The 72,089-nt window shown below is 39.5% G+C and overlaps 1 protein-coding gene across 2 annotated transcripts; it reads right to left on the reverse strand.

The window, feature by feature from the left end:
• Positions 1-4,268: 4,268 nt before the first annotated feature.
• tshz1 (teashirt zinc finger homeobox 1) lies at positions 4,269-48,605 on the reverse strand. Of its 2 annotated transcripts, XM_060896868.1 has the most exons (3): positions 48,294-48,605; positions 45,799-46,400; positions 4,269-8,854 (listed from the first exon to the last, which is right to left on the reverse strand). In XM_060896868.1, the coding sequence occupies exons 2-3, from the start codon at positions 45,836-45,838 to the stop codon at positions 5,475-5,477; spliced, it is 3,420 nt and encodes a 1,139-aa protein (XP_060752851.1). In that variant the 5' UTR covers positions 45,839-46,400; positions 48,294-48,605; the 3' UTR covers positions 4,269-5,474. The 2 variants fall into 2 exon arrangements, with proteins under 2 accessions (XP_060752851.1, XP_060752850.1); XM_060896867.1 differs by lacking the exon at positions 48,294-48,605 and having other exon boundaries at positions 45,799-46,666.
• Positions 48,606-72,089: the final 23,484 nt, after the last annotated feature.

A 72,089-nucleotide genomic window follows, 5' to 3' on the forward strand; every position in this document is an offset into this window, starting at 1 on the left:
CTGAACTCAACGCTCAGGGTCAGAGAATACTAAGCCCTCTTTGTGCTTTTCTAAATCAGAAGTGCCAGTGCTTTAGAGAAGAAGGATGAAGTCTTGTCTGCTGTGTGTAAGTGATGAGTAAGAGAAGAGACGGGCTGTCACAGCACACCTGTAGGCCTGCCAGCGGAGTCCATCATGGAGCCAAGATTAAAAACACTGCATCCATTAGGCCCTGTGTCAGCCATCATTATTCGATAAAGGAGCGATTTTGTCACATCTCCATTCTTCACAGCGCCGTCCTCGCTCTGATGAATAACGCACACATCCCATCTCCAAACACAGCTCACTTTTGACAGCAACACAACCATTTTACGGCGCCGGGTTCGAATCGCACCGTGGCGTGCGTCAATTCCTAAAGAAACTTCAAATAATTCTCATTGCAATGATCTCGCAGTCTATCACAGGAAAGGATGCAAAGTATTTATTCTCTGAAATGTACAATATGTTCTAGGCCTGTCAATCAAAACGGCCTTACAATTTATCAGCCTGATGTATTTAGCTGACAGGCCTTTGTTTTCTTCTGTGTGCTCAACTGTGATTCAATTTTACTTGATCTGATTCGTTTGACAGCTATCATCTGCCTGCGAGATAGACCTAAATGTGGTTCGTTTTTGAAAAAGAAAGAAAACAATTTCGGACTAAACAACATTCAGGAGAGAAAGTGGATTTTAAAGACATGAATAGGGCTTTTACTTAATTGATTTTGTGTATGTTCAGGAACGTTTTTCCTTCATAGCTGTCACTGTGAATTATAAGATCTTGGTTGTGAATGTTGTTCTCGCAGTTCACAATGACAGCTTTGTAACAGCATATGTGTATGACGTTGTATGTGACATGAGCGTTTACAATAGCACCACTATATCAGGCTATGTGTCCAGGTGCTTACATATATAGGTAAGAAAAAGTTTATTTTATAGTTTATAGTTTTTTTTACACTATGTACACTATGCACTAATAAAATAAAATAATTAAAAAGCAGAATCAAAACCTATAACTCATCTATATAGGAATCATATAATCCAGTCCCAACTGACTTTAATGATAATTTACTCTGAAATATAATTCACAAATTGTATTATTTGTGGATTCATTTATGAATCCATAACATCCCGTGCTTGAAGCAATCTTTTTCATTTTTATAGCTTATAAAAGTGCGCATTGCAGTTCCACAATATTCACTCAGCTGTGCTGAAAAAAATTCACCCCTACGAAATATTTGGAATATTCCACAAATATTCCTGAAGATTGTGGGAGAAAGAAAAGTAGGTATTGAATAATGCAATAAATAAAGTACAAACTTATTACCCTGAACTAGATTGGCATTTATTAAAATAATAATAATAATAATAATAATAATAATAATAATAATAATAATAATAATAATAATTAGTACGTAATGTCCTCATGTGTGGATGAAGTTACCTATATTTTGTGTGTTTAATAATTTTAGGTTAAAAAATAAATCCCCACAACCATCTTCCACTGGATTTGTCAGCAACCTTAAAAATGAGATGGTTAAGTCATAATTTAACGGTTACGTTCATTTTTTTTACATTCAATGCTGGAATTTTAAGTTGAATTAGAAGAAAAGTTGGAGCTTAAATTCCTGACAAAAGCCACTCTTACAATTGCATCTACCTTGCTTATCTGTATGATACAGTACATAAGGTAATGCTTTACAGAGAAAGCAGACAATAAAATAAGGGAAGTTTAAAATTCTACTTCTACTTAATGCTACTGAATATGGAATCATATTGAAAGAATTATAAATAAATAAATAAATAAATAAATAAATAAATAAATAAATAAATAAATAAATAAATGACTGGCAAACAAACCTACAGTACGAGGGTGCTTAAATCTCTAAATCTCCAAGTGTATACCGTCTTTAACCGTTTCACCCTAAGCTTCGGCGCTTATATAGAACTCTAGCTTTAAGGTACAGAACACCAGCTGTGTTCAGTGTGAAGTGATTCAGTGTGAAACACCGCATTATTCTATTGTTTCTCAACGCAGTGCCTCCGGCAAATGTAAAAGTAAATGGCAGGCAGGCAGGAAGTCGCTCTGTGCAATTCCTCTGGAGAGAAACCTGGCGTGTCCTCTTTATCTTCACTGAGAGTCGCGTACCCATATGTCAGGAAAAATAGAAGGCTTAATTTAATAATACACCGGAATCTCTATGTCTGGGAAAGGTACGATTTTAATAACAATGTTTCTTTCATCTCGTTATTCTGGAGGCAAAACTGTGACTTCATGCATTGTTAAGTCTGTTTAACTCCCAACTTGATCGGAAGGTTTGCTAGCACCTTCACCTGAATTAAATGAATGACATAAACTTTTTAAACCTTCTTTTGTCTTCTGCAGGCTGGACAAAAAAAAATAAATAAAAAATTGACAACATTTTATGACCTGGGTTATAAAACATATTTTATTTTATTCACGCTCATTTTAATTTCTGACACAATCCAAAGTAAATTTCTTTGCAGCACGGGCCATTTGAATGACAAATTGCAGTAATTGAAGAAAAGCAGAACTTCGACGCTGAGGCTCGGCATGCACACTATGGGACTACGGGGAAATCAAAACATGCCAATTTGAGTGAGATTGTATTCTCAAATAGGACAACTAACAAGAGGTTTGCCTCGGCAACTCCCCAAAGCTGCTGTGAATAGAGGATTAGATTATTGGGCAAACACCATGTATATCAGTCATTGGCTCCCTCAGGTTTTCTAAAGCTCTCAAACCCTAGTGTCCATAGGCATAATCACCCAGTAATTGAGTTGAAAAGAGTAAATTGTTGGATTCCCAATAGATATTGGACATTTTTCTATATAGTCAGAAAACCATGTGAAATACCCTGTGGAAAATATTTGTTGGAGTAGGCAAAAGTTATGCAAATCTGCTTAAATGGCATCTAAGTTGATGTCTCGGTTGGTACTCCAGATACTTGCAATGTAACATTTGTTGTGATTATAGTAATTTACATAGAATATGTACAGGGACTGCGTTAAATTCCTTAACAAAAGAGGACTCTAGATCTGTGTCTGTTCCTGCTTGCAGTCTTGGACAGCCAAGTTTACTAGAGGTGTGTAAAATCCAAAGGTATTTTTTTTTTTCGTTTTACCTTCCTATTTTTTGGTGAATGGTTGTCTGCAGCAGCATTTGTCCATGGCAACATTCCCTCATTTACATACAACACAAAAATTTATCACCGAATCGCCATCTTTCACAAAGGTGAAAATGTACCGGAACGTTTAGACCAAAGAAATATTGAATAATGTAACAATTCTATGGGCAGGGTGGCTTAGTGTTTAGCACGTTCGCCTCATACCTCCAGGGTTGGGGGTTCGATTCCCGCCTCCGCCTTGTGTGTGTGGAGTTTGCATGTTCTCCCCGTGCCTCAAGGGTTTTCTCCGGGTACTCCGGTTTCCTCCCCTGGTCCAAAGACATGCATGGTAGGTTGATTGGCATCTCTGGAAAATTGTCCGTAGTGTGTGATTGTGTGAGTGAATGAGAGTGTGTGTGTGCCCTGCGATGGGTTGGCACTCCGTCCAGGGTGTATCCTGCCTTGATGCCCGATGACGCCTGAGATAGGCACAGGCTCCCCGTGACCCGAGGTAGTTCGGATAAGCGGTAGAAAATGAGTGAGTGAGTGAGTGAGAGAGTGTAACAATTCTGTGCTTGTTGTAGGCACACATTTAAAACAAATGCTCTAAAAAAATTTTGCACTGAACATGGCATTTTGCAGGATGGTGTAGTAGTGTGACTGAGAGCATTACTGCCTCACAGCTCCAGGGTTCCTGGTTTGATTTGATTGCGTCTATGTACTGTAGAGTTTCACACTTTCTCTGTGTCTGTGTGGGGATTTCTCTGGGTCCACCTACCCAAAACCATAGCAATAAGTAGATGTAAATGTGAAAAAGTGTGTAAATGTATGTGCATAATTGCCCTGCAATGGAATATTACCTCATCCAGGGTATATTCCCTTTCTTCTACCCAATAAGCTCTGCGTCCACCCTGACCAAGATCAAGTCCTGAGTGAACGTTTAGAAGATACTCTAGAATGCCAATTTGAAATTGTCCACCCCCTCTAGGGCTAATTCTATTTCTCAGGGGGTAATAAAACTTAAGATCCTTCAAGAATTTACATTTTCCAAAGCTCTTCCTTGTTGCGAATGACATCATCACATAACCCTATGATCTGAATAGAACAATTAGAGAAGAGAGACTTATTCAAGAAATGTCAGGATTTATTTTACAATTGAGAGACAAAAACAATATTTTTTTATGAGTTGATGAGACATTTCACAATGGTATGATTAAAAACATTGAAATGCACTGGTTTTCCTGTTGTGCATTGCTTTTTTTCACTCAGGCATAATGTGCATCTGAGGATGCATTCCATCAAACCAATTAATATTAACCACACTGGAGGACCAAAAGGATGAACGTCAGCGCTACTGTTCACATACCGTCTGCATATATATCTATTTACATATTATTTCCTTTTTGTGTACTATATATAAAATGACAATATAAAAGAATGCACACCATACAAACAAAGCTGCGGCAACTGGCAAGATATGATGATGGAAAAATGTACATGTACATCATTGCAGATCATTTAAATATATATGTACTGTATATAATGATTTGATTAAGTCTTTACAGGTTGATATCGAAGCAAACCTATAGAAAGAGAAAAGTCGGTACCAAAGCATACATTTCCAAATTGCTACGGTAAAAAAAGATACTTAACAACAAAACCAACTGATTTAACAAAAAATGTTCAAACAAAATTATTTATAAACACAAAGTGTATCATGTGAAGCAGCCAGTCATTCATTATCTGTTGAGGTTTTAAAGATACAATGCTGTCTTTTGTATATTTTCAGTGATTCAATGGGATGTTGGTATTGTTGGTATAAAGACAAATTTGGAAAGTCAAGCTCAAAACAATAACTCTAAACTCTTTATATATTCTTTATAGCTTCTGCGCATTTGTTTGCTGAAATTGTCACTTATTTTAACAATCCGGGATGATCGATTAAACAAAATTCACGTGGTACTCCTTGTTTTCATGTGTTACAGCCTTTTTTTTTTTTGACCATGCCCATGGATACCATGCTGGTCTCATTCTCAATTCCACAAAGTACAAAGAGTGGAAAATTTGCTCAAATCTGGAATCACTAGGGGAAAATAAACATGCACATAATTAACACATATAAATACAATACAAAGTAAGATATAGAAATCAACAGAGTGAAAAAACAGCAACAACTGAAAAAGGAGAGACAGTTCATGGTCCAGTCAGGCAGTTGCACAACAAAAGTTTAATCAATTTTGACTGAAGGCTCAGTTCCGATGCAGTGCAGAACAGTGATGTAGTGCAATGATTCTCAAGTCAGTCACTTCATTGCCACTGGCCTGCTCCTCTATGCTTTATCTAACTTTTCAAGCTCAGACACAAAGATCAAGTGGTCCTCTGGAGACTTGCCATGTGTTTTGCTGAGGTGCAGCTTAACTGCATGTTTGCTGACAAAGGTCCTATTGCACAGTTTGCACTGATAGATGGAATTAGAGTCGTCCTCGTTCAAGCCGAGGGAACTGAAAGTCTTGTCCGTTATCATTTTTGTGACTGCTTGCTGCTCTCTCATAAGGTCTATAGACAACTTTGACAGGTCTTTTAAACTGAAGCCTAAATGGGATTCTAAGTGGCTAATGTAAGTGGAGGGAGTTCTGAACTGGGAGGCGCAGTCACTGCACAAGAACAGAGGCTGGCCAGAGTCAATGTTCTTTAGAAACTTGGTTCCGCCAGTCCGCCTAAGCTGGTACTTCACATTGGCAAGCCAGTGAGAGATTGTAGTCATTGAGAGACCTGTGAACTTACAGATATGTACACGCTCCTGTGGACCCAGGTCTGTGATGACAAATTTCCCCTCTGGAGTTTCACGAAGGCTGGATGCAAACTGAGCCTGTAGGATCAGAAGGTGTTGGGGGTTCCAGTTCGACTGCCTCCCTTTCCTCTTTTGAACATGGGTGAAGTCCTCCAGTGCATCCTCAAAAGCACTGCCATCTGCTTCTGACTTCTCAGAGATTGAAGAGGGTGTTGATGACTTTGGTGTCAAGCGGCCTGTGAGGTTTTTCACCATGTCCGAGATATCCATCAGAGCATTTTCCCTCAGAGGGCAAGACAGCGATTCGGATAAGTTGGAAAGAATTGGTCGATTACTGTTGGGAATGCTGCTGTTGCTACTGTTGTTTATGACAGTAGAGGAGCTGTTGTTTGGGCGCCCATTGCTGTTCTTGGATTTCGTCAAGTCTATCGGCTGGTCTTCGTTGTCATAGTACCTGTTGATGGACTCAACTTGCTTAACCTGAGTTGGACTGTAAAACGGTTTCTCCACCATGTTGTTGCTGATCTTGTACAGCATTGCTAATGGGTCTAATAATGGGCTGACGGTTTTGGATGCCTTGCCCAGGTGAGTGTTCATGATGGACTGCAGTGCACTGAGATGGTTGACTAAAGGCTGTTCTGGTGAGTGGTCAGTGATTATTCCCAAACTACTACACCCATTGCTGACTTGTGTTTTAAGAGTGTCCATTCCATTCTTGTCTGGAGATTCAGAATGTCTCTCAATTTGTTCCCCTTCCTTACTAAGTGACTCAGTCTCTTCAGTGATGCCATTCTTTGTAGGCTTGCTAAGGTCAGTTGGCTGAGGGAAGTCTTTTTTCTCCTTGGGTACAGGCGATGGTGATGGTGTAGAGACACGTTTTGTGATGCGTTCAGTAGACTTCTCTTCCTTCTCCTTTTTAGACACAATTTTTCCAGTAACTTTCTCCACTAACTCTTCCATGGCTAAGACGTTGCTTTTATGGTTTGGAGGTGGAGATGGGCTTCCTGGAGAATGGATGAGGGCACTAGTTTCAGTTGACAGACACTTCAAGCTGCTAGCGCTGAATGTCGGTTGCATTTTTATAGTCTGGGCAGCAGTGAGCGACTTCATTGACCCTTGGAGCTGGTAGGCAGCATGGATGCTTGGATAACCACCCCATGTAGGGGTCCCTGTCTGAGCCTTGCTGATTGCACTAGAAACAGTATTCTCTAGAGACTTGAGAATATCAAGACCCTCTTTTGGGGTCTCTTCTAAATCCTCTTCTCGGAGATATTTGTAATGGCCAGTTTTTTCAGAGTTCTCCAGTTTGTCAGATGGGTCCTCCTTTTCTTCTTTTATTTTCCTCTCTGGTTCATTTACCTCTTTTTTCTCCTCCTGTGAATCTTTTCTCTCCTCAGTTGTAGACGTCTGTAATAGAGAGTCCATTTGTGACTTGATAGTGGGAACTGGTAGACGTGTGGTGGTTGGTGGAAGAGGAATGGACTGAATTTTTTCCTCCACCACTGGGTCAAACACTAACTGTTTCCCTTTTTTTGAAGCAGAGTTGGTAACTTTGAGGAAATGTCCTGTCACCATCATATGAGCTGTAAGCTGCTGCAAGGTGTCATGGGAACTTCCACATTCCATACATTTGAGAATCTGGGCTTTTCTGGCTTCAAACTGCCAGGTGTAACTTGCACCATTCTGATAGCCGTATCGATTGTTAGCAGTAACATAGGGGTTAGTAACCTTTTGGTCTTTGGTGGGTGTGGATTCTGTCAGTGGAACACCTGTTGTGCTAGTGATGGACTCGGGTGAGCAGGGTGACACTAGGTCATGAAAGACTCGTTTTTTGGTAGAGGGCACCAGCTTTGAGGCAAGAGCCGGCATTGGTTCTTTGAGAGGCACTTTCTGGTAGTGTTTTGTTTTGATCATGTGGACACTTAGATCTTGCAGAGATTCAAATGAGTGCCCACAGTACATGCACTTTAAGACTTTCTGAGCATCTTCTTTGCCCTCCATCTCCATCAAGGAACGCTTCCTTGGCTTGGACCATTTCTTGCCCATGTCATCCTCCTGATCTTTATTGTCATCACGGTAATGGCCTGTTTCATTCATGTGTACTGTGAGGCCTACAAGTGTGTCATAAGCTGCACTGCAGTCCTTGCATCTAAATTTGCTGGCACCAGTAAATACAGGCCCGTACAGCTTATTGTTTTGCCGGTACAGTTGCACTGTGCTGAAGAGACTGGGCTCTGGGAGAAGGTGGTATGGTGTATGCTGTAATGTTTTAGCAAGAGCAGCTTGGTGCCAGTCATAAGAGACACTTCCACTACTGGTACCACTTACATTCCCGTTGCTATTACTCGTTAAAGTGGTGGCACTGGCAGAAGTGTTGCTTGGGGTGGTGCTGGTTGTGGCACTAACACTGACTGTGCTAACAGTGCTGCTTCCACTGCTGATGTTAATGTTACTTGCATGACTATTCATAATGCTATTGCTCCCCTTGTGGTTACTTGTGGTACTGTTGTTGCTGACATTAGCTTGCTTGCTTTTAATAATGTCCCTTGTGAGGCTGGACCATGAGGCATTTGAGATCAAGTTTGCATAGGCGGCTTTCATCTTTGCCAAGCTGTCTTGCTCAGAGAGACCAGGCTCTGTCTCCATGTCCTCAATCTCATCCCTCTCCTGGCCCTCTTTGGAGGAGGTGCTTTTAAAATCAGCCAGGTGATCGCTGGTGTCACTGAGGGGTGAGCCATACCCAGCGTCAGGGTTGGTGCCATTGCTGAGAGGGGAGTTCTGGTAGCTCAGCTGCTCACGTGGATCCTCCTCCTCATTGCACAGGTACTCTGTGTCCTGGCCATCTAAGGAGAGGCCATCATCCTGCAGGTGCTCCTCATCGATCTTGGCTGCCTTCAGCTCGTCCTCAGGCACGTAGGCTGTGAAAACCCAAAGGAGACAAAAAAAGAGAAAAAAATGATGATGAAGCAGAAGGTTCAAAAGGAGAGAAAATGCAACTTTCAAAATGGATTCAGTTGTTGAAAGTTATTTTGAGGTTTCTAAGGCATTATTTGACGTATGAAATTTTCCTGCATGTGTGCTTGCACGCCTACATAATGATCCTAAAGAGATTTCTTGTCAATAGTCCTGGCAGAGGACACAAGTTTGCAATTATAAAGTGGCAAACATCCATATCTTGACTATGATAGATAGTACCCTTCACTGCAGAGACTAACAAAGCTATCGAATATTACAGCTCAGCAAGGGTAAAGAAGAGCATGGATGAGCAAGAAAAATAAGTCCCCTTGAGGATGAAAACCAGGGACAACAGCAAAAAAAGAACATTATTAAAAATATGAGATCAGACAGGTGTTTGGAAAAAAAGCTTTATGGTGTGCCTAGCTGAAAATTAGAAAGCAAAATCCATTTGTACTGAGCATTTATCATGCGAATAACCAGCATTTTTATCCTGCTACTACAGATTTTATGCAGACTTACTGGCTAGATAATATTGTGGCATGAGTATCCTTAGAATTGTTGATCACTTCTTTTACAGTCCTATTTAAACGGGACCAGAGAAATCTCAAATTAATAGTTAGGTCTCAATATCTGCCCCATTTACCAGGCAAGCCATACTGACAAAAAAAAAAAAAAGTATGATTTCTCTCTCTGACTCTCTCCCTCATAGTTAGAGGGCACAGACTGTGAGTGACTTTGATCCAGTTTCCCCCACCACTGTGCCACTCAAGTCAGGCTTTTCTGGGCAGGAGACTGCATCTGAGTTATTGCCAAAGATGCGGTGCTGCACACAGTGTAGTTGGCAGCAGTAGTAGAAGTTCTTGCAGTGTGTCGTGCCGAAGCACGAGTGGAAATGACATGTCTTGTTGTCACGGTCCATGTTGTACTAAATCTCTGGGAGTCCACTGCGTGTGCAGCCTCAGTGTATGTGCACGTCTGAGAATGTGAGAGGAAAAAGAGACAGCGAGAGCAGGGAATGATGGAAAATCTGGACTGGCTTTCACTCTGATTGGGACTGAGAATATTTAGCATCTGAATGGACTAAATTCTAAAGCTGTAAATCATTTTGTTTTCTGTTAAGAGCACTCGATATGATGCCACGAGTGCAATGAAGTCTGATTCATTTTATTGCCTAACAATTAAAGTTCGCTTGAGATACATTTTTTGTGTTATGATCTAATATAGTGTTAAGCTTAAATAAGACCACAGTTAGTCATCAATTAGTCAGGAGATTTGTAAAACCCACCATATCTTTTAATTAGTCTCTGATATCCATTCATTACTGGTTCGTGAATGTTAAATTAAATGGAAATTTACTGAAGCACAAAACAAACCCCACTATTTAAATGATCTCTAATTGTTTACGGGAAGATGGATCATTACAAATGAAATTAAGTATGTGTTCTTTAAAGAAATGCCAAGTAGGTTTATGATTAAATTATGTTATGTTATGATTTAGCACAATGTCGGTAAATAAAGTGCTCTTTCTATTATTACATACATCCAAATTGAGATGTTGCCGTTTTTCTAGCTGAAATGGCACAAAAATACTCCAGTGTTCTCAAATATACGGTTTCATGTTCGAGACACAAAAAAACTGTTTCCATGTATTGTATGCAACGTGAGCTGTGACAGAAAACAGAATAATTGCACACTGTCACAGCAGCCAGAAAGCTAGAGCAAGAGAACTTGAGAGAAAGAGAGAGGGAAAGAGCTAGAGAGGTACATTAGTTGTTTAATTTGCTTAATGAAAAGTGAATAAAGGACCCAGAGACCAAGTTTGTAATGAGGAATGGTTGGATTAAATTCCTGTTTCATCAGCTGGCTTCGATCTGCATCAGGAGATAAACAAAATGAGTACAGAGAAACACATCAAAGCACCTCTGAGTCTGTGTGTGTGTGTGTGTTTGGAATGTGTCCAGCTCTGAAAAAACCCTTTTCTCCCTATGCAGGAAGTGTGTCTGGGGGGTTTGTTCTTATCAGCCATTTTGAACACAACACAACACAACACAACACAGCTGAATCTCTAAAAGCAGCCTGTGCAGGTTTGAAGGCAATCGGAAGAGACAGAGAAGGAAAAGAGAGCGCAAGAGGAGGAGACGGAGAAAGCGGAGACGCAGGCGAGGAGATAGTGAAGAGAAGAGAATGAGACAGACTGTGTTGGGAGTTGAGAGTTGCTCCTTTATCTCAGCGAGCCACCAGCAGATATCTGTCCTAGATGCCAGGATCCGTCTGAGGCGCTCTAAGCAGATGTGCTGTCAGCTTCAAACAGCGTGCTACTGAGCGTACTGTAATCAGACCGGACGTGATACCTGATGTTTGTTAGCTGCCATTTATGGCTGGGGAAAGAAATGCAGGAGCAGTTGTAACTGACTGACTGACGCCTGTGTACAGTAAAAGGAGGTGTAGTTACCCTTTTTACATTTTTATTAATACGAACCAATGTCTAGCAAGTGTTCAGTATATATCAATATTATAGCAACTAATTCTTCATTTAAGTACTTAATTGGCGTGACACCGCCGAAGGCCGATCTGAGCTCGCCGTTAAACTTTTCACCGATATCAATCCATCAGGCCCGCTGAGAAATCAAGCAGGCGGCGTAAAGCAACAGCACTCATTGAAATAAACATTACAAACTGTCAAATAACTCAGTTATCGGAAATTGCAGCGAAAGGAATATTCGCCCGGAGGAGCGCAGGCCGGCTAATTCCCTCAAGTCAATGCAGCACTTACGACAGCTTATCACATTAAAACAACAAGAAAAGAGAACTTTCTTTTTCACTATAATTACAGTGAGAGAGAAAGCTTACTAGAGAGTGACTGAGAGACAGAGAGAGAGAGAGAGAAAGAGAGAGAGAGCCATTCGCTGGAAGATGGGCAGAAGCTGACACTAAAACGAACACGTCTCTTCAGCCTTTGACGCCACGTGGCGTGTGACAGGCAAAGCGTGCTGGCGTGTCACTGTCCGTGCATCAAGCCTTCAAGGCCCGACTTGGCAATTTTTTTTTCTTCCTCCCCTCCATCTGCGTCAAGGAGCCGCCAGACGATCGCAACGGCGCTCGCACTTAATAACCCAATCAGAAATTTGACTGCTGACATCTTTCATTGAGCCTCTGCTTTTAAGCGTCACGCCGAACAAAGAAAGAGGGATTAAAGGGGGAGTAGGGGAGTAGGGGGGCCTTGTTGTGTTTGTCAATCAACAAAATATAAAAAAAAATAAAATAAAATAAAAAACAAAAACCCCACATTGTACTGTCAAGGGTGAGAAAAGGACAGAAGTTTTCAAGAACACGTACAATTAAAAGGAGCAGTTTTGACTGAAAAGTGGAAGCTGCTAGCGAAGAGGAAAGTTCAATTTCTGGTTCAAAAGTTCAAACTCTGAGGAGCAAAATGTGATGAAATAGTTTTAACAAACTATTAACTCTGTTGATAGAACATGAGAATGCACATGTAATTAATAATAATAATAATAATATTATTATTACTTTTCTTAAAGAAACAAAGGCAGCTAGAAATCTAATTGAAAATGTGAGCTAAGATTATTTTGCATATTGAAATATAAGAACCAATCAGGTTCCAGTATGCAAATAAGTAATATGCAAATAACACTGCTTTACAAGTGGAAGATATAGTTAGTGATGCTTACAGTTCATCTGAGGGACAAAATATGTGCGTCTACTGACACACACACACACACACACACACACACACACACACACACACACATATATATATATATATATATAGTAAAAAGTCACATTTAAATGTAAATCAACATTTTATTTGGATTCTTATCTAAATTATATCTAAGGGATAATATCTAAAATAATCAGAGGAGATGTGTCAGCTTGTGTTTGTGTGTGTGTGTGTGTGTGTGTGTGTGTGTGTGCAGAAGGAGAGCGAGGCCATCTGTGTCCAGAGCGGAGCTGTCACTGTGGCTGCTGAGACCTCACAGAGTTTGGACAGGTGACACAGCGACGGGACATGAGCAGGACATGAGCAGGTCACACACACACACACACACACACACACACACACACACACACACACATACATACACAGTGTTTCACTGTCACAACCAACAAAGATGAGATGTAGAATATGCCATGTACACTACAGAGTTTCATCCAAATATCTCATATGTACTGTACACGCACACACACACATGCACTCACACACACACGCACACACACACGCACACACACAGACACACTACACAAAAGGATCAGCCTTATACTATCCTGAGTTGATTGTCTTCCGTATAAGTGTGACAAATGCAAAAATATTAAACGTTTAATCAGTTAAAGCTTAAGTACATTTAGTAAACATAGCGCTGGTATTTCAGACATGGCATGTGTGTCTCTTCTGACTAAGTCTCATTAGACTTTACAAGAGGCCATAACAATCTTAGATTTATGACCTTCAGACGATCCTTAACCATCATTTCCCAGAATGGTGTTCAAACTTGCCAGGGCTACATCTCTGAAATCACAATCATCTCATTAATAAATAAAGAAAATGCACAATTAACAATTTAGGACTCAAATCAAGACTTTCATCCAAAGCTCTAAACATAGATGTCATGAGATGGGCTGAAGTGGAAAACATACCTGATGCCAACATAAATCATAACAACATCCATTCAGAAAGATCTGAAATTCTTTGGCGTTTATTTCAGTAAATGTTTGCTTGTGTGAATATTTGCAAACGTTTATTCGATCTGTAATTACGTCGAATTAAACTGTTCAGAATCCATAAATCTTCTACAAGCTTCATACTGATGCCGTGTGGTCAGAACAAACCTGACATTTTTAATACTTGTGTGTGTATGGCATGCCCTAAAATCCTGAGAACTGATACAAAGAGGATGTGCAGATGTGCGAATTCACCATCAGCCTGAGTGTCTCCTACTACAACTGGCATCTTCCACCTTTACACCCCTCCTCTTCCTTATTTATTTATTTTATTTAGCAAGAGAGGGGGCAATCACGGCAGTCATTTGCAGTACTAATGTCCAATTCAGGCGCCTCTCCGTCGTCTGATTTAGCCGGTCAGAGTGGTTTTGGAGTGGCCAGCGGAGAGCCGCGCTGTTTAGCCGACATTTTAATGGGAAAACTGGCAAGTCTTATTTGGCTGGCCCATGTGGTTTGTCACCGGGTCTCCATTACATGCCACTCAGCCCTGATGCCTTTGGACAGGTCTGATCAAACCACGTCATTTGACCTAGGCGGCCCGCTGAAGTGGCGGACAGAAAGACGGAGAGAGGGATCGCGAGAGCGAGAGGAAGAGGGAGGGAAGACGAGGAGGGGGAAGGCCAGGACACTGAAGGCTGTAAATAAAATGACATTATTATTTCCTCTGTCCTATCATGTAGAAAAGCCAATTATGGTAATGCACAGCATGTCAGTGGGAATGCAGCAATCTCTTTCTCTCTCTGTCTCTCTCGTTTTCTCTCCCCCCCTTCTTCCTGCACGCCGGTTGGAGCGGCACGATGCTGTTTGATCCAGTCTGCTCATGGCCTGCAGTGATCCTGGATGTCTGCTGTAGAAATGCTTACAGCCTCCGGAAAGTTTAAAGAAACGCTCACTGGACTAGGGATAGGAAAAATAATTGATTCTTCGAAGAAAAGAAAAAAAAAAAAAAAAAAAAAAGAAAAAGCAAGAGTTCTGCAGTTTTTGATGAAAATACATTTTTTTTGGAGAAATAAAGTAAATCACGTGACGTCACGTCATCATCCGACTCTAAAACAAAGGATTCGTTTTATTTTAATTATCGGATGTATTTAACTTCAGTTTGTCTTTCATATGTCCATGAATCTTTACAGTGAACCAACATCCTAAATACTTTCTATTCACTATAAATGCTCGCTAGTTTGAGTAAAACTTCATGGCATTGAATAACATACACGTAGCACAAACCATCCGAAAAATAATGTCGTTTCAGATTTGGAGCCGGATTCGAGACGTGCTTTTTAGAAATTGTTAACTATCTACGATGGAACTGACAGAACACGGATCATCTGGTTTAAACAAAGTCATGGTATTAAAGCAAACGTGACATACCACATACTAAAAAAATTCAGAAATTCATACAAATCATTGAAATGAAGTGTGAACTCATGACATTAGCCATTTGAGAATTTAAACAATCCACACATAAAAGGTGAACTTTTTGCCTTTGATTATGTAAATATTACAAATACAGTACTGTACAAACCGGGAAATTGGTTCGGACATCCCTAAAGGAAAAGTCTAGTGTCTACAAGCAGGAAATGATCATGCTGGAAAAAATCTTTTTCTTTTTTAACAAACCATGTATTGAAATTGAAACCAAAATCATCGGAATCTTAAACATGAATAAATATTTCAACCCCTATATTAACTATTAACTATATTAAATATTTCACCCCCTATATTAACTAAAATCAAGGTTATCTGTCCAAAGTGCTCAGTTTCCGGTTTAGGCCGCTTCTATAATCCTGATATTTATCCGTCCATGGCTCGGTGATGGCTGTACGTGGGAGTACAGCACCTATTTAAACCCTTTGTAAGCACTTTTCCCCTACTTGTAGTTCTGTGTGTGAATGGTGATTAATAATTACAGCCTCCATTTGGAGCGCGGTCACTGATGAATGAACTGTGTGGAGGAGTAACGAGCTCGCTATAGGGATGGACAGATTTCCGAGGGTTCGTATTCGTCCCCCTCACCCCACCTCCTTCCCCTGGCCCAATGTGAACCTCGGCAAGCAGAAAGCCTTCACATTTTTCATCATCTCGCACACAATCCTTTGCTCTGAGGAGCGTCTTTGTCGGGTTTTTTTTCGCCTCTTTTCACCGCAAGCCACATCTAACTTTATTACAGACTAAACAAAGGGAGGCTTTGAAGTGCAGACGGGCGTTTTACAGCGACCCAGCCTACCTCTCCTCACCCACCGGCGCTGATCTGTGTTGCTGTGGATACGGTGGAGAGGTGTCTCAAAATGAACGGCGCCATCTCGTCTGTAAGTGACGCAGCTCGTGAGAGGCCGGCCCGAGCGGAACAGGCCGCCATATGGCAGGATAACTCCAGGGCCCGGCACAACTGGTGTGCCATTCAGCTTCACGCTCTGCTTTCTCTTTATCTCTTCGCTTTACACTGAGCACCATTAAAGCCACGTAAAAGGGGATTTATTTTTTCTCAGAACAGAAAAGTGTCAGGAGTAATTTCGATTACTCTAGTAACTTAAAGCTATTTAACCAAATGTATACTTGCTAGAGCCACAAATCTGGCTTTCTTTTCAATATGTAACATTTCTTAAACTGCTGAATGAATCAAATTCAGATATTCACCTACAGATACAAAATATCTTGCTCACCTTGCAGAAAGACATGACTGTTACTGTACACACACACATACACACACACACACACACGCCCCTGAATGTCGAGCCCATACTTATGCAAAGCGCGGCCCACTTTGTCATTTAATTTTTAAAAACCCTAAGGTCGTATAACACACTCTCCCTGTCATTTGCAAGCACATTAACTCACTGGCCACGCGACAGCCAAATTATGCTAATGGGCCGCTAAAATGGGTCATATAGACAGTGCATTTTGCATTAGCTTCAAACAATAGGCAGGGAAAGAGCAGAGAGGAGATGTGCGAGCTGTACTGTTCTTTAGCCGTGTCGTGCCGCTTTCACCACGTACGCCACAACAGAGCCCTCGCGCGCCCACGAGCCTGCTAAATGCCGATATCAAAACGGCTGATGAATAATGAAGAAGCTCAATTAGCAGATTGTTAACAGCAATTTACATCAGTGAGGTAATGCGTTCCATCATGTACAGGACTGGATTGACTGCAAGAGTCTGGTCTTTTAGCGAGCAATGGTGAGACATAGCAGGTATGAGATTTATAAAGCAGTGGATCACGTTTATGCTTCATTAATAAAAGAAAGAAAAAAAAAATCCAATTCCCAGAAGCATGTAGCATGTTTAGCATTTGTTGCATGATTCATTCATTCATTCATTTTCTACCGCTTATCCGAACTACCTCGGGTCACGTGGATCCTGTGTCTATCTCAGGCGTCATCGGGCATCAAGGCAGGACGGAGTGCCAACCCATCGCAGGGCACACACACACACTCTCATTCACTCACGCAATCACACACTACGGACAATTTTCCAGAGATGCCAGTCAACCTACCATGCATGTCTTTGGACCGGGGGAGTTGTTGCATGATTAATACACTAAATGAATTCATTAACATTATTAAATTACATAAAGAGCACATAAACGTGACACACTTTTTAAAAGTTATTAATAATCTACTTCTTTTGCTTTTTAGGAACTTGAACACCTGGCAAAACTAGACACAAATGTGCAAACATAAAAGCAATCCTCCACACCAGCAGAGGGCAACAGTTTGTTTTCACTCTTATTCATCTTAAGTTACAGATTTATTCTGTCAGCATGGAGCTGGATCCAGAGTCTACACCAGGAACACTGGAATACATTCTGAATGGGACACTAGTTCAAAACACACACACACACACACACACACACACACACACACACAATATATACAAACTACCTCCCAATATGGTTCTTGGAGGTAGGAGGAAAGAGAAGAACATAGAGGAAACCCACACGGACACAAAGAGAACATACGACGTGGCATTAACCTGAGCTCAAGATCAAAACAAGGAGCTTAGAGCTGTGAGGTACCAACGCTACCTGCTGTGCGCACTCACAAATCAGTGTGTCACTTCCCTAAGGGCGACACGCTAACAGATAAATGTCCTACAGTCCAAAATACACACCTCACTACAATCAAGCTCAAGAGGTGAGCAGAATCCGTTACACACCATATTTACACCCCACTGAAGAGACTCTGCTGTCTTATACATCAAGACTTCTTTAACATCTTTTAACATCTCAGCCTCAACTTTTTCCACAGCTGAACTCCTGACATCCTTTGTGAGATATAAACAGCGAGAGGCTAAAAGCATCCACGGCTTGGCTAATTAAACACCGAAATTCATGATTGCTGAGTAACTGAAGCCACCTTAACCTAAAGGTCTCGCACAAATCATTATCTGCACTTCAACGAGGAAGTGTTTATGGGACGAGTCCGAAACGCAGGCGTAATGCTTCAAATTAAAAGCAGACGTCAAAGGAAGCTCTTAATAATGGATGGGAATTAATATGCTGGGCTGAACAAATTAATTAGATTAATTGATTGGGTGTTTCATGGTGAGAGTGTTAAGTGGCACAGATTTCTTGAAATTCATAAGAATTACAGTGAACAAATCACCTCAGGAAACATAAAAAAGCAGTCTGAATGTTAATGGATAAAGTACTTAGGGCTGTTACGAAGGGCTGTTATTTCTTTGTTCAATACTATTTGACTTTTTATAGTGTTTGTATTTTGTATTCAAAGGCAAAAAAAGAACAAAATGTCTGCTGAAACATGATTTCTAATACAGACATAGCAACATTGCTAACAAGGAAACTCCAAGCAGAAAGAAGTGTTGAATCTAGGAGGAAAAAAAAAACAAGGGAAAAAAATGTATATTTATTATTATTACTATATATATATATAATATATAGTAAATGTTTGGTGTTATGATACGTAAAAATGAGCAACTCCTCCATCTGTAAACTGCAATATATTAAGTGCAATATCTCAGCTGTCTACTACCTCAACTAAATAGTATTTTATCAGATCACTTATGCTAATGTTAATATTCTTTTATATGTATGTGTATACTTTTTTATTTTTTACCTTTTTCTGCACCATAAGGACTGACACTTAATTTCATTGTACCCTGTGCAATGACAAGAACGTATCTATCTATCTATCTATCTATCTATCTATCTATCTATCTATCTATCTATCTATCTATCAGATGTCAGTCCCGCCCACTTGTTTTCTATTGGCTCAGAAAATACTGTAAAGCTAGCGTGAACAAAACAACTAGCATAAGTAAATATGTTTTTCACATCCCTTTCCTTTAATAATTTATTTTTTTTATGATTGACTTGAAATGTATCTGGAAATCAGAAAAGCACAGCTTTTAGGTCTTTTCTGTATCGTTGTAGCAGAAGCTAAAAAAATCCTAACAGCTACGGCTAAACGCTAGATGCTAATCTTGCCTCCTCAACACAGTGATCTTTCAGCTTCTGTGGTTTACGATATGATATAAGACAGTGTAACACTGCAGCTAATGTGTGAACCTCAAATCTGTTTTTAAATATCCTTTTAAATAGATGTTTCAATACTTAACTACACTCCTAGTAAATTCCTGGCTAATGCTGCCTCAGATCATGTTTTGCCTCTGATCTTGTTTTATAGTGTGAAAAAAACAGGCATTTTCTGCATCCAGGTGTTTCTGCATTGCAGTGCTTTACCCTTTTTCTCTCCTTTTGCACCCTCGCATGCTCTCTCTGTCCCTTTCCCCCTCAGAAAGAGTGTGTGTGTGTGTGTGTGTGTGTGTGTGTGTGTGTGACTGAGCGGGTGGAGGGCCGTTGTACGGTCTATAAATCACCTTTCCCTGCTGTCACGGAGGAGCCATGCAGCTGTGAGACAATGGCCATTAGATCATAAGCACCTCAGTCCCTCCTCCCATCTGCAGGATCCTCCCATTTTTTACATTTTTTTTATTTTGTCCAGGACCTCGTTTTTTTTGTTTTTTAATCTGGTCCCGGGTTCGAAAGAGACGCAGAGTCCTCCGTTTAATTCAAACATGCCTGGATATCGAGGGATGATCTCCTGCGTCATGGCTTATGTGGAGACACCGATAAGGTTCTACACATGCAGCGCAGAGACACAACAGTCTCAAAGCAGACAGAGGACCCTCATGTGGAGGGAGAGGAAAGAGAGAGAGAGAGAGAGGGAGAGCGAGAGAGAGAGAGAGAGAGAGAGAGAGAGAGAGAGAGAGAGAGAGAGAAGCAAAGGGTGGGGGGAGTAGGAACAGCAGGGAACGAAAATGTTCTTTGTTTCTTTAAATCCCCCATTATGGTGTCTCGACCAGACCATAACCTGTGCTGAGTGTCTGACAGAAAACTCAGCAGACCAAACACACACACTGAGACACACATGTACATACACACACACACACACACACACACACCAGCAGCTGCTCCCATTGCCTAGCAACTACAAGGTTGATAGATGATCCTAAAGATGGATAATTGCCATAAATCAGGCAGTTCTGAAGGAGAGTGGAGATGGAAAACAATTAGAGCGGCTGCACTACACCTTGATGACCCGGCACCAACCCCGCTCCATTCTACTCCAACACAATCGCAGCCTTTAATTCTCTCTTTCCCATGGACACGGCCTGCCACCCATTTGAGCTGCTGACAAGGTTTGATGTACAGCTTTACAGCTTAAAACACTGCTAACAGTCAGGGAACGGCTGCGAGAACACACACACGGCAATAAAGACTGTTTTCTGACAACGAATAGATAAAAGAAAATAACAAAAAAGAATTCGCACAGAAATCAAAATTCTATCGATAAATTAATGTGCAATATGGTATAAGCCATATATAAATATATGACAATTCTTGAAAATATTTAGTTTTGCTTACAGTGTCAGTAAAACAACTGTCGCTCTCTGACTTGCTCATTAAGGATCTAAATATAAAGCTACATCTGTACTTCTGTAAAGCTGCTGTGTGTTATTTCTGTCTGGTAATATCTGTTGTTAGAAGTGTTACAGAAATGAAACTGATCTGTTAAAAACAAAACCAAAAAAAAAATAAATAAACACTTTAGAACACAATTAGGACAAAAAAAAATCCTGTCCGTTGAATAGTTGAATTTCTTGACATATCGAATAAAAAGAAAAGTATTTTATTCCTTCTTATTAGTATTTCGGTGATGTTTGGAGGTGTCTAACATCACATCGGGTGTAAGGTCTCAAACAAGTGTTCTAGTTTTTCTAAGATTTGGTGAAAGATGCTAGAGCATTAAATGTTCTTAATTTTCTTCCTCGTTAAACCAGACATTCACTAAATTCCAGGGGTTTTGTTACCACGACGTAAAGTGGGCGTGTTTCTGGAGGTCTTGGAAAAACGCCCTCTTTCAAAAAAAAAAAGCGCACACTTACGATGGATAATGAAGGACAAAACAGTCATACAGGTAGATTTTATATTTTATATCTATTATGCTTTGTTATCTTACAGTTAGGCTATTTTCGAAAACAAATAAACAAATAAAAACTACAGTCAGGGTTAGAGTTAGGGTTAGGGTTAGATTAGCAAATAGGCCACGCCTGCCCGATGACGCAATATCTGTTACGCTGTTCTGAAATCCCTGGAAATAAGTGCATCCCCGTTAATCCAGTCAGTCTCCCTTGTGTCTCATGGATGTGGGTGGAGCCATAGTGGATGAGACAATAGGCCACACCCACCAGGATAGAGATGTTTCATCACACATGATCAGAAAGTCAGAAAAACTTTGTGTTGTTCTGCACTGGGACATTAAGTGACATCAAGGCAGGGTTATTTACATAAATAAATGCCCCCCTGTACACACACACATAACCGCATAAGAAATCCAGAGTGTTTACCTTTACCTTGTCACCCCACTGCGTATTACAGGTAATATAATATAGTGCGCACTATTACAGCCACTTCATCTCCACAGTCCCCTTTAATATTTATTTATTTATTTATGGTGTTATAGTTCTGTCGAGTAAAACTGACATAGCAGCAACAAAACAGCAATCCTTCAAAATTAGCCAGTTAAGTACCCAGTGTACTTATCAATTAGCTGCATTGCTATATTTTAGCCATCAATTGAAAATATTGACACCTCTGTTAGTCAATGCTATTCATATAAACACCATTTGCTTCATGTGGTAACTTTCTTTGTTAAAATAATGTTAGTTTCTGTTTATTATTGATGAAGTGGAGTGCAGAAAATTGCAGCTGCTTGTTTGTGTTGTGTCTGAATGACAGCACAAGGTGTGAGGCAGCGTGTTTGGGATTTAATCTTGACCCAAAGAAAGAACCAAAGAAGAATAAAGAAAAAAAAAAAAACAGAGAGAGATGTAACATGTAACAGAGCTCTATTCAGTGCTGAAAGTACAGCAAGAGCAGGCTGAGCTATTGCTCACCGTGACAAGCTCTTCTCACTCCTCTCTCTCTCTCTCTCTCTCTCTCTCTCTCTCTCACTGTGCAGAATAGAGAGCTGCAACGAAGTACAAACACGGTTTGATAGGAGATCATAGATTACGTTGTAAACCATAACAAAAGTGATTGCGATGAGAGCACTTTGTTGAAAAGTTGCTTGAAAGAAGACACGGCTGACGAATTGCAGCAATCAACATGCGGCTGCGGAGAATAATTCACCAAAAAAGTACAGGAGGAATCCATGGAAGGGAGACAAAGAAAACAAAATAAAAAAAATAAAAAAAACGGGAGTATTGAAAGGAGATGGTCAGCGAAAAAGAGAGAGGGAGAGAGAGAGACAGAGAGAGAGAGAGAGAGAGAGAGAGAGGAAGGGTGGGAAGCAGATGAAGAGAGAGATTGCTAGGGATATGGAGAGGTGTGAATGGAGGGAGAGAAAATAGACAGGAGGAGAGAAAGAGTGAGAAAAGAAGAGGGCAGGAAGAGGAAAAAAGAGCTTGTGTTTAGGCCACGACCTCACCGGTTCAGTCTAGCTGAGTCTGGTTGCACAATAACCCATCAATCAACTCCCCCAGTACCGTCATCCCTCCTTTTCACACACACACACACACACACACACACAGATTCCCAGAATCTGACCCTTATTTGACCGGGAAACCCGCACATGCTGGAGACAAATATGGGCAGCAGCCATTCATTTGTGACAACCACCCACTCAGATGTGCACACGCCCACACGCGCACACACACACACACACACACACACACATGTGTCATACAGGAATGCTGCAACTCAATATTAAAACCCAACGTATTCGATTTCACCCTCGATATCAGGTTGCATTTTCACATTTTTCACGCTAAACACAATAAGAATCTACAGTGTTCAGGATGTTGAAACTCTCACAAGCTACATTTCTGTGGCTCATATCCCATCTTAACGCGGAACACCGTGTCTTAGCCGTACGGATGAGACGCTCAGCAAGGACTTCTCATCATCATAAACCTGAGCTGCTCACAGAGTTACTAGCTGGTGTCAGTTTCCTCCTTGCAGTCTGCCTCTGGAGGTCTACTCTCATAAATAACCCCAACCAGTCCAGCTCGTAAGGCACAACAAATTTCTGGGGTCTTTTAAACACAATAATCCCTGCTGTAATCCATGCATCTTCTTATACCAAGTCTCCGATATGACGCCATGGTCACGCTCGAGGTCCACAGTCAGTCTGGATCCGGTAACAAGCTGGAAAAGGTGTTCGGATGTCGGAGTGTTCTGGCAAAGGCTTCTGGCTCAATCAGAAATTATTCCTCAAATTGCAAATCTAGCACGTGTTCCCGAGTATTAAAACCATCTGTCACAATAAATGGACTACATGGATGCGCTGATCGAAAATCAGAGCTCCAAGAATCCATTTTCACTCTAAAGGAAAATTCCCTCCTAATCTCTGTAGCTTGTTTGTCATTAAACAGAACTTTCAAGCAAATTTCCCTGTTAGAGAAAAAGAAGAAGAAGAAAAAAAAGAAACCAAACTCACTTGTTAATGCAAGTCTAATGTCAGCTGTTGACCAGCAATAAAGGCTTAAAATGTGTAAGTATTAAATACCTAATCATTTAACAATTAACAATGTTCTCCTCGTGCCTCGGGGGTTTCCTCCGGGTACTCCGGTTTCCTCCCCCGGTCCAAAGACATGCATGGTAGGTTGATTGGCATCTCTGGAACATTGTCCCTAGTGTGTGATTGCGTGAGTGAATGAGTGTGTGTGTGTGTGTGCCCTGTGATGGGTTGGCACTCCGTCCAGAGTGTATCCTGCCTTGATGCCCGATGACGCCTGAGATAGTAGTTCCGAGGTAGTTCTGATAAGCGGTAGAAGATGAATGAATGAATGAATGAATGAATGAATTTAACAATGGAACAGTGTAAAACCGCAGGCTTCAGAGAGGAACTATTTCTCGAATATATCTAATATTTAAAAAGAAAAGTCACTTTCTGTAAGATTTGGAAATAATGATGCAGTGCCATCTGTAAAAGAGTAAGTTCGCAAAAAGTATAGAAAAACAATGCAAATCGTGGACATCTGTGAGCTTGTGTATGTGGAAGAGGGCAGATAGTGAAAGAAAGAAAGAAAGAAAGAAAGAAAGAAAGAAAGAAAGAAAGAAAGAAAGAAAGAAAGAAAGAAAGAAAAAAAAAGAAAAGAAAGAAAAGATACAACTCAGCCCATAAAAACCCGAGGACTTCTCTTAACTACAACACAGCCATCATTTGTTCCTGATGATTTACATCCGTATAAACTGATAACATTGCACGTCTATTATGAGGGATTACTCGGAAATGGACTCTCCCACCGAATCCTGAGTGAGTCACAGTTAACTTGTAGTGATGAATTCCTCAGCGAGCGCATGGACAGGAGAAGGGGAGGAGACATGCGAAGAGGACAAGGATGAGGACACTCTTCTTCCAGAAGGATCTGGGAAAGTGGGCGGACAGAGGAGCAGGGTGTGCGGAGGGTCCGAGAGGGGCGGTAAATCATACTGAGGCCCACACCACACACAGAGGAGAGCAGATTTCTCAGGACGAGAAACAGGAAAACATGTCTTACCAGAGCAGTGATAAGAGAGAGGCGGTGTGTGTGTGTGTGTGTGTGTGTGTGTGTGTGTGTGTGATTGTGTGGATTTGCAATCGAGTGTAAAAAAAAAAAGTCCATCTCTCAGCAAAACATAATATTACTCGAGGAAAGTGCATCAAAATTTCAAAAGCTTTCCTGAAACGATCTCCCCATCACACACACACACACACACTTACATACATACACACACACAAACCAACAATTAAACTTTTGGCACCCTCTAACAATGCCCCCCCCATCCCTTGTTCTGTGCCATAGACCTGGATAATAATCCCAGTGATAAATGATGCCATAAGTCTGATATCCCCAATCAGTCCATCCTTTAAACACACATCCTTCTTACACAATGTCGGGGTTGGACTCTGTGAGACGGAGAGACGCATCCACTCGACTGACCTCTCGCTGACTGATGCCTGTCAGCTCACATTTAGCTGAGAAAATAAATTAAGCTTATGAAGACAAATGAAAAGCCCTGGCCCGTCTCTCACATGCCACACTCTCACACACACATTTAGAAGAAAGGGGGGGTGGAAGGAGCGATAGAGGGGACTGGGAGAAAGGATGAGAGGCGACCTAGTGAGAAGAGGTGAGAGTGAGAGTGCTTTCCAGAAAGAAACAATCCTCTGTGTGTGTGTGTGTGTGTATGTGTGTGTGTGCATGTGTGTGAGTGTTTTTATATTTTTTCACTCCTTCTGTCACTTGTGTGCCACCATGTGACCCAAAGCATGCAAAGGATCACTTCTTACATGTCACTAGGTGTGTGCTGCGTTTTGTAAGGCTGAGAAATCTACTTTTCTAAAAAGAAAGGAAATCTTAAAGACCTGCTTAGATTTCTTAGCATGTGTGACTGGTCGCTTGTGTGGGAGTTTGAGAAATCCTGACATAGGTGTAACGTTTGAGAAACTAAGACACATTGCTACAGCACATACTGTTTCTTATTATTGTTGTTTTTTTTTTTGAGATCATTCATTCATTCATTCATTCATTTATTCATTCATTCATTCTGGTTACATGCCTGTAAATCATGCAAGCTTCTGGCATGTTTTTGGGAGGTAAGAAGAACCCAGGAATCCTGGATACAGAGAGAACGTGTGAAACGTCTGCGTAGGCTTTCCTAATGTACAAAGAGCAATAATAGTAGAAATAGTGTCCAGAAGTTAGAGAATTAGACAAGCAACATTTTGACCGATTATGAGACAAAAAGCAGGCACAGATACTGTAAGTTACAGATGGCTCCATATTTGGCCCAAGCTTCCATGTTAAAAAGCACTACGCTACACTGCAGAGTAAATAAAGTGGACACTATCTAGAGATCCACTTCCCCTCCGCCCATGTCTCTACATAGCACTGGAGCAAAACTGCTACACAGCTTTCTTTGAAGGACTGCTAGATCCTTCCCTAGAGACTCGGGTAATGCAGTGTGAACTGTATTTGACCCTTTCCACCCCCTCTATAGACTGGGACAATGAAGAGACTCAGATGGATCCTCTTGTGATCAGTGCTCTCCCACCGTCTGGCTTCTGGAGCTCCATACAACACAGAGCGCTGGATCTCTCTCTCTCTCTCTCTCTCTCTCTCTCTAACTATAGCGCAGTTCCATAATTAGCATGCTGATTAGCCTTAATCAAGCCCATTAACATGTAATACTGATTAAACAATGCCGGTAGTGCTTGTGACGCGACCGGTAAACACTGCAAAACATAAATAACTGTAAACAACTGCTGGTAAACAGTCGTGTGAAATATGTTTGGCAGGGAGGAAGAAGTTTGCTGGTTGTGAGTGTGTGTGGGGAGAGAGGGGCTGAGAGAGAACCGTAAAAAGATGGAGAGAGAGCAAGGGAAAGAGCAAGAAAGAAAGCAAGAAAGAGAGAGAGAGAGAGAGAGAGAGAGGACAAGAGGGAGCAGTGGTGTTGGGATGACAGAAATATTGCAGGCCTGTTTTTTGGCAATAGGCAAGAAGGTGGGAGGGGACTGTGTGTGTGTGTGTGTGTGTGTGTGTGTGTGTGTGTTTGTGTGTGAGAGAGAGAGTTAGAGAGCTGGAATGAGAGCAGGAGAGAGATGAAGTGAAAGTGTGTGTGTGTGTGTGTGTGTGTGTGTATGTGCACACAGGCAGGGGAGTGAACTCTCCCAGGCTTTGTCATATGAGTTTTCCCAAGCCTTGGCCTCTTTGATAAATGACACATGTCATTCTGTCAGTTTGGGACAGTGCAGCTGGGAGGCCCTCTGATGTATGGCCCCTCTGCAAAAGGAAATCACCGTCTTCTGGCATGGACGCACACCGTGCCCTTTATATAAGACCCCTCCTCCTCCTTTCCTCCTCCTCCTCGCCTCCTCCATTCCTCCTCTGCCGAAGGAGAGCACTGTAACTCCGGCCGGCGAGTTTTTTTTCCCTTCCCCGTGCTTCAGCTCTTTGTGAGGGCCTGAATTGAATGCAGAGATTGATTTAAGGCTGCGAGCCACTGAACACTGAGCGCAGGTCAGTGCGGGGTGTTAGGTGGGGTAAAAACGCTAATTCCATGGCTCTGGGTTTTCTCGTCCTAACCGTATGAGCACACACATGCAGCAGACACAGTGTATACATACACACATCCAGTGCCAAGTCCTGCTATGTGTTCTCAACTACTGTAACTGTTACTACTAGTGTTTATAACCGCACAGGGCCGCACAATATTAGCATTAACTTAGTATTAGTCTTAACTCAACTCTTTAAATACAGTCTTATTTTGCATTTCATATTTTGAACCACTTATTCAGTAATTGCAGTGAAAATAACAGGAATAATATGTAGTAATAAAAGTAAGGGTAGAAACAGGCTGCAGCCATCCATGTGTTTGGTTTTGTTTTTCTGGAAAGGGAACGTGAATATTAAGTACTCAAACTTATTTCTAAGCTCTGATCGTACTTTAAAGACACAGTTACAATGCTTCCACATTACTGAACCAAACTGTACCTTTAGTTCTGACACTGGATGATCCGGTACTTCATTATGAACACACAACTCTGAATCAGAAGGTTTTTAGTCCCATTATTGCTAAATCGTATAAGTACACGTTATTATTATTATTATTAGTAGTAGTAGTAGTAGTGGTAGTAGTTATATTATAGTAGTAGTAGTAATAGTAGTAGTAGTAGTTATATTATAGTAGTAGTAGTAGTAGTAGTAGTAGTAGTAGTTATATTATAGTAGTAGTAGTAATAGTAGTAGTAGTAGTTATATTATAGTAATAGTAGTAGTAGTAGTAGTAGTAGTAGTAGTTATATTATAGTAGTAGTAGTAGTAGTAGTAGTAGTAGTTATATTATAGTAGTAGTAGTAATAGTAGTAGTAGTAGTAGTAATAGTAGTAGTAGTAGTAGTAGTTATATTATAGTAGTAGTAGTAGTAGTAGTAGTTATATTATAGTAGTAGTAGTAGTAGTAGTAGTAGTAGTAGTTATATTATAGTAGTAGTAGTAATAGTAGTAGTAGTAGTAGTAATAGTAGTAGTAGTTATATTATAGTAGTAGTAGTAGTAGTAGTAGTTATATTATAGTAGTAGTAGTAGTAGTAGTAGTAGTAGTAGTAGTTATATTATAGTAGTAGTAGTAGTAGTAGTAGTTATATTATAGTAGTAGTAGTAGTAGTAGTAGTAGTTATATTATAGTAGTAGTAGTAGTAGTAGTAGTAGTTATATTATAGTAGTAGTAGTAGTAATAGCAGTAATATTAGGAGTAAAAGGAGTAGTAGTAATACTAGTAGTAGTGGCAGTAGTGGCAGTAGTAGTAAAAGTATTAATAGACTATAGAGTAATAGAAGTAATAGGAGAAGCAGTCTTCTATTTGGGAGTAGCAGAAAGAGAAGGAGTAGTAATAGGATTTGGAGTAACAATAATAACAGTAGCAGTATTATCAGTAGTATTAATAAAGTAGTAGTAATAGTATTATAAACTGTTATTAAAGCTGTGGCGATAGTCATAATAATCAAACGTATTTTCTAGTCCGTCCGAATGTCCTAAGGTGACAATTAACATTTCTGTACAGTGTAACACATTGTGTATATTGTTCAGTCCTGACTAGCAGTCAATTCAGGCTCAGTGCCTTTACAGCTGTGATCCAAATTTGGTGTGGAGATAGAGAGATAAAAACCATAGAGGAAGGGGTGGAGAGAGAGAGAGAGAGAGAGAGAGATAGAGGAAGGGGGAAGAAACAGAACCTCACTTGGCATTTTGATAGTTGACGGTTCGCAGGACAGAACAAAACAGGACAAGAAACGCCTGAACAACACACAACTAACAAAACATCCTCACACAGTCGTGTGCTAAACATGTTCAGCGTGTTACAATCAATCAACATTTAAAACGAGAAAAAAAGCACACACAAGCTGACATATTTCAGTGACAGCAGCAGAGAGACTCCTTTCAACTCACACACCACGAGAACAGCAGAGAGCCTATAAATCTGCCATTCTGCTCACAAAACACCTCATACACAAACACACACACACACAAACACACACACAGGAACAGACGGGGGGGCGAGAACCAATGACTTTGGGGAGATGGAGAGCAAAGAAAGCTGGTCAATGGTTTAGGGGAAAACCCAAACACACAAACACATACACTTTCTCTGTCTATCTATCTCTCTCTCTTTTTCTCCTCTTCTGTCTCTCACTCACACTCACACACGCACACAAACACACACACAACGACACAGAGGTATTACGGTGGCCACCTGGGGGTCGTGAACTGTGCACGACCCCTGCTCTTACACAGGCCCAGGAGAATGAGGGAATGGGAGAATAGCGAGGATGAATGAGTGAAGAGTATCATTAACCAGTGAGTGATGAGCGTTAGACAGAAAAGTCTCCCATCCCCCGCTCCAAATCCTCTCATTCTCACACACACTCTTTCCTAGCGCAAACAACTCTTTTAATCAACGATTCCAACCGGCACGTCGATCGAAACACAGGTCCTTTAACAAGTGGAAAACAGCAAGCCTGAGTCAGATCGTCTGACCACCACAGCCAATACAAGAAATGGACAAGTCTTAAAACGGTTTAAAAACGGAAAATCGAAAATAGCAATATCATAGCATCAGGAAGCAGAGATAATTCCACTCAACTGCTGGGTGATATCTGTAAAATATCTATTGCTATTTATCCGTATCGTATGTTCATCAAGCTTCGATTCTCTATCCCTTGAATTTACATCGTAATAATTACATTACCTATGTAAGGGTACCTATGTACAGTAAGGGGAAGTCGTGGCCTAATGGTTAGAGAGTTTGACTCCTAACCCTAAGGTTGTGGGTTCGAGTCTCGGGTCGGCAATACCACGACTGAGGTGCCCTTGAGCAAGGCACCGAACCCCCCAACTGCTCCCCGGGCGCCACAGCATAAATGGCTGCCCACTGCTCCGGGTGTGTGTTCACGGTGTATGTGTGTTCGCTGGTTCATTTAACCCATCCAAAGTGTGTGCACTTTGGATGGGTTAAATGCAGAGAACGAATTCTGAGTATGGGTCACCGTACTTAGCTGTGTGTCACGTCACTGTTACTAATTAAACATAACATAATAGAGGATATGGTGATGTTCAGGAAATGTTCAGGAGATGTTTATTACCATTCTGGGAAGGAGTCTCCACTGTCAGTGCTTTATAACATTAAAGCTGTAGCGAGTCTTTAGAAAGCTTCATGGTTCCATTTTAGCGTACTGGACAGCACTGTTCATTTTATTGACTTAAAGAGATGCTGGTGAGGTAACAAGTGTTTATAGCTGCTGTTTTCTTTCTCTTTTATTTTCTTTGATGATCTGATAATAATTGGTGATTGTTATTTTCCTGAAAGAGTATACCGTATCATGACTTATTTCTTACATAGCACAGAGTATAGCACTGTTAACCATGTCCTCATATAACCAACAAAGGCTACATTTTCACATAGACACACACACACACACACACACACACACACACACGCATACACAGACGTGGGCAGTGTTGCGTATTTTGACGAGTGATGGCTAAAAGTGTTACACTCCCAGCAAAGTGATGGAGCTTCGCTATTTATGACCCACCATCACTGAGGCTCTTCACACACTGAAGCTGCTCTGACGCCCATAAGTAGGGCTGGATTGCACTGCCATAACCAATTTAACATGGAGATGATGCACTATGCTAGACAATCTACACACACACACACACACACACACACACACACACAGTGGATTCTCCTGTGTCTGAGAAAGAAGACAAAACTAAAAGCTGTTATTTTCATTTTATTAAATAGTAAACAAGTATATAATGTTTGATACTGATCCATTCTTACCCAGAAAAATCACAGTAATCTATCCCTTTCTTTTTCCTTTTTCTTTTCTTTTCACTTTTCTTTTTTACTTTTCTTTTCTTTACTAAAAACGAAAAACGTTTTATATATATATATATATATATATATATATATATATATATATATATATATATATATATATATATATATATATATACTAAATTCTCTCTCTTTATTGTCAGATAAATTGTTGATTAATTTTCCACAACAGTAGCTCTAACAGTAAAAGTAGCAGATTTCCAGGTATATATTAATGCACTTGTTCTTTATTATTATTATCATCATCATCATCATCATCATCATCATTATTATTATTATTATTATATTTTTTTCTTTGTTAACACGTCATGCTGTGCTTCATTTCTTATTATCTTTGAGAGATTTAATTTAATAAAGTAAAGTGTCCGACGATGAAAGACTGCAGACACTTAACGTTAATGATACAGGAAATACATTTCTTTCTAAATTAAACTCTAGATAGGTTTAAAAAAAAAAGAAATCAGTTTCGTTCTTTATAAATATTGTAGCCGTAACTCCACTCATGTCACATGTCAGGCCACATCACACCATATTCACACCACATCACTAAACTAAAGGGTTTTTTTTCTTTTGTTACATAATACATCATGCCTTGAAATGTAGCCATAACTCCATGTAATAAGGAATAAATAAAATACAGGCTAAATATGTCCAAGTCAAAAATGTCAGAGCGTTAAACTTATATAAAACCTGAATATATCAAAACCAATTAAAAAAAATACTCCTGTATCACATCGATAGTGTATGTGCAATTATCAAGGATAAATTTCAACACGTTTCTCATTACTGAGAAAAGCATGACAATGTGTTTACTCTGAACACACTTAGGAACTAAGTCAAAGAAGCAGTGGTTATATTCTGGTAACAAACTTCTTAAAGTTTGATACAACTATACAACGGGAATCGGTTTAATTAGTAATAGTGTAAGTTTTTTTTTTTTTTTTGTAAATATTGAAGCAATAAAGTAAGAACTAATTCCCTGTAGTTTATTTTACTTTGGTTTCACACCATTGCTTAATATCTATTGGAAAAAAATCCAGTCCTATCCGTTATGAATGAATTTGCTTTATGGACGGTTCTAATGAAACTGTCCCTAGACGTCTGTTTTCCATAAACAAGTTGTTTTATATGATATGTGTTCATATCACTAGAGCTAAAAAGTGGCTCATAATTTCAAAAGGGTAATAAATTTCTGCCAATCCTGTGCATTTATTTTAATTATTTTAGCTGAAGGCAGTTCATTGGACAAGAGATTAGCTACAGAAATGAGCTAGAATTTACTTTTTTACGTACCCTCTCTGGTCAGATGAGCAAACTGAGTACCAAAAATATGACAAAAATCAAAAATGCAAAAATTATGTTTTCTAAACATAATATTAGAAGCGGGGGGCGCGGTGGCTTAGTGATTAGCACGTTCACCTCACACCTCCAGGGTTGGCGGTTTGATTCCCGCCTCCACCTTGTGTGTGTGGAGTTTGCATGTTCTCCCCGTGCCTCGGGGTTTCCTCCGGGTACTCCGGTTTCCTCCCCCGGTCCAAAGACATGCATGGTAGGTTGATTGGCATCTCTGGAAAATTGTCCGTAGTGTGTGATTGCGTGAGTGAATGAGTGTGTGTGTGTACCCTGCGATGGGTTGGCACTCCGTCCAGGGTGTATCCTGCCTTGATGCCCAATGACGCCTGAGATAGGCACAGGCTCCCCGTGACCCGAGGTAGTTCGGATAAGCGGTAGAAGATGAATGATGAATGAATGAGTGTGTGTGTGTGTGCCCTGTGATGGGTTGGCACTCCGTCCTATGACGCCTGAGATAGGCACAGGCTCCCCGTGACCCGAGGTAGTTCGGATAAGGGGTAGAAAATGAGTGAATGAATGATATTAGAAGCGTTTATATTTCTATAAGTACCAAAGCGAAACAAAGCATAAATACGTTTGAAATATTTTATTTATATCCATAGTTAAGAATTTAAAAGTTATTAAAAGTCAGTCTTGTGTGCCATAATTTTCCGTAGCTGTAACTTTTATTTTATTTATTTATTTATTTATTTATTTATTTTTTATTTCACCTGAATACCCCTTATACGTATTCCAGCATAAACATGAGCACGGATTTCAGACTCTAGTATTGATGAGCGAGTCTATATGCGAGCAACAGAGCCTGTGTTGTTCATAACATCCCTATCTCCTGTCTGCTTCTGTGCATATGGCCTCAATAATGAAACACTGCGATGCGTCAGGCGTCTCTCACACTGATACGAACAGCAGGAAAAGACGCCTGATCGGTCCCTACGGTTTCCTCCTCTTCTCTCCGACTTGTTGCCTGTACGAGGCTGTCTACGGATCGTATGACTATTTGGCGTTCGAGCGCAATCACGTCCGATCTCTATAATTACAGATAAAAGTGGAAGCGGGGAGGTGAGTCACGGCATGCTGACCTGTCTGGAACGAACAAAAATGCTTTGTAAAAAAATACACAAACAATACAACATTACGCCTATGCAGCAACGGAATGTTCTGGAAGGAGCGAAGATGCTCATGTGCCATCTATTTCAGCATCAAAGCCTAGAAATAAACAGAGATGCAAATGTATATAGAGTGTTTTTTTTTTTGTTGGATCACATTAGTGATTATGATGCTGACACCAATTACCCCATGCTATCAGTCAAACTAGTAAGAGAGATGGAAAAGAAGAGGAAGATATAGAGTCAGAGATGACACAAGAGCGCTAGTGAGAGAGTGTTAATGCTTTTAATGATCTTTATTCTATTGAAATTACATTTACAAACATAGATGTAAAGGTAAAAGACTTTTTAAACGCATTTAGAGACCAGCGTTTTGTCTGTCAAGGCTCAGTCGAACTATACTTTACCTTCAAATATAATCATCAAATGTGTTCCAAAATCTAATTTCTTTCTGAATCCATTTAACATCTTACTCTTAAAACCTGACTCTTCTTTTACAGCTTAAGGTAAATTGTCCTGAATGTTTTAGTTGCACAATCCACTTAACCATGAGCACAATTCAGTGAACACAATGAGCGCTAGAAATATATGGAATAACCCAAAACAGGAAGTTGCATCATCCGAATTTCCTGACAATCACAGGAAGAAGAAATTAATACCCCCCCCCCCCCCGTTTTTTTCCCTAGTGATACTGTGCTATTGTCTTACTTTGAACGCACCTCTCTTTAACCTTAACTATAGACTGAATTCAATCATTAATCATTTGAATGGAGTTTTTTTTAACGTCTGAAATGTCCTTGTATCATTAGCAGGGATGTTGAAGCAGATTCTCATTTATGTTTTTGATGATTCTGTGCTATAGTCAAACCCTGATACTCGGTGGATAAACGTATGTTATTTCTTTTTAAATAAAGTCTTTCATTTTTACAATTTACAAGAAATAAATGGCACTGAATTGTGAAACCTCCCTAAATATAATAGTCATTGCCCTGTCTGGTGTCCATCTCGAAGCCAAACGGCTCTCGTCGGCCGTATCCATTCCCAGCTGCCTTATCAGCGCTATAAAACTGGTGGCCAAAAAATGATATTCATTACTTCTTGGCCTGCTATCAGTTACATACAAGTTCTCTCCACTGGCTGAAAATTACTGCTACCCTGAGCACTAGCTCGCTATTGTCCTACTCTGTGCACCCTGGTCTTTATCGGTGCGGTAATAAAAGATGTGTGGGGGGGTGACAGAGTCCTCTTTCACCAGCTTAAAGAGTGATGGACTGCAGATTCAGCCCTAAACACTCGACGAAAAACAGCCAATGAAAGTGTCATGACAGAAACGCTGGAAGTCAAGGCGTTTTCGCGCGACCATTTTAAGACGTGCTTCAAGTTAGCTCGTAAAAGGCGAGAGCGGTCTTTATGTGGCCGGTTCAGAGCAATGCATTATGGGGAGAGAGAGAGAGAGAGAGAGAGAGAGAGAAAAAGAGAGAGAGAGAGGTGTTAATGATGGCTTGTCTACTGTTTTATGCTTCTGAGGTTTAGAGAAATGAAGGACATGGAGATACATAACAAATGTTGTATCCATTTTCATCATGATCAAACATGGCACTGATGACCCAGAACCAACAGGTCTTGGTCTTGAAAATGTTATTAGACTTTATGAACTTACTGTTGAACTGCCACAAGTTTCTCCTGAATCAAATACAGGACGTTCCTCTGATCTGTGAACGTCGCTTTGCCTTGACGCTAAAAATCGATTCTCGATTTAAACGTTTAAATCGAACGTGAGGTCTGCGATTCTGTTGGTTTTAGGATTTCCAGCTATTTTTAAAATATTTTAATGTTTTCACAACAAATCTATCCAGTCATGATCTTGATAAAACATCCACCAACATCCAATAAATCGGGACCAACAGGCAGCTTTACTCGCCTGTCAATCGTGTTGGATGTTATTCAGAAAGGGACTTATAAGCTCGGTAGCGTGCATGTGCTCAGAGATAGATTTGCCTAGATTTTGAGTTTCAATGAGTTTTTTTTTCGCAGTGAAAATGAATGAACGTTTAAATGAATGAAATGAAACCTAAAGCAATACTCTATCACTTCAAATGCTTTACAGCCAATTTGTCATTTAACAAAAAAATATTAAAATGTTTATTCATCATAATCTCAATATTCCGTTTCTTAATGCAGAGCTGTATCTCATGCAAATGAACTCTCATAAGCAAAAAAAAAAAACGCTTTTCTTGACATTTCCACCATCTCTGAGGTTCCAGAGATATTTTATATATTCAGTAGCTGCTTCGGTAAAAAATCCTGAGATGTTTTCTGTGGATAATTTGACATAATTAACGATAAGATACACCGATATTTTTAGACTTATTAAATATCACACAACATCCTCATTTATCGTCATATATCATTTTCAGCTATAAAGTGTAGGTCTCGATCCTGATAAGTTTATTGTAAGTGTTTGGATGATCGGTTTTGGACTCGTGATTGACCAGGACATACAGTCCAGCTTGTCTAGTTAGTTTAAACACGTCGACAATCCCACAGTATAACAGTATCATTTTTAATATGTTGTTTTGTCTGTATTGTGCTTTTCTTTTGCATATTTGGAGACTGTAATATTGGAACCTGCAGAGGTCAATATTGTGAGAATGATATATTGCTCAGGCTTGTTGTGATGTTTTTTTTTTCTTTCCTTTTTTTTATGTTGTGGTTTGTCATATTCAAATTTAAATTTTGTTGGTCAGACGCGCTACTGTACACATTACGACATGCAGTGAAATGCGATAGATAGATAGATAGATAGATAGATAGATAGATAGATAGATAGACAGACAGACAGACAGACAGATAAATAGATAGACAGACAGACAGACAGACAGACAGACAGACAGACAGACAGACAGATAGATAGATAGATAGATAGATAGATAGATAGATAGATAGACAAACAGACAGACAGACAGATAAATAGATAGATAGATAGATAGATAGATAGATAGATAGATAGATAGATAGACAGACAGACAGACAGATAGATAGATAGATAGATAGATAGACAGACAGACAGATAAATAGATAGATAGATAGATAGATAGATAGATAGATAGATAGATAGATAGATAGATAGATAGACACAAAGACAGACAGACAGACAGACAGACACACAGACAGATAGATAGATAGATAGATAGATAGACAGACAGACAGACAGACAGACAGATAGACAGACAGACAGACAGACAGACAGACAGACAGATAGATAGATAGATAGATAGATAGATAGATAGATAGATAGATAGATAGATTTTGGGCAAAAAAGAAATGTGGGCATAAAAGGCATGCGATAAATTCTAAAAATAATACATTTAAATTTAAGTTAAAAAAATTCTGTGCAAATCTGGATCTACATCTAAATCTAAAAAAAGTAAATGTAAATTTAAGTTTATAAAAGTCTGTGCAAAACTGGGTGTTATGGTGTGTTGTGTACAAATCCGTGTTATAACTCTAAAATACAATAAAACCAATAAAACCAATAATAAATTTTCTCTTTATGTTGCAATATAATAACACAATGAATCAGGGCGTAATTTTAGAACAGATTTGATATAATCTTATATAATCTAACGTATAACCTATAATGTCATTTCAACCTCTGTGTAATGCACATCCCGTCGTCCCGAATTAAGGTTCATCCTTTCAAAAGCGCTGACACTGGAGATTCCTTCCATAAACGTGAAATAAAAGAAAACTCCTCCCACAAAACTTTACGTAGAGCATTTCAATGTAAACCGAACCGTATCAGAACAAGCACAGTCAGAGCCGCGGTTACAGAAAACCAATCACCTGCTGATCAAATCCTGCTGGTGAGAGATCTGTAAGGACAGACAACGAGGGATCGCTGTGGATCGACCACATGGAGACGATCACGCCGTCTTTGAACCGCCGTTAAGTACGTCGGACAGCTTTGCGCTCGTCTTCATCAGCGAACATCTGAAGACTTCGGGAAGAAGGAATTAGTGTTAAGTCTATGATGAACTCAGAAATGACTCTGACCTGTCAGTTCCTCGGGAGCTACAGACTACAGACTTTTGTAAGAATGACATTATTTACATTGACATTATTTCCTGTGAGATAAAAATCTGAAGGAAAATAACTTTTTTTTTTCTTTTTTTTTTTTCTTTTCGCAAACATAATGTACTTCAGCAAACACTTTGAGTGTTTCAACAGGTGTCTGTGGGCAGTTTGTCATAAGCTTCTCCTTCCAGCACAATATGCAGGGTTTCTTTGAACAAAAAGCACAGATGGTCTGCTTACAGCCAGCATCACACTGCTTACTGCTTTATTCTTCACACTGACAATGTAATACATTACTAATAGAATGAACACATACAAAAGACACAAGTATGTGCACACACGCACGACTCGTACCGGAACGTGTTAATATATGCTTAATATGTGCTTTTGTGCGTCATGAACACATGGAACCTGATTTCAGGCTGCAGAAAAATACAAAATTTACAAGTAAACAATCAAACACTGGTGCTACTCTGAAATGTCTTATTTTCCACTAACAACACACCGCAAAGTGTTTTATTCCTCTTAAATCAAAGCAGTTTTCCAGGAATTTATCTAAAATAGTTTTCTCTCATGAAGTTCGCAGGGAAAAAAAAATGCACTTATGTTCACGAGAAGCTGGAAAACTGCAAAGACTTACAAAGTTGTTCCAAAGCAGCGATACTGGAGACTGCTTCCCGGGAAATATCAAAAATAAATAAAAATATAAATAAACTCTGTTGTTGTTCTTTATTAAATATCGACCTATTTGTTACGTAAACATTTAATTGGTTTATTATTTGTCTTAGATTGTAGAGCGTCCTGGTGTAAGTTACGTTACTAGAGAATCGCAAACGAAAATAAATCAACAGCCAATCAGATTCAGCGGTGCTGTGGTTTAATAAAATAATGTGCTGAGCTGAAAGTTAAACGCGCATCCTGAATGTGATTACATTTGTTGTTTTTTTTACGCAAACACAAACTGGGAAACGTATCCGGAAGCTCAGCGATCGTTTGATCAATATGACGATCACGATTAACAAGCGATATATCGCGCTGTCTGAACACCCTGGCTGGTGTTTATCACACTCTTCTTTCCATCAGCATCCATCTACTGTGTGCGTCAGACTGAAACTGTATTTCATGCCCCACACGTATATGTGTGTGTGTGTGTGTGTGTTTGGGGTAGGGGAACTAAAGAGGCTTGTCTGTATAACGGCCTCTCGTGATGGAGGGCCTAACCGGGCGGCTAACACCGTGCACTAAGATTGTTCTAGACCTCAGGGCCTCAGAGGAAACATATATCCACCTGGCAACAGGGTTGTGAGTGCGTGTGTGTGTGTGTGTGTGTGTATGTGTGTGCATGTGTGTTTTCGGGCAGATCTAATCACGGGCTAATAACAGCACAGTAGGAGTCGTTGGCCCTCGTAAATCAATGTGCAAAATAATTGCTAATACACTGGTTATCGATTGGTGCTTGGGCGGCTCATTTTGCGAAGGCCGGGGCGAAGAACTAACACAGTGACAAGGGTAAAGTGTTATTTCTGCGCTGCAGAGACAGCTGGGCTGCGCGGACGAGTCGGGCACGTCGTAATTCTTAATTGACACCTGTCAGGATAATGACTGCAGGCCCAGCTGCTGCGCGAGAATTTCTCTCCACTTCTGTTCATCTGTCAGCTCTAATACCTTTCTGAATGCCACTCCTTTATTCTCACTCTCCGGCTCTTATTTTAGGCCCCATTCATTCTCTCTCTCTCTCTCTCTCTCTCTCTCTCTCTCTCTCTCTCTCCCATCGAGCTAAAATAGCTGAAAGCTTTTGTTTAAGCCTACAAGTTAAGAGGCTGTAACAAAGTACTTTCTCTCACTTTCATCTTGGCCTTTTGTACGTCGCAGGATATTTGGAATCGGAAGAACGGGGGGCGAGGAACACACAGTCCCAGGACGGCACTTCCCCGAGTTTGTGGAGGCGTTACAACGTGTTTACTGAACATCATCAAAAGGCTTGCTTTCGTTTCATGTTCATCTGTCGAAGCTGATGTGTATGATGCTGTTAGCATAGAAGCAATCTTACACAATCTTTTATACGTCTGTGTGTGTTTCCAAACACTCCCCCAACCGCCTTGCCCAATCCCCCCTCCTGCAAACTGCTGGTTTCATCCTTTGCAGGTCAGCAAGCGGCTCGTTCTAAGCCAGAGGCTCTGAACATCAAAAGCCGGACCCCTGCATTACGGTTTTAAAGGACGGAGCAGATTTGTGTGGCTTGAATGCGGATGTGTGAAGAACGCTGATTATCTGCTAGCGTGCTTGTTCAAGTGCTGGACTTTTCTGCTCGCCGTACACTCTAGTAAACATCCGCATCGCAACTTCCCTTCCCCGGGAGTGTGACAGAACGCGAGAACAGATGAGAGCGGTGCAGGACTTAGACGAGTGAGAGGAGTGAGACGACGTCCCGTGGGTTCACGCTGACCTCTGCGTACTCCCCGAGCTCCCAAACTCTCATTACCGGGGCAGGACTTCAGCTTTTCTCTCTTTTGTCTTTCCCCTCTTCTGCCCCCTCCTTCTCTCCCTTTCTGTCTTCGCTCTGACTCACTGCAGACCAAATTAGCTGAGAAATGAAACATACGGGATCAAAACAGACAGACTGAGAGATGGAGAGAGAACGAGAGAGAGAGAGAGAGAGAGAGAGAGAGAGAGACAGAGAGAGAGGGAAAGAGGGAGAGATAAAATGCAGCTGGTCTCTTTGATAGCTCGAGTTCCCATAATACCATGCTGCAAGCCTCCGTTGGTGTTAAGCTACCTCCTCAGTGGTCTGTATTTTCTGATCGTCATGTTGAGGAACTGCAGATACACACCCACACACCCACCCACCCTCACACACACACACACTATACACTCATATTCTAGGTATTCAACATGCTGTTAATATCATCCGAGTTCGAGAAGCTGAACTGTGATATATCGATATTGCAGCTTTGTGTTCATGACAACACATCTAAAGGACTCGTCTAAAACTTAGACAATCAGAAAATTCGGTTTCCTTAAACAAAAGTTTCAGAAAAGTTAACTAGACTGAAGGATCGTATATAACCGAGCCGGTATTTTATTATTCTTATTATTCTACCGCACCGCTACCGAGTTCTTTACTCTGATTGGTCAGAATCTGTTGATTTCTCATCTCCACAGACAGCAGCTGAAAGACGAACCCAGGGATCATCAGAACGATGGAAGCGCTCGATCTAACACGTTATCCTAACGGCAGAGCCTCCGCATTAACAGTTGTCTTTTTCTTTTAAGTGTGTAATTGTCCGTAATTGTTTATTGTTTATTGTTTATTTATATGGATCCCATTAGCTGAAAGTCTGCGCAATCAGCTAGTCTTCCTGGGCTCCAAACACTACAACAACAGCATTTCAATCATCACAATTGCTATATACACACCTATACACATTACATATATATACACATACATACACATACGCATACTCATACATACATAAAATCTGGTTTTGATTCATAACAGGACTAGACATAAATACAATATGATTTATGATTACATTAATCAAGACATATAAAAACCTACATCAACACATAACACCGTAGACTACTTTTAAATGACAGCTTAACGTTCTCTGACACATGGACGCCAGACGAAGTCGCCAGTCTCACTGTTCTGACACTTTTCTTTTAAAGTCCAGAGACAAAAAGCGACTTTGGGAACGATGGAACGACGGGACGGATGTTTTCGCTGCTACAAAGTGAGTCAGAACTCGCATTATAGCAGCGATAAACATCCGTCCCATCACCAGCCTCTTTAGAATTGTTGTGTATAGAAGGGAAAAAAAACACACTGTGTGAACCGTTATAGGAAATTCATCAACTTCATAGTGGCAACGTTAAGTTCCTGTTACTGATTTTCCTGTAACGGCACATCCTGTAGCATCTTCTACTTTCTACACAATCCCGTCATGACATGTTGTTAACATGTTGTTAACAAGGTATTACATATGAAGCGTGAACAGATTTAATCATTCTATCCTCAGATCCAGAATTACATCACAATATATTTTTACTTTTCTTTAAATCTTTATGTAGTATTTGTTGAGATGTAGTAAAGTAAGACAGAGAACCCTGACGATATAATGTAATGTAGTAAAACCACAGTGTCGTTGTTCTCCTTTTCCACCTGATTTATCATTTATTTGCATATATGGAATTTATGGATGGAATTTATAAATGTCATTAAAGTCACTTTACTACGATGTGTTCTTGGAATGTAATCGATTAACTTTCCTTTTTTTTTTTTATTTTTTATTTTTAGAAGCACAGACTAAAATATAAAACCTGAATATTGACATGTCTTGTGTGTATTGTGTGTTTTGTGTGTATTGTGTGTTTTGTGTTTACTTCAAGAATCGTAACAATTTTCTTTTTTTTTTCTTTTTTTTTTTTTTTTGGTCATATTGCTTGAATCAAATGGTTTGGTATTTATCACAGCTTGAACGTTACATATCTTTCTCTTTCTCTCTCTCTTTTTCATACACACACACACACACACACACACACACACATACACACACATACACACACATACACACGGGAGTCTGGAGACCTCTAATTCGGTCTGGGACGAGACGGCGAGTTGACATAACTTATGTGGAAACTAAAAACTCCCAATTGTATAAAAGCTCATTAGGCTGTGAGCGAGCTCTATTGCACCGCAGCGCTGCATGCAGTCATACCCCTGGCATACGGGAAACCCAAACATATTTTCATTTCGATCCGTGCTTTTCCCCATAAAACCTGTCATCTATCTTCATTACTCAACTCAACCTCGGCGTTGTGAGGCAAGCGGCTCGTCGCTCCCGACCGCCCCGACAACTGCATACGCTTTGATTTTCTATAGTCCACAAGCTTTGATCCTGCAAATGCAAATTAAACTATTGCTTTCGAGTGCTGGGCCTAAACATGGATATCGACTACAGAGGTCAATGTCACCTGTTAATGAAGGCAGGCTTGATTCACGGTTACGTTACACGTTACAGCCACGACGTACGCCAAGCGCTTTGGATTTTCACGCAACAGACAATGAAGCTACGACCTACAAGGGGAAAGTGTAAAAAGTAAAAAAACAGGCAAAGAAAATTCTGTTGATGTTAAATATTTCCCAGGTGTTTTTATTCTTCTTCTTCTTCTTTTTTTTTTTTTTTTTTTTTTTAAATATGCATTAAATTGAAAAGTGTCAATGTACTGTGTAATTTAAAAATATTTTGCGAGAGTAATTACAATTATGAGAGTAAGCCAAGGTCAGCATAAACAAGTGTGATCTTTACGGGTGAGCACTGCACACTCTACAGGGAATAGCACTGCTCACAGTACACACACACATACACACACCCTCACACACACTCAGCAGTAGCTATCTGTTTCTCTTTATATCCTTCATCTGATCCAAAAAAAAGATTAGAAACCTATCTTCAATTAAACAGCAGTCGTAGTAAATAGATAACGACTCCACGACACATACAAAACCCGTGTACTACGTAAACAACTCTCTATTTCTTCCCCTCCTGAGATTCCTCTAACGAAGCAGAGCAAAAACCGTGGGTATCAAAGTAGAGTGCGCTGGGTTTTAAGAAGGAGTGCTCCGGGTTTGAGACGCAGGCAGCACGTTCGATAACTTACAGGATAGTGGTGATTTAACACCCACAGATAATGGCGGCACGTTGACTAAGCACGGCGTCTGATTGGCTGAGAGAATGTGCGGGCCCAGCGGTGCGGTTAAGAGCCAGGATTACCAAGGTCATTAAGCAGCATCGCTGCCGTGACGTGATTAGTCAGGTAGCAAAGTCCATTTGTCACCTGCGCCAGAAAATTGAGTTAATGCGGCACTACGGGCTATGGGAACTGTATAATATCAACTTGATTACATCAAGGCAGCTGCCGAGCTGACACCTAGCCGAATTTGTCAGCTTTAATCGTTAGGCGCTGTCACAAATCCATCAGAAGCTCAGATAATTAGGGCCCCTATCTAAGGAAAGCAGCAGACGAACTGTTAGCTTTTTTCTCTGATAATTAAGAAGCCTTTCGTCCTCAGTGAAGGGCCGAGTTTAATGACTCCCTGTGCTGGTTCAAAAACACTGTCTCCTCGCTGCTTATTTGTCTGGACCTATTCTCAAGCGCCCTGATTTAACCACAGAAAAAAACAAGAGTAGATTTTCAGACCTCATGAGACACGGACAGTTTTAGGTTTTACTATTGAAGTCTCACACAATTATGTTTATGCTCTTATATATAAGCCAGGCATTGACCATTTGAAAAACAAAAAAAATAAAAGTAATAATAATTGCACTGCAGTCAATTTTTTTGGGAGTCCATCTCCAATGGAGGAGACTTCAAAAGGCTTCTAATGTAAATCCAGACCTGAACGCTGAGCGATTTCGCTCTCCTGGGCTGCTGCTCTTGCTCTGCACTCGATATTGGAGGCCTGCATGTGTACGCTTCAGAGAAAAAGCAGCAAATCGAAACGAACGGCTGCAGCAGGCCGACACATTCGGCTCCCACTGCACCATCACGACCGAAGCGACGGGCCGAGAGGGGATAATGATTGTGACCAAAAAAACAAAAAAAAACAAACACGATGCTGTGTCTGTGAATAAAGCACACCACGACTGCCTAGTAAAGAAGGAGGAGTGGAAACAGGACACAGCCGTGTGCCTGAGTCCTCCATAACGAACGAAAAAGTAGTCACGATTCACGACACAATAAAACATTAAAAAAAAAAAGACTTCCTTTCTCACTTGTTCTAACCCCAAGGTTAAAGAGACTATTTCTTGTGCCCCTGTTTGTTTTGGTTTCGATTGTGCAAAATGTCACGCCATGGGATTGATGGAAAACCGGGCCTGCCAAATTCTGATTGACCATAACAGCCAATGATGCATATGGCTGTCAAAAGACAGACAATTAAATCAATATTCACTGCAGGCAGGAGGGTTTGATGCTTTTTTTTAGGTACATTCTGCCAGGTCATATTACCAGCTGCCATCTCACCTCAGAGAGTCTTTAAACTCCCAATGACAGTCTCTACCTACAAGTCTACTCACCCCGAGTTCAGGAAAAAAAAAAAAAACATTTCGCACTGTTGCGCCTCAAGTATTAGTATGAAATTAAGCCTAGTAAGAAGAGGCATGTGCCTAAATGTCAGTGCTTCACTTTAAGTATGTCTAGTAGAACTCAGCTATGTGGTGTCACCGATTTTCCTCTCATAATTTTTGGGCCTAAGTACTACTGAGACGTGTTTTCCTGAATTCTAGTTGTCACTGCGATTCCGTCAGAGGGAGCTCTCGTTTGTAAGGGGGACAGACCTGTCTGTCTCAGAGGGAGGACACGTCCACTGCTAGGCAACTGTCCACTTATACGAAGCTTCAAAACAAACACTAGGAACAGAAAGTCAGATTAGCAGTAGCGTAATAAGAACTGATTTCACATGCCGCCAGTTAACAGACTACAATCTTTAAAATAAAGACATTTTTATTTATTATAACGTCTATATGTCAAAATCTATAAACAAAGAGATGCCTATGAATGATTTAGTGATACCGACACACCCTAGTTACCTCTCTCTCTTTCTCTCTCTCTTTCTCTTTCCTTATTTTCTGTCTGAGATGAAAAAAGTCTAAGAATGCTCCCTCTCTTTTCTGTTCTCTCCCCAGCGGGGGCAAAAGTTTTCCTGCGTGTCCAGGCCCGAGGAAGCGCGCATGCGCGTTTCCATGGTGAATGATTCACTGATGGTTATCGGGAATGAATAGATCAAAGGCGGCCACGTGACAGGCGATCAATCAAGCATCAAATCCAGGAAGGCAACTACACAGGAGTGCAGAAAAGTCTGGAAAAGTGCATTTTATTGTCCAGGGGGTCTTGGGCACAATTAGATTCGCATTTTTAACCTAGTTTGTAAAAGTTGCTGAATTTCAATCTGTGTACACTTTGACTCTGACTCTGGATGTTCATCACATGCAAGAGTTAATGCATTTGTTTGTGTCCTGCTTACAGTGTGATGGTAGTGATGTCACAGTGCGCGGCCTGAGAGATGCCACTGGTTTGGTGTTAAATGTTACATCCTGCGTTGTTTTACAAACAAACAACGGAGTGCAGTTGTTTTACAAACAAACAACGCATGCGTTTTGTGTGTGTGTGTGTGTGTGTGTGTGTGTGTGTGTGTGTGTGTGTGTGTGTGTGTGTGATAGGGCTTACCTGAAGAACGCCTCGGCGCTTGCTGCTTTCTCCTCGGCATGCTCTTCTCCAACTCTCTCCACTTGACTTTTCATACAGAATCAAAATACAGACGGCGACAAAAAAAATAAAAAAGAAATCTTCTATTCGGTCCTTTTCTTTTTAATCAACCAGGTTCTGGATTTTTGATTAAATCTTAATTTTCTCCTTAAAAAAAAAGTCACTTTTGATTAAAAGTCTCAGATCGCAGCGTTGCCCACTTTCATTCTTTACTAAAAAAAAAGGAAAAAGAAGAAAAAGAAGAAGAAAGCAAAGATTGTTGATGAATCAAACTGCAAAGTGCTCTGGAGGTAAAGCAGTTCACGGGCAGCCCCGTTTGGAGACTCGGTGCATTAGCGGTATCTCCGGTGTCGGTGTGTAACGGCGCACAGCTCGGTCACTGCTGAACAGCCTCTCCGTCCATTTCTCCCTGATCTTCTCCGAGCGCGACGTTTCACCGGGACAGCAGTAAAGAAAAGGGAGGAAACTTCCACACACACTCACAAAAACCAAAAACAACACCCAGTCCGACTGTATTTCCGTCCGTCTAGGCGCTCGTCCCGGGGAGGGGGCGGCTCAGGCTCCTGCACTCGGAGAAAAGAGAAGACGGGAACGCGGTTAATGTCAGTCAGTCAGCGGGAACGGCTCGCGCGCGCGGGCAGAGGAGAGCTTCAGCTTTCAGCTCTTCAGCTTCCCCACGTTCCCTCCGGTATTCACAAACGAGAGTGTCCGTGCATGCTCGGCCGACATGTGGACAGCTGATTTCGGGCGTGATAAACAAGATTTGAGAGAGATGGAAAAAACAGAATCTAACCAGGTGCTCTTGCGGAAAAAAAAATAATAAAAAAAAACGGACAGCAACTAATTGGTAAAAGTACCGGGAGCGAAACGGTAAGGCTCGAGGCTTCGGCTGGTCGCTGGAGATAAAAAAAAATAAGGATCGCACGTTGAAGACGGGAGAGCGTTTCAGACAGTCTCAACTGATAGACAGACGCATCGAGTTGCCTTTCCTGCTCCTCTACACTCCACCCCTCCAGGAGCGTCACTCTGACAGTGAAATCCGAGCTGTCAATCTTTTTAATTGCTCTGTTTTTTTTTCCCTCTCTTCCTCCTCCCGAACAGGGTCGACTGGAGGAAAAAAGAGAAGCTGCTTGTTTTGTTTGTTTTTTCTCTTTCGGAACACGGATCACATAATAATAATAATAATAATAATAATAATAATAATAATAATAATAATAATAGCCAAAGAGAATTGACTTATTTTTATTCTAAGGTGTGACTATAACATTTCCGCGCGTCTTGTGATATCTCAATGGAAGAGACGGAAAAAGAAATGAAGCACTTTTACGCACGCTTAACGCACGAAGTTTACTATTTACAGCATGACGTACTGGTAGGTGTCATCATTGTTTTAGCTAAAAGTTTACTTATTAACATGTTTGCTCCTGATAAATCTGAGATAACACACTCATGATCTGATTACTTTCTGTTTGATCTCTTTGATGGTGTCGCGTATTATTATAAGGACGCGGAAACTTCACGCCCACAAAACGACTTCTTATCCAATGTTGCGTTTGTGAACACATTATTTGATCATTTCGTGTTCGGGGTATTTTTTTTTTTCCACCCCCGTGTAAAAAAAACGCGTGGGAAGTTACAGGATGATTCGTTGCACCTTACTAGGAAGTGAAGCACTTTGCACGGGAAGGGGAGGGACTCCAGGAAATAAGTTCAGTGGCCACGTCTGAGAGCGCGTACTAAATAGTATGGGCAAAAAAAAAAAAAAAAAAAAAAAAGTACGAACTGAGCAGAGTGCACATCAGACTGTTTAATACGCAAGTATGCAAGGTTGCTTATTAATTAGGCTTCTTATTCAACTGCAATACATGCATCAACTAAGTGACGTCTTCCGTGCATTAGCCTATAAAGTGAAGACTGGTTATAACGCGTTATAACAGCAGCACTCATCAGAACCAAAGGCGAACTTTTTTTTTTGTCGTCGTAGACGCATCACCTATTCTTTTTGAAGTCAATACTGGCGCTGAGTTCCATGTTTTAAGTGATTTTTTTAGGAGGGGTGGCTTTGAAAGCGCATGGCGGACGATGCACCTTCTTGTAGCGGATTTTTAAATAGTCTTCCTTGCGGCGGCTGGCGGGAGGGCGCGTGCTTTCACACACACACACACACACACACACACATACACACACACATACACACACACACACAGAGAGAGGAAGATGCTGCTAGCCTTCGTATTCAGGACAACACCGGAGTCATCTATAAGGTATGTATTACAGGGCTCTTGGTTCCGAATTGCAGTCCGTTATTATAACTGTAACTTCGCTCGCGCGCGCAGTTTCGGTAACACGCACACACATACACTCGCGTCCGCGCGTTCATTACGGCATCTCTGACATGATACACAAACCAAACCGGTTCTTTTGCACAAGTTAGGTTTGTAAAGCAGTCTGCTTACCTTTTATGGAGCAGCGCATCCTTGAGATATTGCCAGCTGCGCGTGTTACGCTCTTCGCCTTGCAGGCAGAGGCGAATAATAATGCGGAAATATTTCCAAGTTCCGCCCCAGCATCTGTCTATCTATCCACCCATCCATCCACCCATCCATCCGCCCATCCCCGTGTCTCGCGCGAATCTGCCTGTCGCCTGTCGTTGATGCGTCTTACGTCACCGAGCTGCCATCAGAAACTCGTACAGGGGAAGCGGGACACACACACACACACACACACCACGCATACACACACACACACACCTCAGCAGCATACGGCTGGAAGGTTGAAAAGTCTTCCAGCGCAAGTGGTCGATTATTGATCTTCTTGTGTTTTTTCTTGTTCTTCTTGTTTGTTTGTTTTTTACGTATTGTTTTTGTTTGTTTGATTTTTTTTTTTATATCTAGGCTTAAAATAGACTCACGATTCGCGAGCTTGTAGAAAATAGTGAAAAGAAAGTGTGAGAATGTGTTTTGCTGCTTGTAAATAGGTTAATGCTGATGTGCAGCATCGGTCTCTGTACACACGCTCTCAGCTCAGTGTATACAAAGTGCTCTTGCATTAGTTTTAGGAAAATCTCTAATCACTTCGGTGTCTACATAAGAGTCTGTGCTTCATAGAAACGTTATATATAGTCAAAGCTGTAAAATAAAAACCTACATGAACTGACCTGCATGTATATATACATAACTCTTGATAACTTTTTACTGTCATATTAAATATTTATACCCTTTATTGTTATTATTATTATTATTATTATTATTATTATTATTATTATTATTATTATTATTATTATTATTTTACTATTTTTTAAACGGAATATCCTACAACAGTCACATGTTTTAACCCATTGTCTTAATTTGAAAAACAGTAAATATTTCTTTCAGTAAAGATGGTTAGAATTGGTTTGTGTGCGTGCGTGCGTGTGTGTGTGTGTGTGTGTGTGTGTGAGAGAGAGAGAGAGAGAGAGAGAGAGAGAGAGAGAGAGAGAGTTGCACACTGCTCAGGTAAACCACAGGACCACTCTCACTTTTACGCACACGTAATTCTGACTGAACACACACAGAGTGTGTGTGAGTGTGTGTGTGTGTGTGTGTATGGGAGAGAGAGAGAGAGAGAGAGAGAGAGAGAGAGAGACAGAGAGACAGAGAGACGATCTGCGTATCAGTTTAGTAAGAAAAGGCACATGTGGCCTGAGGAGAAAGTTGCGGCGTTTGTAGTTGCGCATCTGATTAGGACATAATTTAATCATCTAGGCTGCGTCCCAAATCCGCACCAAACAGTAAGCAACAGAATGGACGGAAACATGTATTAGTTGTAGTCACATTTTTTTGTCATATAGAAGTAAAGTGTAAAGGTTTGGACGTAGGCTGCGTTTAAATTCATCGTCCGTATCATGGTTAATATCCAGACATGTATTGTTTTTTCCACATGAACTTTTGTGTAAAAGTTTTAATATTTTTTTAAGTTATAAACCGAAATTAGATTAGAAATTAAAACGGGTGCAATTAAAAGACAGTGTATCCCTTCAAACGTGCCAAATAGTTACTCTTTATTCACCGTATATTATAGACAATAACTATAACCGTGTGTGTGTGTGTGTGTGTGTGTGTGTGTGTGTGTGTGTGAGGAAGAAGGAGCAAAACAGACGCATGTTTCTGTCTCTGTCCATCTGTGACTATTCACAAACACCCAATATTATATGGAAAATCCTGCTTTTGCTTTAAAGCTACTGTACAACTAGATTTAAACACACAGACTGACGTCACTCCATCAAGCTTTGCTATGGAATTTAAAAATGTTATATATATTTTCAACTTAAACCCTACATCTATAATAGATAAAGCACAGATATACGTAATAGAGAATTTAGTGTGCTGTCAGAATGTAAATCCTGGTATACTGATCATGGAGAGTTTTACTGCTGATATTTTAGTATTTGTGAAAGGTTGTGACACGTCTAAACACATCTGCACTATTTATTATTCATAACGGCGTGCAGCGCTTAACATCACATATACATTCATCGGCAGGTTTACGGGCTACTTAATCATTTGTTATTTATTCCTTTGTCATATTTTCACTCTGTAATAATGCAGAACTGTTCTTTTTTTGTTTTCTTTGCATGTCTGTGTTGCATTTTCACACAAACTCTCAGAGTAAGTCGATGATTAACACGAGGTTATTGCCATCCGTGCCATCAAGTGTAAGCTAGCTGGTGTAGGGATTAGTGAAGTGAAGCACAGGGAGAATCAGGGTGTCCACCTCTGAAAGTGACTTTCGTGCACGCATCGCCACATTAGAACATCATTATGAGTCATATATTGCTCACGAGCTGTACATCGACGTTGTGCGTGTCCGTAGACTCGCGTCAAGATCTAAAGATCTGAGCATACCATAGAACAGTGTTGTTTTTATTTCTCTGTGTGGGTGGAGAACCTTCGGAGACTTTACCGTGCTTTCTCATGTGAATGGAAAAAGGAACTTCTTTTTTTTTTTTTTTACATCAACAAAGCATTAATGTACTTATAAATTTCTGATGTTCTTACTGGAAAACTGTGTTAAGACCTTACTCACGATATATTTGTATATGCAAAACAAACCATGTACACAGATGTGCAACAAAAAGAAAAAAAAAAAAAACCAAACAAACATCTGGACCGTTTTGTGTAGGTTGAACAGGAATGTACGTGTCATTTCACACCATGCTACAGTCACACACAAATGAAAGGGTTCTTGTTTTCTCGTTGCAGAGATTCTAAATCGAAATATGTCTAACATTTTCATTTTATAGGTGATGACAACATCGTTGAGAACGGACATAGTGGCGACTAAAAAAGGTCAGAGGTCCTCATGCTTAAATGATTGTTACTTAGTAGACATTTTTATTTTATCTCTGCCTTTTAGGATTTGTGTAAAATCATCCGTTTTTGCAGAATAGAATGTTGTGTTATTAATATATTAGATAAGTATATGTGATACAGCCTCCGAAATGTGATAACAGAAAAAAACAGTTTTATTATGAAGCTTTATATATTAGGCTCAATTTATGACATTGCATTATAGCAATCATCATCATCATCATCATCATCATCACGACAAACGCATATCAATGTATATTTGTTAAAACATTAATTCCACCATTATGTGCTAGCGTTTATAGAGAACTCGTTATGTACACTGTTGGTACAACTGTGTAAGAATCACACCAACATTTACTCTCAGGCTACTTCTTAAAAAAAGCTCAGGATCAGTGATAGTGTGTTTAGTGTGATCTGTACTCAGGGACGTCTAAATAATCTTTGTACTACGAAGCATTTGGGACACAGAACATTGCACAGGAGTGTATTAGTAGCTAGAGTGATAACATATTACTATATGTTTCATACTATAGTAACTTCACACCTGTTTAGTAGAGATGGCACAATACTAATACTATTTTTTATTTACTGATAGCTTTACACAAACCTTGATTATCAGACCATACCAAAATCCATCTGATAACTTTTATTTTTATTTTGAATTTTATTTTTACTTTTACTTTTACATTTAATTTTTATTTCTCCAAAACCAGCCTTTATAAATCACACAAATATCATTTGCATTGTAAACATAATCATTATAAGAAAGTGTAAATAAAAAATATAATTTAGGTATTATTCCACTGACAAACGTGTATTAAATCTACATTTCTTTAGGAATACGAAGTAGATTTATTTAGCAAAAGCATTCAAAGAAGCAGAACAGTTTTAGACCTGCATTATTTGTAGCATTACTATATACAGTAAGTATTTCATTTGTTTTAATAACCTTGGCTGGAACATGGAATTAAATATTAAACATTTTATAAATATTTAATGATGATGTAGTTGATGTAAGCAAATAAAAGACAGAAAAACAGGCAGAGGTATTTATTCATTTGTATACTGCAGCATAATAATTCTGCTTCATAGTAGTTTATAGCTAAGTCCAGGTAGCACACATTAATAACAGTTTAGGTCACCTGGGACAGAAATCCCTCCTATAACACTTAATATACTTGATTTATGCACTTTTTTGATCATGAGAGACTTAGAAAAGTTATTCTATTATGTAGAAAATCTTCAAACTTCAATCAAAGGTGGGCCAAATGAGTTTCGTCGTCTCATTGACAGGCTGAATCTAAGGCTATATGATAAAAAATAAAACAATAAAGAGCAGCCTTATGACGTGTAGCGAGGATGAACTCATGAGATGAGAATCCATCAGATAAGGGAGCATAATTAGAATGTCAGCCTGCTCAGAAGAACGAGTCAGTGTGTGTGACCCATCACTGCTTTACATAACTCTCCGTATCTCTCCTGTAGTTTAGTCCTGATGTGCTGATGAAGAAACACACAAAGTTCTTCAAGTATGACACTTTAACCTTTCCAGGAAACACACAAACAGTTAACATGTGGATGGATATACTGAAATGGCAGGTCCTCAACACATGTCTATTTAAAATAATGATCCAAAAGTAAAACAATTGTGTATTGTGTGTTTGTGATTTTTGTTTGGGCATTAGATACTTTGGCCTGTATACTAATGTAGTACTACCTTATGGAATAAATATGCTTATGGAATAAATATCACTATTCACAGTTCACATTGTCTGCAGTGTTCGTTTACTCATGTAGTGAAGTGTCCTATAAAGCAGACACAAGCAGTACTAATGATCAGACACACTGAACAAATTTGCTTAGATATTTAAAAACACAAAATGTAGAAATTTGTAACTAGAATAGTATACTGATATATTTTTATTATTATTATTATTATTATTATTATTATTATTACTGATGTTGTAAAACTTTATATTATAAAATCATTAAATGTATTATTATTTATATATTATCTTATATATTAAACTTTATATATAAACAATAATAATAAAAATAAACTAATTTTTAATGAATTACATTTATAAGAATTAAGTTAAACATTTCACAAAAAACAAAAAAGTATATATTTTAGAATATTCAGCATTACCTGTGTTACCATAATTTCTTAGTCTTCATTGTAAATGAAGAATTTCGTTGGAAACTTTGTGCACATCTTCACACCATTACTGTCTTATGCAAGGCCACTAATATCACTAACATCCATTAGCCTTTAGGAATATCTGTGACAAATGGAGGGCGTATTGAAAAAATTTTCATGGCTGGATCGGGACTCTGTCGCAAGGTTTCGGTGGACACCAGATGTGTTAACGTGAGTTTATAATAGTGTATATTCATTGGGAATACTTCAGATGAAATAAGTTTACTTCTAAATACTTGTGGCAATAAATAACATAATAATCTGTCATGCAATATAGCGAGTAATAATATCCAAAAGAAAAAAAAAATATTTCCAGATGTGGCATGTCATTTTTAATTGCCTACTAAATCTACTAGCTGTATTTCTACATTGCTGATATGTATTGTAACAGCTAAAATCAGTTTTAACTATTACTGTGTGTTGATTTTTTTTTATTATATTATAATCCTAAAGATTGTTCTAATCTAATAAATTAGTGCTTGCGGCACTCATGTGCTCACGTACTGAAGTGTCAGATCAAACATCTGCAGCAAAACAAACACTGAATTATTTCTACAGAGAAGCTTAATTTTTTTTTTTTTCCGAAGGCGCAGCATTAAGTGATCTTTCTGTGAAGTTTTAACAAGATACTTTGACACATTCAAGCTTGATAGATATAAATTTATATATTTATTGTCTTGTGTTTATTTTTCAACTTATATGAAGAGGAAATGAAGAGATATGAAATTTGTGAATTTTGTTTTTTTATGTTATATTATGTAAGACGTGTTCGAATCTCTTACTGTTTTCAATTTGTATCTCTCATGCGTTTTTCAATCATATTGTACAGTGAGTAATTAAAGATGCACGTTTTAAATGTGAAAATGTCTCCTGTGCTTTAATTTTCTTCAAGATTTTTTTAAAGCACATAAGCTGTAACTGATTGAATGAAAGTTTATACGAGAAAAAATTGTCGGAATTTTTTAATTATTATTCATTAAATATGTTCTTGTCTGTAAAATATATATATATATATGTGTGTGTGTGTGCATGTGAATATATATATACACACTGGTCAATTGTAGGTCTGCTCATTCATACAAGTATAGATAGAAGGAGTGCATTGTAGAAGCAAGACGTTGTATATACTGAGATGTTTTTCAGCTCTTCGTGGTTGTTATTTGAGTTCCAGTAACCTTCTGATCAGCTTGAATCAGTCTGGCTCTTCTCATCTGATCTTTTACATGTTTTTTATTCTGAACACCATTCCTGATAAACTCTAAAGCTCCACAGACAGTCGTGTGAATTCTGCAGTAGTTCCTGCAATAATTGAACCGACCTGTACACCAAAGTCTGAGCCTAATCACTTTTTTCCCTTCATTCTGATTTGTAAATGTGATCATTGTGTATTTGTGTGATGTCCTGCATCGCACTGCTGCCACATGATCGGTCTGTTGAATATTTGCACGGATGAGCAGTTATGTAGGAGTGTACATAATCATTCAGTAGTGTAGAAGTGTGTTGTGTTTGTTCTCTGTGAGTGTGTGTGTGAGCGTGCATCAGGTTTCCCTTTTTTTTTTTTCCTCCACACCTTTTCCTGCGTATCTAAACAAGCTGGACTCCACTACGGCGCTCGGCTTACGATCAGCTCTTGGAACGCATCTGGAGATAAGTGACATTTACCCCCAAGAACCCCTGAGAACAGGCCCATTCTATTCGAGCGTGCTCTTAACTCACGTTTACATCATTTGTTTACTTATGCAAAATCAGCACTAATGAGCATTTTCTGAGCCATTAAGAAGGAGCTAGTAGCTCTGAAACATTTGCCTGTGTCATTACTACAAAGTGCCAGAGCTTTGGGTGCTGAGAGAAATGTGCAGTATACTGTAACACACACGATCTGTAGAACTTTCAAGAAGATTTAAACACACTATAATGTTCTGTATACTTGTGTGAATTTGAAGCATTGTGTGGCTTTAAAGCAAAACTGTATCTGATGTATACAAACAAAATTACTGGTGTAAAGACAAAATATTTATCACTTTATTTAAGAAAGAAACAAAAAACTCGACTAGACGAAGGATCAAACTGTGTGTATATTTAGAAACGTGTATATACGACTGCATGTTCCTGTCTAAAGTGTGATTATGGAAATTTCTGCATTATTTAAGTTTTTTATTTTCAATTTTATATTAAAACTTTCAATTCAATTTGTGTTTTGAATTTCTGATAGTAAATTATTTATTAAATCGTACGTATCTAATCGTAAACGACGACGGCTCCTCCTTCCGCTCATTCCCTAGCAGCATCGATACCTCGTAAATGGAATGAAATTATATTATACAGCATGAAAAAATACATAGAAGAAAAGAAAAATCATGATATTTTCTCATTTGTTTCCAAAGAGATGGAATTCCAAGATGTGAAAATAAAATGTGAGAAGCTAAATTTTAATATAGAATAGAAATTCAAAATTCAACTGCAAAAAAATTCCAAAAGCTCTTGATCTCTAGAGCTGATTTGCAGTGACTGGTTGTGTATCTGTCTGAATATATAACAGCATATATCAGGAACATATAACAGGAAGACTGGAGGTGAATATTACTGAAGGTGAAACTGGAAAGATGCTACTGCTAATCACAAAGCGTGAGAGAATGATAAAGGAAGATATAAAGCCAAACTGAGAAAGTAAAAGATTTTTTATTATTTTATTTTTTATTTATTATCCCTATAATTTCACTTACATGCTTTCTCTTTTACTGACGCTATGAGTTGCAATAATTAAATAATTTAAATCTTTTAAGCCGTACACACTCTATTTAATAAGTTGCAATATTCAAATAACTTTTTTTTTTAAACCCTAAAAGGATGCTTAAAAAATTGCTGGTTAATTTATTTTTTTATGACAAACTGTCTGAACTTCTCCTGAATTTCAAATGGATTTAAAAAGTCTTTGAAAGCAGCAGTCCTCATTAGACAAAAGTACAGAAAGCCGTAATGAGGATAAAAGGCCTTGTGCTATAAATGTACGACCAAGAATGGGATGTTTCCCAGCCGTAAATACTAACATGATACAATTTAAGATCGCAGATTTGCACAAAACATCCTTTTCCATATATGGGCACACAGAGGAAGAAAACAGTTTGATAAATTTCTTTTCAAGCCCCAGATTTAGCCTGAGGGCAGCAGAGGAAGATCCTCAAGGAGCAGAGGAAAGAAAGATCACCTAAATATTCCTGTGGTACTGAAAACTGCTTCTCCTCTCATATCTCTCTTATGGATATATATACACACACACACAAACACACACATACATATATACACACACATACATATCTATACACACACACATACAGTACATATATACACATACACACATACATATCTATACACACACATACATATATACACACATACATATATACACACATATACATATATATGCACACACATACATATATACACATACACACATACATATCTATACACACACATACATATATACACACACCGTACATATATACACACATATACATATATATACACACATACATATATTCACACACACATACATATATACACACACACACATACAATTGTGCGTATGAATAAATTAATGCAAATTTTTGTTTATTTAATTTTTTTTATTTAATTTTCTTTTAAATAAATAAATTCTTTATACATCCTTTTAATTTTTTATAATATATTATTCTATAATTGTTAGTGTCATTTTCTATGTGTTCTGTGGAGCAACATCTCCACCTTTGCAAAATGCTTTGCAAATCAGAAGAATTTATTTATTTATTTGTTTATTCGTTTGTTTGTTGTTTTCAGAAAAAAAGATGATCTACACATATTTTTTTTTTCATGAAATAAATTAAATGCAATTGTTTTATACAGCTGTTTGTAAACGTCTGCAACACCCATGTTAGTGGAGAGAAACAAAATGTACCTTTTTTTGAAACAATTAAATAAAAAAGATATATATCTTGCCTAAATATCCTCATGGTTCCGGTCTCATGTTTATAAATCTAGTTTTATTGAAAAGGCCATGTATATCTATGTGATCGTTTTCTCTCCGAATCTTCTCCAGCGCTCATAATTATTATCATTTTGTGCAGCTATACTGTAAATGGCAAACTGGGAAGCGATCAATAAGGTTTAAGCAACAACATGGAGAGTCCCACTAGAATTATTGCTAGTAGGTGAACGCTTTAGCCTCCAGCACAGAGCTTTTCTGAAGAGGGAGAGCTAAAATTAGCCGACACTCTGGCTTCACTGAACACCATTAAGCAGTGAAAGGGCTGTTTTTATAGGAGCTAGTTTATGGAGGCACCGAAGCGCTTGCACCGTCTCAGCCAAGCCTCCCTCCTCACATCCAGCGAGTCCTCGCCCTCGCTGCCAGAAATAGGAGCCGCACACTGACTCAGATAAACGCCTTTTATACGCCTCGTGCCTTTGATCAGAGAGCTCGGTCAGGCCGAGCCACCCAGGCCGGCGGAGCTCGTCCAAAAGCAGGGAGGAACATGAACACGGATGCTGTCCTCGTCAATGTGGCTCCTCTGTGTTTTTACTCAAGGTTACGTTCAGGAAATCGGAGTCAGGCGGGCACGAACGCCTCAGACGAGTCTGCCAATTCTCACCCTTTTTTTTTCCTTTTAGTAGTTTCTTAGAATTTCAGCCATTTTTCCATTTCTCAGCTTATTTTATCTCCTTGGCTCCCACATTCTCTCTTTCTCTCTCACACATACACACACACACATATGTATGACCTGTGTGCAATTATAAAAATGTTATTGAAGCTAATTCATCACACTCATCTAATCACTCTGACAAGGTTGTAGGTTCACTAGCTGACATTCCTCCAAATTTGTTTTTAAAATCCAATATGAAAGGTTAGTTGTTCTGCTCAGCACACATATACATACACATATACATACACATACATACACACACACACACCTCCCCCTCTATGTTAACATGTCTGCTTGTGGCTATGTGAGTTCTGGAGTGCACGTTCCCTCCAATGCACTGCGTTTAGGGGGCGATTGTTAAAGCAGCATGAGCTCGAGGAGAAGCTGTCTCGCTGTACGGCATTAATCAAAGGAAATGACAACACGCCCGTCTGTGACGACAGCCACAGCTCACCTCTCTGCTTCTGCCCTAACTGAGGAGGTGGAGGGAGGCATAACTTTATTAATCAACTCTCCTGATTAATTGTTATAAAGTGTCACCCATAAATTTCCTTTCGATTTAATAATCCTGGCGGAAGACTAAGACGCTCCCCCGACTCCTGATTTGTGCTTTATTGAAGGCCGGAGCGAGCGACGGTAGATATGCTGATCTCTGCCAGCCAGGCTCTCAGTTGGTTGGATTTTCTATTCCTGACATATAAAATACAATTATCATCGTAATCTATTTTTAATCTGCTCATAACACACACAAACACACAAACGCAGACACACACACAGAGGCAACATGTAGGCGAGTCACAGCCGATAAGCTCCTTCATCCATTTTACCTGATCATTATAATTTTTTTTTCATAACCTCATTAAATTGTTTTTAAAACTGAGGATTTTATTAGAAGCTCTGGCTCGGCTGCTTTTTATATTAAAGCATAAATCACCTTATAATCAATCAGTTAGTGACAACGTTGAAACAAATCAGCATTATCATTATTTCCCTGAGAAATGTCATTAATATGATTTTTATCTGCGACAGCGGGGGACACGATGAGATGGCTTACATAATTCACAGGATCATTTCGAGTGACCTCATCTGTGCAGTAGAAACGTTTTTGTACTGTTTCATTTGCTGTTTTTTTTCTGTTGAGAAAACAGCTAGAAAACGGCTAACAGCTTCGCTTTTGCGGCAATGCAAATGTTTGACAGTTGACACCAACTTATACAGCATTGTATTAAGGAATGGAGCGTTAATGAAGTCCCGCTGTTCTCAAACATATCTAATGATATGAATACAACATATTTGCTGTGAAATTTTACGATGTACTGCAACTGGCAAGTGGGATAATTGACGTAAAGTTAAGGCTCATTCTTCCTACGTGAAATATTTTTCACAATCAGGCACTATAAGGAGACGTTTAATATTTTTTAATGTTTAAACAATCTAAAAAGCACGATGACTTAGTAGATAGCAGGTTTGCCTCGTACATCCAGGGTTGGGGTTATGATTCCCATCTCCACCCTGTGTGCACTTTAGTTTGCACATTCTCCCAGTGATTTGAGGGCTTCCACTGGATACTCTGGCTTCCTCCGCCAGCCCAAAAACATCCCAAGTCCCCTGGGAAAGGCTTAAGGCTCTTTGTGCCCCTGTGTAGGATAAGCAGCAAAATATAAGGAGAAAGTAAGGAGAAAGAAACCAAAGACAAAACACTTGTTAGCGGAAATATGTATTATTAATATTGGACGTCTAAGGGCGGCTGAGCAATTTTGTCAACAAACAAATATGTCACTGCATTTGCCGTTATCCAGAGTGACTCACGTTTATTTCATTTATACAGCTGAGCAACTGAGGTTTAAGGGCCTTGCTCAGGGGTGGTAGCTTGGTGGAACTGGGATTAAAACTCACAACCTTCTGATCAGTAGTCACCTTAACCACTGAGATACCACTTCCCCAGATATAGGATCGTACTCAGAGTTAAAGGTTAGTTTGAGATTCATCAACATATAGAGCAAGTGCTGTGTATTCCAAATGAAGCTATGCAGCTGCTTAAGTTAATTTTTTATGATCATTAAAATTGTCTGCATGTCCTATCAATGTCAGATTTTTTTAAAGGAGATATTTCTAAGGAGATACCATTACATTTTAACTTAATCACAGACCTTGAACAAGACCATTCCTTCACAAACATGTCCAACAGAATACCTGTTTATCACATCTGCCCTTAGTCGTTCATTATAAGTGAGTTTCGAGTAAACAAGGTTTCTATTCTCAGTACAGGGAAATATGTCAGAATTATTGCCAGTGGTCTAGAGACAGATCGGTGGTTAGAGATTAGAACAAAAATACACCAGTGTATTCCTTATATATGTTTTGCAGTCCTTGTTCAACCAATTAAGCAGAAAACTCAACTTTGAATCCACACCCACTGCCACAATCTGCAGACCAATTTATAAATGTCCTGTCAGACAATGTCATAGTCTGGACAGGTGCATTGAGTGACTGCAGGGGCAGGATGAGGCTGAGGATGGACAGGCGCTCTCCCTCCCCTCGTTCTCTCACTCTGCCATGGTCAAGGACACAGAGATGAACGCGGGCCTGGAGAGCGGCCATCCATCAGGGCAGATGGCTAATAGAAACACCCGATGACAATGATTATCATGACTGAAAACAACGCTCTATAAACATTCAGTGACGCATGGTGTGTTGTGGGGAAGAGAGGGACTGGGCTGGAAGGGAAGAAAACAGAAAAGTAGAAATAGTGAGATGTTAAATGATATGAAAGGTATGTGATACGAATAGGGTTTGTTGTTATTGAATTATTATTACTTTGAATAAATTGACTCTGAAACCTTTAGTCATGCCTTGTTCGTACGGCACTGACTATCAAAAATAATGTGCAGATTGTTGGCAACAAACAAACAAATAAATGCAGACAAAATAAATTAAACATTGGTACTACTAAATTTAACCAGTATTTTAGCCTGGATCACACTTGGTATCAAACATCTCAAAATAATGTTATTTCAACAAATAAGTCATAATGACCATCAATATTTTCACCCACCTAATGAACCAAGTCAAATTATGTGAAATTATTAAAGCTAAGTTAAGCTAGCTAGCCCACAGCGTTTAATGCTTTTATAGAAACAATTTAAAGGCACAATGACAAAATCCACATTTTCATCAGATGTTTAGGTAAATTAAATGTTTTAAATGTAGGGTTTTAATAATTACAAAATAGAGATGAAATAAATTTTAGCAATTATTTTAGCAATAATTAAAAAAAAATATATATATATATATATATATATATATATATATATATATATATATATATATATATATATATAAAATTGAAAAGGTTTCCGAATATTTAATCTGAAGCTAGCTAGTAAATGTCCAAGTTAGTAACTAACTAGACCAAACTGGTGCTAGATACAAACAGTGCGAACACACAACAACAGTGAAGGCAAGACAAAAACATTGTCTTGGCATTTGCATGTCAACATTTTCCTCAGATGTGTTGGGGATTTACTAAAAATACTCTGTACACCTAAAATGACATGATATTTCAACTGCTAACAAAAGGAGCTCCAGTTGAAAACTTTAAGCAGAAGCTAGCCAGTGGATGAGGCTAACAAATATTTAGTTAGCTCATAGCTGTTGAGTCTTTTATACAAACAAAGTGAAGACAGCAAGGTCAAGAATATTAACATTTTCCTCAGACTATAATGTTGAGAAATTACTAAAAAAAAATGACACCTTACACAAATATGTAGCAACAGATTTCTTAAAAATAATCAAAATAAAAAGTTAGCATAAGCTAGTCAGTAAATGAGGCTAACAATTAGCTAGCTGGCCCTGTTTGAAGTGTTAAGTCTTTTATACGTATAATATGTGTGCACAGAGACAGTAGAAAGGAGACATACATCTCAAGAATATTGACATTTTCTTCAGATGTGTTGGTAAGTTATTTAGAAAAGACTCCTAACAGCAAAAATGACACTTTAATTACACTTTTAGCAGTGTAATTCAACTTTTTTATCTATTAGGAAATGGATTTAGCAAAGTAGAGGTCAGTTTATATAGATTTTTCTTTCTGTAAACATGCTCAACATGAGCCTAGCTATTAAATTAGCAATAGTTACTAGCAATCGCAACAAACTAAATATTCTATCATCTTATGTGAACGTTGTCAAAGTTTCCAGTTAGACAAAGCTAACATTACAGGAACATATGCCAAAAGTTTTGCAGCAGTTCTAAGGTAACTTTAAATACATAAAATCACAACTAGTATAAACATAAATGTTTTTTTGCTAACTTAAAATTGTTATCTGAGGTATGTTTGCTGCAGGGTCAATGCTAACCGTGAGATAAAAGGATGACTTGGAGGAAACAATGAAAAGAACACAGAAGGAAGACATTAAAGAATTCATAAAGTGATCTGCCTGTGATAAAGCTTTATGGCCGGTGCCATTGCTATAACAACAGTGAATACACACCACAACAACAACAACAACCCAGAAATCCCCTTTTGTGGAAAAACAGCACTATTCACTCCTTTCTCACACCCTACATAGTAGTTTAATTATTGTTATTTACTCATTGTCTAAAATGAAGAGCATTTAGAAAAGTGGAGACTTTTCAAAGCAGGAAAGCAGCTTTTCATACACAGAGTTTTTCCTTTCTCTCTCTTTTTCTGCTGTTTTTGTCAGCCCCCCCATCACACACACACACACACACACACACACCCAACTGCACCGCACCCCCATCAGTTTAATTACCCAACATTTGTCTCAGTTTTCTTGAGCTGCGTTTGTTTATCCTGGTGTCATGCCTGACATTGGCCAATTAGTGCAGTGGAACAGTTTAGCCCGAGCAGCGGAGACGCCGGAACGCAGGAAAGATGTTTGCTAGAAGCGAGAGGGAGAGTGCAGGAAATTTTCCAGCAAGGTTGATAAGCTGCCGCATTACTGTAACGATTGATGCATCTCTTCACTACTTTTAAATTAAACGCATTTATATACAGCAGAGGCTATGGGAGAAATACTAAAATAAAGTTTTGCTTGAAAAAAGTAGTGTACAATGGAGGTGTGTCAGAGGATGCGTTTAGCGATGTACCTGTGAAAAATATCTCTTGCTTTTACATTTCCATGCATTGTCATAAACAGTCGTAGAGACATGCATGCAAATACACACACACACACACACACACACACACACACACACTCATGCCTTTGTGAGCAGCACAGCGAGAAAACAGTGACACCCTCGCTTTGATGAAAAACACCCCTGCACTAATAGTCTCTTTAGATGTCTTTCAAAGGCTCTGTTATGCTGAAATTAGAATATTTATCTCATTTTGATGGTGGTGGAGTGATTGATGTGTTCTACATGGCACGCTTCAGGTTCCGGAGTATATGAATCTGAAGAGCCAATACATCTCTGGCAAGATAAGCCATTTTTAACCACTCTTGCATGCACAGGCATATCACAGAGAGAGGGAGAGAGAGAGAGTAAGAGAGAGAGAGAGAGAGAGAGAGAGAGAGAGAGAGAGAGAGAGAGAGAGCACCTTCTAAAGAGAAAAATAAAGGGAGAGAGCACACTTCCTAAAGAGAGAGAAAGAGCGAGCGAGCGAGAGAGAGAGAGAAAGAGAGAGAGAGAGAGAGAGAGAGAACACCTCCTAAAGAGAGAGAGAGAGAGAGAGAGAGAGAGACAGACAGACAGACAGGGAGAGAGAGAGAGAGAGAGAGAGAGAGAGAGAGAGAGAGAGAGAGAGAGAGAGAGAGAGAGAGCACACCTCCTAAAGAGAGAGAGAGAGAGAGAGAGAGAGAGCACACCTCCTAAAGAGAGAGAAAGAGAGAGAGAGAGAGAGCACACCTCCTAAAGAGAGAGAGAAAGAGAGAGAGAGAGAGCACACCTCCTAAAGAGAGACAGAGAGAGAGAGACAGAGAGAGAGAGCACACCTCCTAAAGAGAGAGAGAGAGAGAGAGAGAGAGAGAGAGGGCATGCCTCCTAAAGAGAGCGACATGACATATACATTATACAGTTCACATTGTTCCCCACAGTCAAAATCTACCAATACAATGAACCAACATCCACAGATAACTAAAAAACAACCACAAAATAAATAATAAATAATAAATATGCGCAGCAGTCTGTAAAACCCTTTGGCCTGAATGAAGGGGGAAAAAAATCATGTTTTGGTGAAATCTAACATACTTTGACACCTCAACTTGAAGAAGCCATAAATATATTTCACCAAAATGACATGACAATGGGCCTCATTTATCAAACTGGATACAAATGGATTTATTTGTAAATCATTCATAAAAGCATTTGCACAGAAAATATGGAATATGGTCATAGTCATAAAAAATAGAATAATTTAAGGAAACCGTTATCCTCGTGCTCTGGCGTGTCTAAAAATGTCGGTATAAGAAGCCTATCTAGTGTGAGTACCTTTGGTTAGTGCACTTTTACATATGAATTATGTTGAAAAGTTTAAATAGCTTGTTTACACACACACACACACACACACACACACACACACGCACACACAAAAATACAATAGAATCCAGTCATTTGACATTAATGACTACAGAAATGACATTAACTACAGAAATATGTCCGATATGTAAAAGCAAGGCAACATAAATCCACAAATTAGACAAATAAGAAAAATAAGAATAATAACAATGCCGCTGTATAAAATGAGGTGAAGCTCAGGCGATGTATAAGCCACTTTCATTCGCTTAGTTTAATACTGTTAAACAATTTATTAGAACCAGCAGTAAGTCAGCGATAAGTGACTGATCTGGTATGTCTTCAGCCTCATTTACTCCATAGTGTACACACTGAGCACTAAGTGTTATACTGTGATGTGTTACAGTCTGATGAGATCATTCAAAAAAGCTCGAAGAATATCATAATTCCAGAAGGTATGTTCGAGTTTTCCACAATAAAATAAACCAAGACAGAAAAGCACATCACCAGAAGTACATTATAACAGTATAGCCGTGGTGAATCATGGTGGTGGTAGCATTGTGTTTTAGAGCAGCTTCTCTTATGATTCTACGAATCGAGCTACAAACACCTGTTGAATTTTGCAAAAATGTTGTCTTTAGATGTCTACTAGTAAGCTAAAGATGAACATGTTCCAAAGTATACATCCATAATTACAAAAGCCTGACTGGAATCCAACTAAACATCTATAAGTGACCAGGATTACCTGAATAATGATTCCATTATTTATTCATTAGTACATAATTATAGAAAAGCCAATCTTTATATTTAATTCATTTTAAGTATCACGTTCAGCGTGTAGTTTGGACCTCACCTGGGTGTGTGTGTGTGTGCTGAGTTCTCACCTGTCTAATGAACAACACTGAGGATGAACACACACCAGCGCTTCAGACAGAAGAACGTTCAGCACAAAGCAGTTTTTTACACATGGCTGTGCACGAAAAAGACAAAACCTTCATTGTATTAGATTCAAATTACTGTACGTTCAATTTTTACCCCTTATGTTCTACTCGGGTCAGTTCCGTCCGTTTTATTTAGGTCCACGTGTGTAGAACATGAGTCTAGATTTATTTATGACAAATAACGATTCTGTAACCGTTAAAATAAATAAGAAATAGAAAAATGTCTGAGATTAACGGAAATCCAGACAGATCCTGGAAGTTCTATGCCTTTCTGTCGTAGAGAAATGAAAGTTAACTCAGCAGAGTCAGATTTAATTTTACTAATGAGCCTAAAAGATCATTTCCATAATTGATCAAATTATAATTACCGATATTATGTTCAGTTCATTTGACTTGAGTCTGACTACCTCAACTGAAATTGTTCAAATAAAATGGTGTTTGAAACCAAAAGGTGATTTTATTGTTTATGTCACATTTTCTTCATCTATTATGAGTGAGAGAATCATCTTTCTGTCACCGGTAGGATCTTTTTTTATTTTTAATTACAATTCTACAGTTAATCATGCGAAAGATTATTTTTACAGCTAGTGCTGTTGGTGATACATGATATAAGATATAATATATATTTTAGAATACGTTTTAATGACGTGTCGGGGGCCGTGGATTCTTACTAATTACACCACGGTGCTGTTCAGTTCTCAGTCTTTAAGGTGTTGATTAATTTTCTATAGCGGAAGCTCTGACATTGGCACTGGCTAGTAACTCAATTCGCAGCTTTATTTTCATACGCGTGTTCTAATAAGTTATCGTTTCTCCAGTAACCGTTAATTCTGATGCTCTATATATGGTATAATTATGGATATGAGTATGGATTATTGATATGTTTTCTGGAAGGAGACGTTTATTCGACATTTATGGAAGAAGCCTCCAGTTTTAAGCGCTTTGTAATTGCCTGTAAATTTTACGAACCTGGGAAGAAATGTTGTGCTTGAAAGTTTCTCAGGAACATGACAAGCTGTCTTTTTTTATTGTATTAACTTTAGGGAAAAGAAGGAGCTCCAACAGGGAGGGAAATGAGATGTAACTCTGAATGGATGAGAAGTATGATGTGTTTTGTTATTAATTATTATATTAATGTGGTTAAACAGATACTCTTACTATTTCTTTACTAAAGTTAGGGTTGGAACAGATCACACCACACTGTCAAGGTTTTATTCTATTATTTATTACAACAGAAATGAGAGAGAGAAAGAAGAGAAAGGAGCTGAGTTATTATATAATATTATGATGTTATAATAAAATTGTAAATGTCATTATGTTAATAGTATTACTTTTACAACACCAGGTAACTTCATTGGTGCTCAAGGGCTCAAGCATATTATGACTGGAAAACCATGTTTTCATGTTAAATCAATGACTGCTAAATATTTTGCTCGCTCGATTTAAATATTTTGAGCACAGACTTCCAGGTATATTAAAAAAAAAATAAAATGTGACGTGACACACTGCTAAGTACGGTGACCCATACTCAGAATTCGTTCTCTACATTTAACCCATCCAAAGTGCACACACACAGCAGTGAACACACACACACACCGTGAACACACACACGGAGCAGTGGGCAGCCATTTATGCTGCGGTTCCTGGGAGCAATTGGGGGGGTTCGGTGCCTTGCTCAAGGGCACCTCAGTCGTGGCCGGCCCGAGACTCGAACCCACAACCTTCGGGTTACGAGTCAAACTCTCTAACCATTAGGCCACGACTGCCTATTACAAGATATTCGTCCTGTTGCTCACTCTGTCATACAGAACACTTAAGACGGAGATGCATATAAGGCAGTTCACCATGACAGTGTGTGGTCACCTTATAAACGTGTTATTAGTGTCTCTGAAGTCTAGCCGGTATGTCTGGTCCATCGTCTTGTCTGCAAGGGAGGCGTTCAGCTGTTATTGGAGTCTTCGTCACAGCCTGAGGAGAGCGTGTAGCCCGTGGCTCTACGGCTGAGCCCAGAGCTCCCAATCACACACGCTCATGTCACCCTGCGGCAGCAGTCTCAAACACTTACGCTCACAGAGCGAGGTGTTTGTGTGTGGCACACGCGCTGCTCAGAGCGCTGGTTCTGCCACAAATAGAGCGAGCTCAGAGCACACTGCTGCTCCATCAAGCGAGGGAAATGTATACATACACAACAAGCCCAATCACCAAATGATTCGATCTGGCACTTCATATAAATGTCTGCTTTTTCTGCTGTATCTCTAAGAGCCTATATTATTAATAACTAGTAATTAGTAACATATTATAGAAAGCAGTGAAAATGCTATTTGAGAAATGACAACATACTGCTATTTGTCAGCAGAACAGGGAATAAAGAAAAAAATGGATGACAGGAGGAGAGAGGTGGAGGAGAGGAGAGGTAGAGGAGAGAAGAAGAGACGAAAGGAAAGGAGAAGAGGGCAGGGTTCACGTGTATGACGGCACTGCGGCAATGCGAGTGGGCATCAGGCAGATGGACTGTTGACACTGACATAAGGGAAGAAACAACAAAGTCGAACAGACAGGGACGGGGGAGATGAAGGAGTCAAAAAAATACATCTTCCTTCTCCTCTCTGACATTCTGTTGGGCTTGACCTTACCATGCCGGAGCCGTGTCAGAGCCCGAGTACAGACCGACAGCCTCGTCTTCAGCTAAAAGGTCTGATGCAGCTCTCTCACCTCACAACATAACATGCGTCTGCTCTCTCTCTCTCTCTCTATATATATAAATATATACACTCAGCCTCTATTCCACTCTAAGCCTCTGATGGCTTCTCAGGTCACGACTTTCAACATAGAAATATGATATTTATCAAAAACCTTGACATCGCTCACTAGAGTTAGAATGCAGATTCTCATGCAGATTGTATTGCTCAATCAAGGTGATAGCATTCTTTAGTCAAAATTCCAAAATTCATACAAAGAAATCACCTTCAAAATTTTTGGCACCCTACAAGTGAAAGGCTGAAAATGTCCGTATAAATTATTATACAAAATGATATGTCGCATATATTATTATATTAATAGTTACTTACTTTTTCTTATAGTATGTTAAGTCATATTAATGTCACTTATTATTCATGTGAATCGTTTATATTCTGCTGCGTTATAAATATCTACAGAATATGGACTTAATACTTGGTAGTAAATTCTTAACAATATTTTTTGCCACGATATTTTTTGAGAAAAAGTATAGATGAACAGACGGACATGCAGACAGACAGACAGACAGACAGACAGACAGGCAGCCAAAAAGACACACGGATGGGGATACAGTGAGCCAAAAACACAAGACACATAGAAAGATAAAGATAGAAACAGAGAGACAGATTTACAGACACACAGGCAGATACATGTAGAGAGAGAGAGAGAGAGAGACATGTATATCGGAAATAGATAGATAGATAGATAGATAGATAGATAGATAGATAGATAGATAGATAGATAGATATGTATACAGAGAGACAGACAGACAGACAGACATCTAGACAGATTGTAAGGCCACACAGGGTGTTTTGTCAGTTGGCCTTACAGCGTGTGCTCTTATGCGCTCTTACAGCTTATTGAGTCATGCAGCAACAATTACAGTGAGCTGGTTTCTCACAGCAGCCGTAAACTCCCAGAGGAGAGGCAACAAGCTTTTATCCAGCCAAAGCCTCATCTGACCAGCACATTCACACACACACACACACACACACACACACACACACACACACACACACACACACTTACTTCACATAGTCTTTACTGGAGGGTTAAGTGTGCCTGTGTGTGTCAGTATGTTTATGTGGCACCATGGGTTCCTGTGCTTGTGTGTGTGTAGGTGTGTGTGTGTCAGTGTGTTTCTTTGCACAATTGGTGCCCCTGTGTGTGTATGTTTGTGTGTTTTTCTGACACTAAGGGTGCCTGTGTGTCAGTGTGTTTATGTGGCACCATGAGTTCCTGTGCTTGTGTGTGTGTGTGTCAGTGTGTTCTTTGCACTATGGGTGCCTGTGTGTGTGTTTATGTGGTACTAAGGGTGCCTGTGTGTCAGTGTGTTTATGTGGCACCATGGGTTCCTGTGCTTGTGTGTGTGTGTCAGTGTGTTCTTTGCACTATGGGTGCCTGTGTGTGTGTTTATGTGGTACTAAGGGTGCCTGTGTGTGTGTGTGTGTGTCAGTGTGTTTCTTTGCACTATCGATGCCTCTTTGTGTGTGTGTTTGTGTGTGTTTCTTTGACACTAAGGGTGCCTGAGTGTCAGTGTGTTTATGTGGCACTAAGGGTGCCTGTATGTGTGTGTGTTTGTGTGTGTGTGTGCCTGTGTGTTTCTTTGGCACTAAGGGCGCCTGTGTGTCAGTGTGTTTATGTATGTATGTGTATGTGTAAGAGGAGCTCACATGCATAGCATCTGGGTCAGACATGACTCTCCTTCCACACCCCTCCCTCCTTCGTTTCCTCTCCTTCTTTCTCCCTCCTTTTTAATCCCCTTCTTCTCTTTAGATTCAGGTTTAAAATTCCTCCCTGTGGAACATCAGACCCATTAGAAGAGCATTATAAAAATATTATTGACCTTTGCGATGTGGTGCTTCAGCCAGCCTGGAAACAACCTTCTCTGGCGTTTTAAGACTCCTCTCTTCATATAAGATATTATTAACATATGCCAGGCTTAATAAATGTTCCGTCACTTTATTAAAAAATTTAAGGACAACAGTATAATTTTTATGAACCCATAAAAGGGGCGGTAGTGCATATTAATTTTTTTCATGCATGGTGAACTTTCCAAGCGCTCTTCTTATCGGTTACGTAATAACTCCTGCTTTATGTGAACTCCCCGGTTATGTATTTTAGGAAGGTTCTTGCTGCTGATGCCGAGCTGAGCGCGGGAGGGAGATGAAAAGCTGTGGCCTGATGCTGCACCAGCACGGCAGTGTCAGAGGGCATCGATTTCTTACCAATATGACCGGGCTGCCCAAGGCAAGGTATCTAATCAGCTCTGCCTCTGTAGTTAGAAAACAGAGAGAGGGAGAGAGAGAGAGAGCTCATCTTCTCATCTTCTCCATGGTAACGTACAGAACGAAGGATGGTAAATGGAGGAGAAAGAGGGTCTAATGAGGGGTCATGTACAGGCTAAAGCCGGGCCACGGGGACAAGAGGAAGAAGCTCTTCTGTCTTCTCATACACTCAAATCGCTTCTTCAATTGTTCTCCTCCTTCACTTTGATATTTCTGTAACCTGTTCTAAGCTATCACTCCATCTCTCATGTTCAAGTGAGAAAAAGATTTTGGACTTTGGTCTCTGCTTCTTGCTTTCAAAATGGAGTCAATTTGTCTAGAGCGAGGCCATCGAGCCAGGACTTAGACATAACTCCACAAATGGTGCTAAAAAAAAGTCAAACCTCATAGCACTTTGATCCTTACTAAAGGTTTGGGCTTCACCCAAACAGTTCATACCCAAGCTTGATTAAATAAGTTCACCTCGATGATCGATTTAAACATCTGCTGTAATCATAAAGACAGTCCTGTGCTTTTAGTTTGCTTTTATACAATCAACTCAAGTTCAAGTGAACATCCTGTAAACACAGTCACTGTCATATCAGTATCTTGCAGTAGAAGATGAGAAGAAGTTCGCTTCCATGTCCGGATCCTCTCATGGTTTCTTCCTCACGTCACGGCCAAAATCCAAGATACACTCACTCTCTCGCTCATTTTCTACCACTTATCCGAACTACCTCGGGTCACGGGGAGCCTGTGCCTATCTCAGGCGTCATCGGGCATCAAGGCAGGATACACCCTGGACGGAGTGCCAACCCATCGCAGGGCACACACACACACTCTCATTCACTCACGCAATCACACACTACGGACAATTTTTCAGAGATGCCAATCAACCTACCATGCATGTCTTTGGACCGGGGGAGGAAACCGGAGTACCCGGAGGAAACCCCCGAGGCACGAGGAGAACATGCAAACTCCACACACACAAGGCGGAGGCAGGAATCGAACCCCCAACCCTGGAGGTGTGAGGCGAACGTGCTAACCACTAAGCCACTGTGTCCCCATCCAAGATACAGATTTCTTTTTTTTTTCTTTTCTGTGAGACAATGTCTAGTATCCAAATCTATATGTAAGTACATAAAAAAATGTAATTTAATACATTGTACTGTTTTGAGACAGGAAGTCGGTTTGTGATTAAGGCGATGACGTCGTTGTTGTTCGGTCCATGGTAACCTAGGCAACAGTGGCGTAATTGTAAAAATTACGGCAGAGTTAGAAGGAATACATTATCAGGAGGTGTGATTAGATGTGCTTAACACAGTGACATTTCCGTAATGGCATTAAATGATATTTCACTAATAGATTTCGTGATGATAGAAATATGATACCCGGCTTACAACAAGTGCATTTTCAGTTTTCTGTCATTTGGAGACTTTTTTTTAAGTCTTAAAGGTAATAAATAACTAATAAAGTGATAAATAATACATTTTCTTCAGCATTCTATTGACTCTATTAGCAGCCCCAGTTAGCTGTATTTATTTGTTGCTAATAAAAGAATAATAATAATAATAATAATAATAATAATAATAATAACAATTAATTGGTAT

Source organism: Tachysurus vachellii, chromosome 21, assembly GCF_030014155.1.
Source record: "Tachysurus vachellii isolate PV-2020 chromosome 21, HZAU_Pvac_v1, whole genome shotgun sequence".
NCBI classification, from domain to species: Eukaryota; Metazoa; Chordata; class Actinopteri; order Siluriformes; family Bagridae; genus Tachysurus; species Tachysurus vachellii.

Excerpts from the sequence above, each read along its gene's own strand:
- tshz1 (XM_060896868.1), bottom strand. The coding sequence starts at position 45,838 with ATGCCGAGGAGAAAGCAGCAAGCGCCGAGGCGTTCTTCAG. Across the intron at positions 8,855-45,798 it reads AGCGCCGAGGCGTTCTTCAG|CCTACGTGCCTGAGGACGAG; the intron begins GTAAGCCCTATC and ends GGGTTTTCACAG.